This window comes from Durio zibethinus, chromosome 16 (genome assembly GCF_047325235.1).
Source record: "Durio zibethinus cultivar Kanyao isolate XHJ-2024 chromosome 16, ASM4732523v1, whole genome shotgun sequence".
In the NCBI taxonomy this organism is placed as follows: Eukaryota; Viridiplantae; Streptophyta; class Magnoliopsida; order Malvales; family Malvaceae; genus Durio; species Durio zibethinus.
This window is the reverse complement of record NC_143177.1, coordinates 4,287,025-4,359,113: the sequence shown is the minus strand read 5'-3', so window position 1 is coordinate 4,359,113 and position 72,089 is coordinate 4,287,025. Positions and strand designations below refer to the sequence as shown.

General features: G+C 30.0%; 2 protein-coding genes, 1 long non-coding RNA gene and 2 pseudogenes across 6 annotated transcripts; 2 read left to right on the top strand and 3 right to left on the bottom strand.

Annotated features, from left to right (window-relative positions):
* The first annotated feature begins 10,026 nt into the window (after window positions 1-10,026).
* Window positions 10,027-16,971, top strand: LOC111291329 (protein TIME FOR COFFEE-like). 4 transcript variants are annotated; one of them, XM_089745207.1, is made up of 12 exons: window positions 10,027-10,399; window positions 10,490-11,029; window positions 11,137-11,231; window positions 11,418-11,721; window positions 11,819-12,281; window positions 12,371-12,431; window positions 12,544-12,633; window positions 12,726-12,999; window positions 13,092-13,158; window positions 13,271-13,337; window positions 13,421-13,792; window positions 13,919-16,971. In XM_089745207.1, exons 1-12 carry the CDS (start codon window positions 10,294-10,296, stop codon window positions 16,304-16,306), a joined length of 4,827 nt encoding a protein of 1,608 aa, XP_089601333.1. In that variant the 5' UTR covers window positions 10,027-10,293; the 3' UTR covers window positions 16,307-16,971. The 4 variants fall into 4 exon arrangements, with proteins under 4 accessions (XP_089601333.1, XP_089601332.1, XP_089601331.1 ...); XM_089745206.1 differs by having other exon boundaries at window positions 11,415-11,721; XM_089745205.1 differs by having other exon boundaries at window positions 11,137-11,321.
* Window positions 16,972-26,917: 9,946 nt separating this feature from the next.
* LOC111291347 (vacuole membrane protein KMS1-like) lies at window positions 26,918-33,202 on the bottom strand. The gene is made up of 8 exons (XM_022883024.2): window positions 32,755-33,202; window positions 31,074-31,285; window positions 30,512-30,590; window positions 29,619-29,918; window positions 28,666-28,823; window positions 28,043-28,159; window positions 27,553-27,732; window positions 26,918-27,423 (listed from the first exon to the last, which is right to left on the bottom strand). The coding sequence occupies exons 1-8, from the start codon at window positions 32,810-32,812 to the stop codon at window positions 27,259-27,261; spliced, it is 1,269 nt and encodes a 422-aa protein (XP_022738759.1). The 5' UTR covers window positions 32,813-33,202; the 3' UTR covers window positions 26,918-27,258.
* Window positions 33,203-40,461: 7,259 nt separating this feature from the next.
* Window positions 40,462-41,711, bottom strand: LOC149514229 (aminoaldehyde dehydrogenase 2, peroxisomal pseudogene; annotated as a pseudogene).
* Window positions 41,712-44,299: 2,588 nt separating this feature from the next.
* On the bottom strand, window positions 44,300-45,745 carry LOC149514228 (K(+) efflux antiporter 4 pseudogene; annotated as a pseudogene).
* Window positions 45,746-69,705: 23,960 nt separating this feature from the next.
* Window positions 69,706-70,993, top strand: LOC149514227 (uncharacterized). Its single transcript, XR_016328588.1, has 2 exons — window positions 69,706-70,001; window positions 70,849-70,993. It is a non-coding gene; the product is annotated as an uncharacterized LOC149514227 (long non-coding RNA).
* Window positions 70,994-72,089: the final 1,096 nt, after the last annotated feature.

Sequence of the window (72,089 nt, the reverse complement as noted above, 5' to 3'; positions counted from 1 at the left end):
TTTAAATTGGTTGCATTTGGGTCATTAATTGGGCTTGTAATTGAGCCTAAAATTGAAATTTGAATTCATATTGATTTTTGGGTTTTTAAGTCAAAATAATTAAATGTTGCATTGACCCAAATTAAATTAAACTTTAACTCAAATAGAATTAGACTAGATTTTATCCCATACAAAATGATCAAAAGCAATTCATCTTAAATAAGCTCTGAACGAATTAATCCAATTATAACACTCAAATTAATTCAAAATTATTTAAATCAAGCGCAAAAATAATATAAAATTGAATTATCTAAATAAAATTAAGTATTTACAATTATAAGTCATAATTTTTTCTTGCCAAAGAAATACTTAGGTAATACCAAAGAGAGGGGAGTTAAATCATTGACCTCGGCTTTTTTATGAGAATGTAACAATTTTATTCTCTGAAAAAATGGAACAATTTTATTTTTAAGGGTCAAGTCATGCGTTCCTTGCATTAACCGACAACTATACTTATATTTAAAGCAATCTACCCTTCAAATAGAGTCCTATGGGAGATTGTAATTGGGTTGTAATTGCTTGACAACACATTCATTTTTTTTAAGTGGCTAAAAAATATTTTCAGAAAAGAAAGGAAAAGAACAGAAAAAGAAGAGGGAATTTTTTTCCTATGCTTACTATCTATACCTACTGTTAAATTTTCGTTTAAAAGATTTTAACATTTGGCAATTTTGTTGTTTTAATTGGTTGATATGGTGAATCAATTGGTTGACGTGTGGACAGATGGTTGGAAAATGGATGTTAGATTGGTTTTGGATGAATTTTAATTTGTGCGTTTAAGTAGTACTTATGAAATTTGAACTTATGAGATTGGATTATTTAAATATATGAAATATTAAAATTATTAATATTAGCCACTAATATGTATATTTAAACTTATATTAGTCACTAATATATAAAGTTATGCGAATGAGATTTTGATTTAATAATAAGGAAAAGATTTTAGAATTCTAAGATTTTAGATTCAAATTTACCTATGTGAATTTAATTATTTAATTATATTATAATTTATTAATTGATTATTGAATAATTTTAACTTAATTATGAGATAATGTTCAAATATATATATATATATGTTGTAAATGACTAACAAATAATTCATTCAATCAATTAAAATTCATTTGTTTTGATAAAAATATTTTAGATTTAAATTCTATATCACTTGTTAGAATTATTTTAAATATACGATTTATAACTATTTATATTTAACTATTAAATATGACAAATCTTACATTAAAAAATTAAACAATTTACTTATCCTGAATTTAAAAAGAAAAATTGTTGTGAATGATGTTAAATCCTATATTTTGCTCTATGGTACATAAGAATAAATCTGTCCATAAGTCAAGTGGTACGTCGGGCCTGCAGATTTGGCTTGATTCGGTGGAAGTTTGGTCGATAATTTTTAGGTTTGAGCTCCGCCCGATTTATTATTTTATTAATAAAAAAATATATTTTATTTAATTTAAATTTTATTATATATTTAAAAATATATCAATTAGGCTTTCAAATACCTTCAAGATAATAATTGCGTAGTTTTAAGAGTACTTTTTTTTATATATTTGATTTTTTTCTTTAATTTTATTTTTGTTAAAATTATTATTATAAACAAAATGTGATAATAATGATATTTATCATTTAGCCTTCTCTATAAATGCATATTCCTTAACAACTAATTAGCTATTTTATTAATACTCTAACAAAAAATAAGGAAAATAATTTTATAGATAATATTATGAATTTATATTTTATATATTATTAATGTACAAATTCTATAGATGTTATACATTATTAATAAATCACATAATAATAACTCATAAAAATTTATTTTAAAATTTTAAAAAATAAATACATTTAATTCTAAATATATATTTAAAATTAATTTTTTATTAAATATCATTATATAATTTATTTATTAATATATAATATTTTATACATAAAAATACATCAAATATAAATCCTAATATTATTCCCTTTCACTAATGTCCACTTTCAAAATTCAAAGGCACTTATAAATTAACTTTATCTTGCACTTTGCCCTAAAGTCCCACGTGTGGAAGACATCCACATGGCAGTTTCACACGTGCATATTCTTTGTCAAACTCCTTGATAAAAAAAAGTAGCTGTAGATCCTGTTTGTCCCATAGCGTGAGCTTGGATTTAGTGTGATTTAATTATTTTTTAATCACTATTTAAAGTAACAGAAGCATGAGCAGCTACATGTGGTGTGCCATTGCCTTTACCATAATTTTAAATTATTCAAGTAATAAAAAATGAATTAATCATGGTAAGGGTTAGGTTAAAATAATTTTAAATTATTATTATATTTGAAAGAATATTATAAAAAAAAAAGATAGAGAGAGATAAAAATATACAAAGTTGTATAAAAGTCGCTATATGATACGATACAACATGCTTTGTCTCACTTTATGGCCGTTTCTTCATTAAATTTTTGTCTCTTTTGTAGAGATTGCACAATAAAAAATTGTATTCTTTTCTTTTTGTCTATCTTTTTTCTAAGATATCTTAAAATTATTTTTTTTAATATTTAAAATTTTTATTTTTATGATTTTTTTATTTCTTGAAATTTAAAATAATAAAAATTTAATTTTATAAAAAAATTTAAATATTAATATTAAATATATTAAAATTAAAAATTTTTAAAAATTTTATAAAAATTAATACATGACAAATATTTTGAAATAGGAAGAAAATATAATTCTAAAGTAAACAATTTATGTTACATTTAGCTTTTAAAAAATTTTAAACTAATTAAAGTCAGTAATATTTATTTTAAGAATTTCCGTAATGGATGCTGTTAACATATTTTTTAAAGTTAGTTAAATTATTATTATAATAATATTTTATATTAAAAGGTAATAATTAATAGTTAATTTGACGTATTTTAATACTTTCAATTAATTCGGTTTTTTTTTTATCTGTCAGTAGATTGAGTATTATAATATCCTACGTGGCAATTTTAAATTGGCAGCAATTTTTTTAATTATTTTAAGTAATAACTAAATAATGATTCTTAGCTGTGTTTGCAAATATATATATATATATATATATATATAAGATACCCTTGATATGGTATCTTATTCATTAATTAATGGAGGATGGTGAGCCCCGCAAGAGAGAAGCTGAGATAGGCCAAACTTGGTGTCCCTTATTGCCCTCAACTTATTCCCTTTTGTTTTTTTTTTTTTTTTTTCTTCTTTAATTTATTCTTCAGCTCCATTTATTTCATAAAAAATAATTTTTCAAAAATATTTATATTTTTTAAATTAAAAGAGATTTTTTATTATTTAGATAAGTTAATGAAAAATATTTTTCATTGTTTGATTGTTTTATGAATTTTTTTAAATAATATTAATATAATTATTAAAATATTTAAAATTATTTATTATTAAAATATATTGAGATTATTTATTATTAAAATTATTAATATTAAAAAGGAATTATATTTTAATAATAATATTTAATATTAAAATATTATGTTAATATAAAAATACTTAAAATAAAATTATTTATTATTCTTTATATTATTTATTAATATATTATAATATTATTTATTAATATATTATATTAATAGTATATTATTTATTAATATATTATTATAATATTTATTAATTAAATTAATAATATTTATTATTATATTATTTATTAATATAATATTGTTATTTATTAATAGTATATTATTTATTAAAATTAATATATTAGTATAATATTTATTTATAATAATATTTATTAATATATATAATTTATTAATATAATATGATTTATGAATGTATTATAATGTTATTTATTAATATATTATATTAATAGTATATTATTTATTTATATAATATTATTTATAAATAAAATTATACTCAAAAGTATTAATAAATAATTTTACTCTTATAAAAAAAAATTTTTGAAAAATGTCTTTTTTTTTCAAATTCATAAGATATTTTTCAAAAAAATAATTTTATTTTTTATTAACTAACAAATCATTTTTAATTCATCAGTCAATTTTTTATTTAAAAATATAAAAATTATTTTTTGAATGTGATTTTATGCGAAGCAAACGGAGCTTCATTTTACATATTTAAAACCTTAGATGACCATCTTTTTTAAGTAAAATTTTGATTATTAAAAGAACAAATTGTCATAGATAAAACTTCATTTATTTTCAGAATTTAATTTGATTTTTTTTTTTTACATCTTTTGTAAATGGCAACGGTGATCAAATTAAATATTAAAAAATTTTTAGTTGTTTATATCATCAGAACAGGGGTGGAATTTTTTTAATGAAAACAAAAGCAGGGTATGTTTGGTCGTGGAATAAAAGGAAAGAATAAAATTGATATTTTGTGAAAATAGAAAATTGAAGAAATAGAATCAAATAATTATCATGATATTTAATTTATTGGAATGGAATATGGTAAGAATTAGTATTAATGTGTTTAGTTAGTTTAAATAATACAGTTGGAATAAGTTTAAAAGATTATTTTATTTTTTATTAAATTAATTATAATTGATTATAAAAATAATGTTAACCATAATTAATCAATAAAATAAAATTATTAATTAACTCACTTATCTTTTATTATTAATTATTAATTAATAAATTTTGATTATTAATAATATTAATTAATTAAAACAAAATTAATCATAGTTAATTAACAAAAATAATTATTAAAAATAAAAAAATCCAACAAAATTAATAAAAAATTATACTAATAAAAATTTTAGATTTTTCTTTTTTTTGTCTTTCCTCTCTCATTTCTTCATTTTCTCTTTCCTTCCTCATTTTTTTTATTTCCTTTTCTCTCTCTAAAAACAAAAAAATAACCTCTCTTTTTATAATCTTACTAGCCTCCGTTGGCCGCTACTGACTGACACCGAAAACAGTCACCCGTCATTGTCTAATCATTGTTGATAAACATCAATGTTTAGAAAATTTCATTCACACGCTCATCTTGACCTTTTTATCACCGATATTCATTTAGTTTTTTTTATAAAATACCTTTAAAAAATCTTAGATTGAACCTCTAAGCTAGAGGCCACAATTTCCACCCTAAAAGTCTTTTGCTATTCATACCACTTGAAAATGAAATTTATCTTTTGAGCATAGTTATGGCAACAAAAACAACAAAGTATGCAAAAATACAAAAATGGAAAAGAAGATATTGATTTTTAGGTAAGGCACTTCTATGAAGTTTTCTTAAAGATAATAGTTTCCCACTATGGTGTAAATGTACTCTTGTAGATTTTATCCCCAAGTAAAATGCCTAAAATTGAAGAAGAAAGTAATTGCACTTCATGTTTTTTTTACACTCATATGAATCATTAACTAGAAAAGAAAGTATAGGAAGATAAAAGATGTTTTTGATCTTTTAAGAATGAAAAGATGTAAAGTTGTTTGATTGTTATTAAAATTGTGTTTAAAAAAGTATTTATAGACTTTAGAGGATGTCTCAACCCACCTTTCATGTATAGACATCATTCAAATGAATTGATGCAACTTTTGGAATGAAAGAACACTTCCAATGGATTTAATTTTTTAGTGTCCAAGTATGGGTATTCGAACGCCCAACATAAGATATTTGCATGTTTGTTTTCCATAATGTGGGCATTTGAATACCCAATCTATAATATTAGAATACCTATTTTCTAATTGTCAAATTTTATTAGTTTGAAATAGAACATTCGATTTCCATTTTACTACTTCATTCCAAAATTCATTTTATACTTTTAAAACATAAATTTTCTAACAAAATACATTTTATATGATTTAGAAAACAACAATCTAACTTAGAAAATATTATTCTTTGGTAATATTTACAATAATATCTTTCATTCACCTAGCTCTTCCATTTATTAGGCTTAACCCAAAAGTTTTCCAACCATTGTTGGCTATCTTTGTTATTTTTCTCTCTTGTTTCACTTTTTTTTTTTTATATTTTTTTATGTTGGTTCCCTCTTAAGATGTTGTTAATTGTTGTTTGTGGTGTTTTTCCAGCCATCAATAATGGTCGAAGTATTCTTGTTGATCGAAATATAGTTGTCGATCAAAGAGTTTCTAGTTTTGTGTTAGGTGTAAAATGGGGTTTAAGGTTTGTTTTAATTTTCCTTCACTACAGAATTGTAAATAATAAAGGGTGAAGAAGATTTGTAATATCAATCAAACTTGAAATTGCTTAGGGTTTCAAAATTTTCATTTTTTCACACTTTTTGAACCAAACAAATGAATAAAGAGAAGAACTGGAAAAAAGCTTGAATAGAATCATGATTCCATTCAACCAAAAGTGCTATTAGTTCATCTTGTACACATTAAGTTAAAATTTTAATAATAATATTTTAAATTTAATAAATTTATTTTAAAAAATGTTCAGTAAAGGAATATAACATTCTAAATTTCTATTTTTGAAATTTTAAATCACAATTTGTTTTTATTGTCTTCAATATATATATATAACAACAACAACACACTAAGCTATTCATTTCATCAACAACCACATTTTAATCTAAGTCCTTAATATCATATTATTTTTTATTACTTGCATCCATATCTTTCGTAGTCTACCTCTAAATATTTTGATTTCTCATAAATCTAGAGATTCAATTCTCTTAATTGGCGCACAGTTGGTCTTATGTTTCAAATGTCCAAATCATCTCAAATGGCCCATCTATTATCTTCTCTTCAATTCGGACTACTTTTAATTTTTCTTGAATCTTTTCATTTTCTAATTTTATTTCTTTTAGTCTTATTACATATCCATTTAAGCATCTTTATCTTTACTATGTTTATTTTCTTCTTATGTTGTTTCTTAATAGCCCAACACTCAATTTCATATAGTAATGTAAGCTTTACAATTATATTATACAACTTCACATATAATTTTAAAGGTATGTTGTGATTACACAACACACCCAACACATTCTATCACTTTGTCCATCCTGCTTGAATCCTATGTTTGACATCTGCTTCTATCTCATTATCACTATAAATAATTGATCCCAAATATTGAAATTGGCTACTCTTTAGTACTTTCTTACCATCCAACTTAATTATACTAGTACTCACTTATTTGTAACTACTAAACTTGTATTTTATATATTCAATTTTAGATCTATTCAATTTAAAACCTCAAGACTCTAATATACTTATCCATGATTCTAATTTTGTATTAAGGGCATCATAAGTTTTGGCAAATAAGATTATATCATCGAAAAATAACATAAACCATGACACCTTATCTTGGATATGTCTAGTGAGCTCGTCCATAACTAATGCAAAGCCTTGATGTAATCTTGAGATAATAGATAAGCTATTTGTCATGCCCCAATCATCCTCACATTCGTTATCACTCATTCATTTATAGCTTTTAATTATGTTTATGTATTTTAAAGTGACTCCTTTTTTCATTAAAGCCTACCAAAGCACCTATTGAGGAACTATATCGTATGCTTTCTCAAAGTCAATAAATATCATATATAGATCCTTTTTTTAACCCAAAAACCTTTCAATAAAAACCTAAAAAAGGGGATGGCCTTTATTGTGGAGTGTCCTGGCATAAATCTAAATTGGTTTTCGAAAATAGTGACCTCACGTCACAACCTATATTCAATTACTCTCTCTCAAAATTTTATAATATAACTCATAAAATTTATTCCTTGATAGTTCGAACAATCTTGTATATCACCTTTTTTTTTTTTTTTTTTATAAAGGCACAAAAGTGTTATTTCACAATCTCTCTCCATTCTTTTGGCATCTTTTGGATACGTTAAATTTTATTGAAAAGATTTGTTAACCATCTTATTTCTATTCATCCAAACATGTCCTGACTTCAATCCATTAACCCTCCGATATCTATGATAATAATAATAAATAAATAAATAAAGTAACAATAGTCTTGAATTTTATTTCTATTATTATGTTATTTTACATAATTAAAAAAAGGTAAGAAAGGTTAATCAATGAACTTTTGAATTTATTTGGTACATAAGATTATAATAGAATATGATACAATAATATTATGATTAAAATTAGATTAAATAATATTATTTTATCTTATGTTTAATGTATATAAATATTAACATAAGATAATTTATTTATTGATTAAAATTATTTTTTCTTAAAGTTTATACAACTGAAATTATTAATATAATTTTTAAAAATATAATAAAATATGTAAATTTAATTTTATGAATTAAAAATATTTTTTTATTTAAAAAAAATCTCTTTATAATCTTATTTTTTAAAATATAAATTAATCATAATATAACTAATTATAATTAAAAATAATTCTTTTTATTTTAAAAAAATTTCTTTAAAATTTTATTATTTTAAAATATAAATTAATCATAATATAAAATAATTATCATTATATCTTTTATATTATTTCCTGCATTAAATAGGATCTTCATTTATTCTATTAATTAATTTAATGAATGGGGTTTGAGTTGGGAGGGGGGGGGTTTGTTGTCGGCTAGGGTTAAGCACACCGTCAGAGAGGTTGCCAAAGCATGATGACGTAGCAATTAGTTCACACGTGGCACAGCCTCGGGATTTCACGATAGCGAGGAAATGAAAGCTCTCACAAAGCAACAAAAGTGGATGCAGAAAGGGTTCCATTATGGTGGGCCAGCATTTTCCTGTTGGGTCCCGGATTCTGACGTGGCCACATTGGTCTCCCAAAATTATTTTCTTTATTTATTTTCTTGGTCGAGGGTCCTGATAAAATGGCATCCTCGTCCACCGAACTCTTCACCACTCAATAGTCTCAAGTGAAGACAACGACTATCTAATTAAATTAGTCAGAAACCAAAATAGTTTGTTCATCCACCACGTCATTAATTGCGTGAAACACCTTTGTCGTATTATCCTTGCTTTTTTTTTTTTTAATGTTTTTTATTTACTGGTTTGTGATGAAAAAGCAAACGGTAGCCAACAGCAAGCGAACAGCAAAAATCCGAGGAGACGAATGAGCGGGGAACATAAACCACGTGTCGAATTCATCCGGCACTTAATGAGAGCAACTTTGCCAAGTAGGATTGCTTTTAGCATAAAATTTCTCTTTTGTACGTTGTATAAAATGTGAATCCCACTCGAAGCGCGTGGACCTGGCGATTTTATTTTTTCTTTAACTGCGCGGCGATTAGGTTCCCTATTTATATATTTATATTTTATAATATATTTGGTTGTGGGACCTTTTAAAAGTCATCAAAAGCTGCCACATATAGCGAACGTGATAATAGGCCAACGCGCGGAAAGAGTTTCTAGACAGGCAGCTGATTGTGGGGCCCACATTCTCTGAAGGTCAGTGACCGTGACTCGAGTTACCACCCCTGTTATCCCACTATTCCAGCCGTCGAATTCATACAGCGAACGGTCCAGATCAGGATTGCTGATCGACATCACGAGCCTCCTGGTTCGATGCCAGCTCGGACGTGTTTGTTCGTTGGGAATCTGGTTTCGGAAATTTTCTTTTTAAAAGGATGCGAGAGCCACGTCAGATCGTAATCCAAGGGCTACCAAAGTTGCTTTTACTGGTTACATCCAATCTGGTCCGTCGACATTGGCCAAAAAAATCTGGTCCGTCGATTACCTATCTGGTCCCTAACTCTCTTAACCCTAATACTATAATTCCTATTTTTAGTAAATATTACAAAACTGATTATTTCTTGTTATCAAATCAAAGCGAGTGAAATCAAAATACGGAAGCTTTAGAGGGAAGAAAAAGAAAATGACACGTGGCATGATAATTCAGAAAAGGTTAAGACCACTAATCCAACAGTCTAGATCTTGCCATGTTGGTTTATTCCAATGAAAACCGTTGGATTTGTCGAGGAGCCGACGGTTACGATTTGAGCATTTTTTTTATGTCATGTATCGTGGCCGTCCATTAGCAATTTGAGTGGGTTCGTTGAGAGTGAAATAGCGAGACGAAGATGAGAATCATGAGATTATAAAACAAAAAAAGGAGAGAGAGAGAAGGAGAAGAAAGAGGGAGAGAGAGAGAGAGAGAGAGAGAGAGAGAGAGAGGGGGGAACAATTGAAAGCTAAAGATCTTTCATGTCTGACAATTGCTTCGAAACAAGATCTTTGAAAACTATTGAAATCGGTTTTCTCACTGGAGATAGTCACCGGAGCTTATTTTCCGGCGATTAATGGTACATGTCAGGGGAGTGACTGATGACTGATGCGATTAGTCTTGTTTCTATAACAACTAATTTATTATCATCAAATCGAGTTAATTTACAGAGATGGATAGAAGCAGAGAAGCGAGGAGAGTCACCATGGCCGCTGCCGCCACCACAAATGGCCTTTCACGGCGGCGGCATAGAAGTAGCTCTCTTAGAGACTCTCCAGGTTTTCAACTCAGATCTGATTTTCATTTCTTCTCTAACGGTGTCGTTCTAGTGAATTTTCTGATTTGTTTTTTGTTTGCCTTTGGTGCAGAGGATTATGGGCCGGTGGAGTTACAGGAAACGGCGCGTTTAAGGGATCGAAAGAAGGATCGAGATCGTGAAAAGGAACGGGAACGGGAACGGGAACGAGATAGAGAGCGGGATAGAGAACGAGATAGAGAAAGAGATCGCTTGAGTAGAACGAGTAAGAGAAGAAGAGGCGATATATTGATAAGTAACAGAGAAGATGGAGGCGATGATACTTCTGAAGAAAGCGTAAACGATGACGAAGATGATTATGACGAAGATGGCGGCGGAACCGGCGGTGGAGGTTCTCTTCGGATACTTCCGCCGAACACCACTGCCGGGTCTTTGTCGATATCAAATCATCATTATCACCATCACCAACATCATCAACAGCAGCAGCATCAGCATCAGCATCAACATCGGAAGAGCTTTCCACCGTCAGTGAAAGTTATTAGAACAACATCACCGGCGGGGACGACTGTGAGTACCACCATGACTACCTCATCTAAATGGAAGGCTGCCGATGAGATGATTGGCGTGTCGGTGCCTAGAAAAGCTCGGTCAGGTAGAGAGGTGGAATAGATTAACGAAATTCTCTTTTTTTTTTTTAGCAAGTTTTCTTCTTTTGAATTCACCGGTTTGTTGTATTTTTACAATTTTATCTTTTTACAGCTTCTACTAAAAGGTCTCATGAATGGGCTTCAAGTGCCGGTGGCGCTGGTGTTATAGGCGCAGAGAAAATTCACCATCAAGCTTCAACTTCGCCGGTGAGGACAGTTGTAACTGGGACGCTATCATCACCGTCTCGGGCTTCAGCCTCCCCATCTTCTTCCAATCCTTCTATGAGGAAGAAGATGGTCAGTTTTCTTATGAAAATCTTCCATTATTATTTTTTGGTTGGGCTTCGTTTTTTGTTCAATTTATTGACAGAGGTTTGGTTTCTGATGTAGAAGCTTAACGGACCAAAACAAAGGCCACCGAAGTCGTCAAAATATTCGTCTTCAGTACAGGAGGAGATTGAGATCGAGATTGCGGAGGTTTTATATGGTTTGATGAGACAGCCACAAGTCGCATCTAAACAAGATATAATTGGGAATGATTTGGACAAGTTTGATTCAACAGAAGTTAATAAACCCAATAATGATGCTAAATCAAGTGTCTCGTCACCGATCTTAAACTCCCCATCAACTCTTCCTCCATCATCTTGTATTTTGCCTTCAAATTCTAACTCCTCTGCTACTCCTATGTCTGCAATTGGTTAGTAACTTTCAGCTTAGAAGGGAAGGAAAACTTTTTGCCTTTTCCAGCAATTGGGTAACAGATTTTGACTTAGGTATTTTTTTTGTTTTTGCAGCTCCAAAGAGGAAAAGACCGAGACCGGTGAAGTATGAGGATGAGGTGACGACAGCGCCACCTCCTTCTGTTTTCACTGTTAGGAACGGTTCCATTTCATCTACTACAACTAAGGTTGAAATTGAGCAACCAGCTAAAATTGAAGCTACTTCTCCCAATTTGGAGAAGAATTCAGGATCCGTGGTTGAAAATGGTGGGAATTCTTATGATTTGATGAATTCTTCACAAGCCGCAACAGCTTCACCGGAGCTGGTTCAGGCTGAACCAATGAAGGAAGAGAAAAACAATTTGGTACCTGATTCAAAGCCTTTGACCATAGCATCTGAGAGTAGAGATATCGGTATCAGTACAAAAGAAGACTCTCAATTGGCAAAGAAGGAATCTTCACCTTCTTCTATTATTAATCCTTCTTCGGCCGGTGTCCGATTGAATGATGAGCATGAGAATTTGACAGTAACAAAAACGTGAGCATTATTTCCTTTTACTCATTTCTTCTTTTGTTAAATCTTGAAGGTTTGAAAGTTTTCCTAATTGGAAAATTTTGGTATTCCAGGAATTCAACGGTTTGTGAGATTGAGGGCCAGCGGGAAGAGAAGTTCCAGATAGATCTGATGGTGTGGATCCCTTTTTGTTAAAAGATCCAATCTTTTTAATTCTCGACTATGGGATTTCTAAGATTTTATTTTTCTTTTCTTTTCTTTTTTTTTTTTTTTTTTTGGGTATTAGGCTCCTCCGTCTAGATCATCTGCAGAAAGGGATGCTGATGGTGATTTTGGGGCTTCAGATCCTAAACCAATGGCCATAGATATGGAATTGGTTAGTCACCTAGCTGTCACCTATCTTTTGATATGATGTCTCATAAATTAATGGGTTTTTTTTTTTTTTTTTTCATTTGTTTCTATGTGCAGGAGATGAACTCTATGGTAAAGGAAGATGATAAAAGAGTGAAAATCGAAAAGGAAGATGTGAATGTGGATGCTGAGGATAGTAATAAGAAGGCCAAACCGATTGCTGAAGAAACTGAATCACATAAACCATTTGTAAAGAAAGAAAGGAATATTGATCTACTGCTTGATTTGGAGAAATCTGATAGAGATAGTGGCACAGGTAGTATTGGTGCGAACAAGCTCAACCACCATGTTCAAAAGCTGCAGCATCAACAGCCCAGTATGGAGAAAACTGGTAAAATAATCCTCCTTGTTTTCTTTTTCTCCCCGTGGAAATTTCCCCTCTCCTTGTGTTGCTGATCTGGAGGTTTTTTTTGCCTTCTACAGCACACTCTGGTTCTTTACCTTTGCCGATGTCAATGGCTAACTGGCCTAGTGGACTTCCTCCAATGGGGTATAGCTGGGATGATTTGATATTAGTTTTGTGCTTTTTTGTCACTAGCAGATCTAAACCAGTTGTTTAGATGTTATAATGGGGGAAAATTAATTTTTCTTTTCCTGAACAGATACATGGCTCCTCTACAAGGTGTTGTATCCATGGATGGGAGCCCTATATCTTCAGCAGCTATTCAGGCATGTCGCTGTGTTTTTTTTTACAGCTCTTGATTTTTTTTTTCTGTTGCCCTAATTTATCTTGAAATTTTGGACTTTTGCAGCCTCCACATTTGCTTTTTACTCAACCAAGACCACCAAGATGTGCAACCCATAGCTACATTGCTCGGAATATACACTATTTCCAGCAATTTATGAAGATGAATCCTTTCTGGCCAGCAGCACCTGGTTCAGCATCAATCTATGGGCCGAAGGTTTGCAATCTAAATGTAGTGCCCACTTCGGAATTGCATGGGAACATTTCTGTGAGAGGTGTGAATTCTGTACAAGAGAAGGGGCAGGGTCTTGCAATTTTTCCTGGTCATGTTGGCAAAGGTAAAGGTTCTCAGGCGGCTGCAAACATGGTGGACGCTGCACAGAGGAAGCAAATACTGCTCCAGCAAGCTTTACCTTCAGGGGCATCCGGTAATATCCTGGTATGCTTTTTGCCCCCTAACCTCTTCTTCTGTTTAATATTTTTTGCACTCCTGTGTTGTGATAATTACACCATCGAATTTCGACTATCTTTTTGAAAATTTTCATTCTGGTCTGTTTAATTTCAGCATGGTCCAGCTCTTATTTTCCCATTGAGCCAGCAGCAGCAGCCTGCTGCTGCTGCATCTGTCCAACCTGGGTCTGGGAAATCTCCTGCTGCTGGCAGCACAGCTTCTTCGATTACATCTAACTCAGCCTCAGTGAGTGCCACCCCGGCAGCCCCAGCTCTGAGCTTCAACTACCCAAATATGCCAGGCAATGAAACCCAGTACTTGGCAATTCTGCAGAATAATGCCTATCCATTTCCTATTCCTGCACATGTTGGAGCACAGCCTGCTTATCAAGCTAATCATGCTCAGCCTATACCTTTTATTCATGGATCTTTCTATTCTGCCCAAATGCTTCGTCCTTCACAGCTTCAGCAACAGCAACAGCCACCCACACAGTTACAGCAAAGCCAACAAGGTCATCAGAACACTAGCATGTCCAGTGGTTCATCATCCTCCCAGAAGCATTTGCAGAACCAGCAGAAGAGACCAAATGGAAGTGGTGTGAGTAATGGCAGTGGAAACTTGCAAGTTTTTCCGACCCCAAAAAATCAGTCACCTCATCCCCTACAGCTTCAGCAACAGCAGCAACAGCCAAGTAAGCATGCTTCTCATCAAGCTCGGCAACTTGAGGGTGAATTAGGTAGCGAAGATATCCCATCAAAGGCTGATAGCCGACTATCTCAGGCGAATATGAATATTTATGGTCAGAATTTTGCTATGCCTTTACATACTCCAAATTTTGCTTTGATGACTGCTCCTTCAATGGGTGGTTCCATGAGTTCCAGTGGTAACCATGGGGAGAAGAAGCAATCAACACAGCAGCCACAGCAGCCAGTCTCAAAGGCTGGAGTTGATATTCTCACATCTCAAGCTTTTGCTATGTCATTTAATGGTTCTACTGCTCCAGGCCTTGATATTTCCTCCTTTGCACAAAATCATGGCCTTCCGGAAAGTACAAGGCAAGGCTATCAGCAGATTATGGCGGCTGCTACAGCTGCCCAAGCTGCACAACAGAAGAAGAATAATTATCATGCTTCCGAAGATGGGAAACGCGGTACTAGGGATGCATCTAGTGTGGAAGAAGAAAGGAAGGCCATGGCAGGAAAGAGTTCAGAAACTTTTGGGCAGTCCATTGCCTTCTCTAGGCCGGATCTGTCTGATTCATCTGTTTCCACTAATCCAGGCAACAATGTCATTGATAGTTCTGTCCGTACACTTAATCTTGGCTCTGCACCTGCCAGAACTTCAGGTTCGGTTATGCCAGCTTCAATCAGTGGCATCAATGCTCCTAATTCTCAGCTGCAACTTAAGCGGAATCAACAACAGCAACAGCAGATGCTTCAGCTTCAGAAGCCGCACCAATTTGGGGCTGCTCCTGCTCCCCAAAGTAAGACACCAGCAAAAAGTAATGGAAGTGCTTATTCTGATCACCTTCCTTCACCATCTATGCCTGCCAGGTTTCCAAATGCCCTGTCTGCATATCCTCAAAATCTAGTGCAAAGCAGTGGCAGTTCAGCTCAGTCTCCTCAATGGAAGAATTCTATGAGGACAGCTATCTCTCAAGTTCCTTCTGCATCTCTATCTTCAACTTCATCATCCCTCAAGAATATTCCCCCGCAACAAGGTCGGCCACAGCAAAGCCACACACACATTTCTTTTGCTGCTAATTCTAAATCAACACAAGGCCAACAGCCTACTGGTAGTACTCCATCCCCCTCTCATCCTATGATGGTTGGCTCTCCCTCAACTTCAATCTCCAGGAGTGCTGGTGGTAGCCCAAGGACAGCTAGTTCCACTTCTACTGGCAACAAAGGTGGCCAAGCATCTAGTTTATCGACTCAGCAGGCCAAGAACTCACCTTCAGTGCCTAGTCTGAAGTCATCTCCTGTCGGTGGAAGGAGTGTGCCATCAATCCTGGGAAACCCTCACATTAGTTCATCTTCAAATACTGTAACCAAGCCCCAAGTGGCGCAACAGCAGCAGCATCAGCATCAAAAGCATGCATTGCATCAAACGCAGATGTTATTTTCTAATGCTTTCATGCAGGGCCAAGTTCAAAACTCAGCAAGTGCAACAGCTGCAAGTGGGTACTATCTTCAAAAACACCGCAATGAGCAACAGCACACACAGCCTCCAAGCTCATCAACAACTTCAATGTTGTCGATGTGTTCTGCGGTTACTCTTGCCAACACTGGCACCACTGACCCTGCAAAGGCAGTAGTTGCTGCTGCTGCAGGCAATATGAAAGGAGGTGGCTTAGCGTCACAGGGACTTATCCATGCTGCACAATTTGCTACTACTCAGTCCTCTGGAAAGCCGCATCAGTATGTGCCAGGCTTCCCATTTGTTCATGCTGTCCCTGCTGCTGTTCAGGTAAAACCAGCAGATCAACCTGCTGGTGAGTAGAATTATGTTCCTTTTTGCTTCGTATTGCAAACCCCATATAGTGAACAAGAAACAGATTCAGCAACAAAAAGAGATTTAGTTAGATTGGGTACTGAAGATTTATGAAGGGGACACTGGTTTCTTGCCCAGAAATGACATTATGCGCTCTGACACAGCCCAAACAAGACTTGACAAAATGCAAAAGCGGAGGTGATTGAAAGCTATTACGTGGCATAGAACTCACTCAACCCACAATTTTGCAAAGATTAATGCAGTGGTGGGGAAATTGTTCCTTGTAAATTGTGCCTTGCAATGTGTATCCAACATATTTATGTAATCTTGTGTTTATAACCTGAGAAGGTTGATCCTGAAGTCTCTAATTAAATTTGATTGGTTTGGTGGGCAGAAGATGGAGTCAAAAATGTTTTGTAGGGCAAAAGAAGATGGTAGGGATGAGGAAAAGAAAGGAAGAGCAACACCTACTTTTCCATCTTTTGGGGCTGTAATGGAGGTTCTTTTTCTTATGATTCTCTTCTTTTCTTTTAGGATTTTGAATTTTCCAAGATAGATGACTCAACAAATCTTTTGACATAATATTTATGCAACTGAAAGGTGTATATGTATTTGTCTATCACATATAAGAGTAACCCTCTTAGATTTTTTTATATAACTCTCCATTTTGATTATGTGCCTCTTTGGGTAATATGCCTTACTTTTAACTAGTCTTTTACTACTTGATTAAATTATTTTCTGTACATTTTATTTACTGGGCTCAAAGAAAATTTCGTTTAGAATTTTCTGCCGCAACAAGGAATATTCTGAGACAGAAGTTTGTTTTATGTTTTGATTGTTGTGTGTGGTGATAAAAAGAGATAGATATTGTGTGCTGGCAAATAAGATAAGATGGATGAATTTGAGCCAACTGACCAACTTTAAAACAAAAAAAAAAAGTTAATATAATACAAACATACAAAACTCATTTCTCTTCTGTTCGGTTTCAAATCCAACCTCCAATCAACTATACTTCATTGAACTCTTAAAATTATCTTAAGAAAAGTGAAAAGAAAACAGAGAAAAAAAGAAAAAAATTATTTTATTTAATTATCAGATATATTAATCGTCATGTGATAAATTTTTATTTTTTTATTAATATCGCATGAAATTTTATTTTAATTGGTAAAAAATTTTTTGTTAAATTTTTAACCAAATAAGAATTTAATTGAATATAAATAAATATTAAAAGAATTAATTAATATTAATAAAAAATATAAACTTAAATAATTTTTTAATTATAATCAGGATTTTCTTTAATGATCTTTAGCCCCTTTTTGTTTTGTTTTTTTTTTTCTCAAGCGACAAAAGGAATCATTTAATGGAAAGAGTAGCTTAAAGCGCCAAATGAACTAATTGAATTTAGATAAGATTACTTTAGGCCGAATAATTTTGGATTGAAAGAAATTTGAGCTGTTTTAGATTTAAATTATTTTGAAAATCATTTTAATTCAATAATTGGGTCAATGAATGAGAGCAATTTTCAACCTCCTTTCTAAGGTCAACCACATCTTTGAGTATTAGATTTAGGGAAAATAATTAAAAAAAAAAGAAATAAAACTTTATGATTATGTATGCATTAAAAAAAGAAATAAACTTTATGATTACAACAATTTATACATTAAACAAAAAAAAATGCATCATATTTTATGAAATTAGTTGTGCGGATGGGTTGATTATGATTATGCATGCAATAAACTTTTGTTCTTGGAGGGGAGGGTACTTGAGGTAGGGGGCCCGGGCCAAGTTATCATTTAAATATTTGGAAATCATATTTCCCTTTGTTAAGAAAAATTAATACTGAAAATCATGAGATACTTAGATGCAAAGAGGTTGAATTGTGAAACATATCACATCTTGAACAGTGGCTGACCACAAAACAATGTGCACGCTCACAAAACTAAATTTCTAATTCGAGAGTACGATTGCAATGAGAAAAGTTATAGTACGCTCACAGAGCTCATCGAAAGGATGAAACCGATTTGATTTTAAGTTATCCAAGCCTTAAAACATATTTATAGTTTATGAAATAATTTAATATTGAAAAATTTTCTTAAATTACTTCAATATGTTGGTAATAATTTAATAACATTTTCTCACCTCAAGAATATTTAAGGACACTATTTGTTATGCTTAGAAGAGGCTTCATCATCGGATTCACTTAATTTTTTTTGTAAAAAAATTTTTCATTTGGGATAATGAGATTTAGAATCTTGGTATCGAAAATTTTTATCTACATTCTCCAATATGTTAGTAAAATTTAGAGAAAGATTTTTTCACCTAAGAATTTGTATAGAGATTGCTATTTGTAATGCTCTTAATAATTTTATTATCAGAGATTCAAAATTTAATTTTTATAAAAATAATTTATTTTTAAAAATATATTTTAATATGTTGGTAAAATTTTCTGTTAAAGAATATCCTACATTATGTTGGTAGGATTTTATGAAAATTATTAAAAAAAAACTTAATAATCATAAGATTTTCCAATATGTTGGTAAAACTTTATAAAACCACGAGTCCTCCAATATATTAATAAAGCTTTTTTTTTAAATCATTTTATTATTTTTTGAAACTTAAACCTTTTAATATGTTGATAATGATTTTTTTTATTTTAAAAATATTTTTATAAAAATATTTATAAATGAATAACAAATATAAATAATTAAATAAACAAACAAAATAAATAAAATAAAATTAATTCTCAAAATTCAGCTTGGTTTGGTGGCTTGGAATCGTGGCTCAACTTAGGCACAAAGGCTGGCTGGAATGGCTTGGTTAAGACAGCTTGGCTTGGCTTGAGAGGAGCTGTTGGAACCAGTTGCAAATTGGGTAACGCAACAAATCGGATCTGGGTATGGGTATGGGAAACACGTGGATCCTAATGAACTCTGGATCCAAAACGATGCCATTTAACACCAATATAGAAGGCAAAACTTTTGTTTTTTGTTTCAGATTTCCTTACACTCTCTCTAGCCCTTTTTCTCTTTGCTTCTCTCTATAGAAAAACATAAACACTGGTGGCCAAAAACTGGGAACTAGTCGGATTCTGTAAAACTCATCGGAATCTCACTAGAAACTTCAATTTTAGTCAAAAAAATTCAATTAAAAAAATTAAAAAATTCATCTAATTTTCAAAATTTTTTTAAAAATTCCAAAAAAAATGCAAAAAAATAAAAATAAAAATAAAATCACCTTCCTTGCCTCCCAGAAACTGCCTTGACTGAATTACTCACCATTTCCTAAATTTCCTAAAAATTTCAAAACCTTATTGTCAGAAAAAAAACTCTCTTGAAACTGTGTAATTTTTTTGTATCCTTTTTACCTATTTTCCCTATTCATTTGCTGAGTGTGGAATGGGGTTTATATAGGGATCCAATTCCCTTCAAATTTGGAAGAATTACTTTGACCGAATCCTTGAATATGTAATGATTTGATCTTATGCAATTTGATTTGATTTATGACTTTCTTTTTTCATTAAGATCTCCAAAATCATTTAATCTGCAATTGATTTCCCCTTATAAAATCCCATGATTTAATTTCCATATTGGATTTATGAAATTAATGCCAAGACCCTTCCATGATTTCCCCAGATTTCAACATGGTTTTTTTTCTTATTTTTTTTAAATAAAATAATATAAAAATTATATACTTGGACTCAAAGCCCAGTCAATAATTGAACAGTTCAAAGATTGATCAATTCAATACCTAATAGGCAAACTGAAAGATCATACCTTAAACCATAAGAAACCTTTCATTCATCATGAAAAATCATGACTTTTGTACAAGATCATTCAAATGCCTTGTATGGTCATTCAAATATCATTTTTTTTTTTTTTTTTGTTTCCATAATGCAAACACAAAGTTAGATGCCTTGAATACGGCATTCAAATGCCCTGACCAGACTTTTTAAACAGAAAGGTAGAATTCAGATGCTCTTAATGGAGAATTTGGATGCCCTTGCTAGAACTTAAAAATCTATCTCTACCTAGCTTTAAAGTACATTCCAAGTTTAATCTTAGATTTCTTATTTCCTTAATTAACATAATTAATAATCTTTAATATTTTGAAAATCATTTCTAACATTAATAATATTTTGTTTATGATTATTCTTACTTTTAATTAAATTTAGACATTGTCATAACTTTTTTTTTAATGTCATAACTTTTTTTTTAATATTATAACACTTCTTACCAATTTTATGCAAATACAAATTTTACGTCATCTCTCACCTATTTACGTTACTATAATTTTTTGTTACTTATTACCTATTTTTCTTATATCTTGTAAAAATAATAATTATTTAAAATTTTACGTTTCTAACTTAATTATTTATGTTATAATAATATGTTTTCATAATTATTCTTACATTTATTACATTTAGAATTATAATAGCTATGTTACGACACTTCTTATCTATTTTATACCAAATAATTTGAATTTTATGTTTTCTCACATTTGCTTACTTTACCTATATTTTTATTATTTATTATATTTTTTTATATATTTACATGAATAATAATTAATTAAAATTTTATGTTGACAACTTTATTATTCACATTACAATAAGTTCTTATGTTGTTATTATATTCTATTACATTTAGAATTATTATAACTCTTTTATAGATGTTAGAACACTTCTAACCCATTTTATGCCAAATATTATGAATTTTACAATTCCTCTCACTTGCTTATGTTAATAAATTATTTATTAATTTTTTATTCTAAAATATCATTTCTCTTTTTTTTTTTATCTTGCAAATATTTTTTAGCCATTTTTCTTATATATTTTCAAGAAAAATAATTAATTTAAAATTTATATTACTAACTTAATTATTTATGTTAAAACAATATCTTTTGATGCTTATTCTTATATTCAATTATATTTAAATTTTTTATAACTTGTTTTTTAGTGTATGTTGCAACACTTTTAACTAATTTTACATCAATTATAAATTTTATTATTCCCTTCATATGTTTATGTTAATAATTTTTAAAATATTTATTTTTAAAAAAATTCTTTTATATTGTTTTTCTTAAAAGTATATTTTATGTTAATATTTTATTAATTTGTGTATAATTATTTTTTATTTTATAATGCTCTTTAGCTATTTTAAAACACACCAATTACTTTAAATTTATTAAAAAGAATATTTTAATTATTATTTTTTTATTTTTAATTAATTGCATAAACAATTAATAAAGTGGAAAATAAAAACTATCACCTAAATTGAAAATCCTTTAAATTTTGCATAGAACATTAAAATTTTGCAAAAAATATTTTAAATTTTGTTTAGCAATCTCATTACTTGATACAAAGATTTTACCTTTCTTCACTTTGAAATTTGGTCAATGGTTGATATTTAACTATATAAAATTAATGATATTATTTGTTAATCTTATTATAAAATTATAAAATGTAAACTTACCATATAAGTTCCTGTTATAAATATAAAACACAAGTTCACACTTATAGTTTAGATTTGTGTTATTCATTTTTAAAGCTGTCAGAACTGATTCGAATTTAAAAAATTCATTCAATTTGTTTAAACTCAAACATAACTTAATTCAACTGGATTTGACTAAAAAAAGTGATCAACCCGAATTTGTGCAACACAAACACGAAATTAATTTTAATTCAAAATCATTTAAATTCAAAACAATTCAAAAAAAAAAAACCTATAATTGAATTAATTCAAACTCGAATAATTCAAATGATTGATATAAAATGATTTGAACTTAAATTAAGTATGATTTATTTTTAAAAAAATTAGTTTAATAAAAATAGTAAAATAAATAAAACAAAATTAAAAATCAAATAATATTTAACTTTAAAATTATTTTATATATAATTTTTAAAGCATTTAGTCTTTAGAGATTTTTTTAATTAAAAGTATCCTCTTAGTTACGAGTGAAAAGCTTGAAAAATAAAATATTATAACTAAATTCAATTTCTATGATAATACCCCATAAATAAAAAAGTTTTTTTAAAATTTTTTTACAATTATACGTCATAGATAATTTTTTTATGATATCAAAATGAAAATTAAAAATATATTACAAGTTGATAAAATGTAACATTAAAAAACTTTATTACAATTACATAAAATATTATTGATTTTATTGTAACATTAAAATCTTTCAATTAGATAAAATGTAACATTAAAATCTTATTGATTTTATCCAAACAATTCTTTCAAAATTCAATTTGATTTATTTTTAAAAATTAGTAACTTAAATTCAAAGCAATTGGAATTAAAAAATTTAAATTTTAAAATGAATCAAATTTAAAATAATTCAAATTCAAAATAATTCAGATTTAAAATAACATAAATAGAAAAACATCTTAATTTTTTTTACCTAAAATAATCGTATCCGAAATAATCCAATTTAATTGAGATCCGCTTGTCTGCCACCTTTGTCCGTCTCTTCATTTATTTATTTATTTATTCATGATTTGGCTTTTATTTGAGTATTGCATATTCGAATCAAAAGGGCCCCGCTCCACCGTTATAGGGGTAGGTACCTCAGCCAGATTTCGGTGGTAGGTGCCACTGCCCTCACTTCATCTCACAGGGTTTTGGGATAGACTGCAATATGCACGTGAGTTTGTGTGGAGGTCCCGTCAGGTTACTATTAAAAAAATATTTATTTTTATTTATTTTGAGCTCAAAAGTATAATTAAAAATATAAATGATACATTAATACTCATAAATTATTAAGATTCGATTCAAATAAAGCTCAAATTTGATTCAATTATTATTGAATTGAGTTCGAACTCGAGTAATTTAATTTATCGATTGAATCGAGTTCGAATATTCTTATACCTGATTCAAGTATTTGATAAGTCTAATCAAATTTTTATATTTAAATATATTTTTATTATTTTAATTAATAAAATATCTCAAATTTTAATTTTAGTTTGAGCACAAATAATCGAATTTTTATCGAATATATGAATCGAATTAATTTTTATATATTAATTGAACTTAATGAAACGAATTTAAATAGTTCAATTTCGATCACGAATCAAACTCGAATTAAAAAAATAAAATTCGATCAAATTCAAATTAAAAATTAAATTATGAGTTAAAAATCAAATTTAAACTTAATTTTTTTATTATATTAACTCGATTTAATTCTATTAAACCTAGACATAATAATAGAAAATAGAAAGAGAAACGTGGTCCCTATGCGAATGCGACAAGCTAGTTTAGTCTTATTCAATAAGTTAGGAATGATTTTGTCTTTGAACAGTTGTACAATGTTATTTTCGTAATTTTCAAAGTATTTTTGAAGTAATTTAATAAAATTTGTTAACATATTATTTATAAAACCATTTATACACTAAAATTGAAACTACGATCAGTAAAAAATTTTATATTGTATTGAATGAAAATTTTTTTCCAATATAACCTTGTCAGCAAAAAAAATTTATCAATGAATTATTAATTTAACAATATTAATAATAATTTCAGAATTAAAATTTTTTGAATTTAAATGATAAAAATTTTATCTTAAAATGATTGTTAGGCTAACAATTTGATAGCATTAGGGAATAGGGTAAAGTAAGCTTCTTCAAATGTATAATTTGGATGGATTTGGAATGCCAAAATTTTATTTTCTTAAACTTTTTTAGAGATTTCATTAAAATAGGATTAATCATGCTTTTCACTTCCAGCTTTCATATTCTTTTCTTTTGAATAGTTAACCTTTTTTCTTTCAAGAATTTTCTCAGCCACTTTCTTTCCCAACTTTCTTGGAATTTCTTCAGAAAAAAAAAAAAAAACAGTGCAAACAAATTGAATCAAAGTCCTTAAAAATGGAATACCTAATACTGTACTTATCTCAAACTTGTTAGTTAACACTACTACTTGCCAATTACTATCTGTTCTTCAAGCCTGTCCCTTTAATTATAATTTGGGGATTTACAATTGTGAAAAGCACTCAACCAAATATTTATTTTTACTTAATTGAGTTTTTATTGGATGAAATTTGATTAACGGTCAATATTTATTTTCATCTAATTGAAAGTTTAATTAGATTAAAATAAATGTTTTAAAATTTCAATTTAATAAAAATAAATGTTTGAGAGTTCAATTAATTACAATAAAATGATTGTAATAAAATGATATTGCTTGAATGTTTATTTAATTTTAGTTCAAGAGTTTTTTGTTTAATTTATGAATCAACATCAAAACAAAAACCAAAATTCCAATACATAAATAATTTAAAATACCATGGTCATTTAACTCTTATATATATTAGTTTAAAATTTTCCATCTCAATATCTTAAAAGACTAAAATAATAAAAAAAATTCATAAACTTTATCATTTTATTTAAATAAATCTTTATATTTTTATTACATTCAAATAAGTATTTAACATTTACTTTGTATCTAAATAAATTTTTAATTTGTATAAAAAAAGTCTTTAACATAAATCAAAATTATTTGAAATAAGAGTTGATTTATATATAAATTAAAAAATAATAATTTATTTAAGTATAATAAAAATATACGAACTTATCTAAATAAAATAATAGAATTCGAAAGTGTTTTATATATATATATATATATATATATTAGCCTTCCTAAAACTTAAACCTGCATGGTTTGTGTTTAGGATATATATTAATATAACCCTAAACTGCGAATAATGTTTTATTTTTATTTTCTTTGCCTTCAATGTATGTAAGAAGTTTTTTTTTTTTTTTTTGTTTTTTTAACATCCTAACAAAGACCAAGAGGGGAAATGTGATTCCAACCTTAAATTTTTAATTTTATTTATTTATTTATTTGTGAGATACGAAGAGAAAAGGGGATTAGAACTTTGAACCTCTGTACTCTTCAAGAGAATAACAAGTAACAACCATTAAGAGGGGTAAGGTTTTTTTTTTTTTTTTAATTTTTTATAAAAAAAGTTGTAGGTTCGAAAATAAATAAAATAATTGAAAGTATTAAAAACTAAAATTAAAATTTAATAAATATTATTTTTTTTAAAAATAATTATATGAATCAATTAAATTAAATTAAGTTTTAATTTCTAAGCAATCATAATTGATTTAACAAATATCAAGCAAAATTAGTAAAAAAAAAAAAAAAACAAAAACTCAGATATCAAGCAAAATGCAAGTTGTTTAAGATCATTTTTCATTTTAATAACTATCAATTAACATGATTAAACTGGCCAAATTTTTTTATCAATTCAAGATTTTGCAATCCAAAAAGTCAATATTATTTGGGAAAAGTGAATTATAAAAAAAAAAAGCAAACCAATATTTTATGTAGATAAACCTTTTCTCCTTATATATTTTAAAGCATTACACACTCCCAAGCCTTTTTTTAATACATGAAATTTTATTTATTCTAATTCAAATAATTGTCGTTATTCTAAGAAATGATTCTCCACGAATGCCAATATATAAAATATATATTAATAATTTAAGGATAATTTAGAAATTGTGATTTTTGATATATTCTCAGTCTCCAACTTTTAAAAACACCAGAAACTTGGTCTAACAAATAATGTTTCTCCTCTTAGGTATTGGTGAAAGTGAATTAATCATGTTGCTTCAAAAATATTTTACGATGCCAACAAATTAATGCCAGTTCTGTATGGACAGGTTGTTCAAATCATGATTATCAAAAGCCAAATACATTAAATAATTATTTGTTTTTTATTCTTTAGGCCAGATTGGCATAAATTATGAATGCTTAATGACAACACTGTATCATAATTAGCATCAATTAATTCACAAGTATATTAAAAAAATAAAAGTATTTTAGACTTTATTTTTAGGCTAAAAAAATAATAATAAAAAAAAAACCTTTAAACTTTTAATTTGCATTCAAATAAATTTTTAATTTTTAATTTGTATTCAAATAAAATTTTAATCTTTAATTTATACTTAAATAAATATTTAATCTAAATAAAATTTTATTTAAATATAAATCAAAAGATAAAATTTATTTAAGTATAAAAAAATATAAAAATTTATTTTAAAAATAAAATAATTAATGTCTTTAATATCTTAACCCTATTTCTATAATTCCCTTCATTCTCTTTAGGTGTAAGGGAGAATTTTTGGTTAATGGAGGTTTAGGTCATTGCTCCTAATTCAATATTTTATTCAGCCTCTTTCAACACAAAATATAATTTCATTTTTCCATAAACAAGACAATTGTGAATTGTCTTTTAGTTGGCCATAACCTCCTTATTAGTTAATCAACTCCCAGATTAACGTTAGTTTATTACCTTGTAAGGCTAAAGACCAGAGTTCAGAGTCAAGCACACACAAACTCCAATGTTTTCAATGTTGTCTGTCTGTTATTTTATTACTTAAAATTCAGTTAAAAGTTGAAATTTATTGTATAAATGACAATATTGATGACATCATGCTATTTTTTCTTACAACATTTTGAGTATTATTAAAAGCTTAAAGTGGAAGCCAGATGCCTACCATATCCCCACTAATGCAAATTGAATAATGATTTTCTAGAACTTGGAAGCAATAATCAGGAAAATCTTTCATACGCATATAATGCAATAATGACTGGAGATAGAACGCAAAGCTGGGAGTTTAAGGGAAGGCAGATAGTTTTTCTTGGATTGCCAAAGAATAACGAGATTCCAAATTTCCCACCTCAAACAGTACTTAATAATGGCAGAAGAACAGCCCGAAACAATGATTTCCCCAGCATTACACAGGACAGGATAGATAACCTGTAGCTTCTCTTGTCTGTGTTCTGTCCGTGTTCCTATTTTTTTCTATACAAGTTCTAACATGGAAGTAACTTCAATGGTAATTTATGAATGAGCATTAACTTGTAGTTCACTTACGCTACTTGCAAACAAAGAAAAAAAAAAAGGACGATGCGGAGCAGTGTAGCCACTTCATCGAAACAAAAACAGTCAAACTCCTAATCTGATCGTGTCGAAGCAGGTAACTTCTCCTCTAGCTGCTTATCCTGCTGCTTCTTCAGATACCTCTGAGCAGTTGCATTGACAATCTTGACAAAGAAGTTTATGAGCATAAGCCAGACAACAATGTTCCAGATCAAAGCAAACGAAAAATCCCACTTCTCCTGCAGCACAATTTTGTAGAGCAGATTTATAATTGTCAGATTTGACTAGGCTCTATTTCCATAGTGGGTGCTAGTCAGTTAAACTCACTCTAAAATGGATAGATCTTTTGTACTGGCTTAATGGAGTACCTTAATATTTGAAGGCATGGTACGTGGGGTGGCCAGGTACTTCTCTTTGACTGCATGGAGTTTTGCTGTGAGTGTGGGCAAGAAAGCATCCAATCCAGGTATGAGGCTAAGCACCCAAATCAATTCATTCTCTATCCAGTCCAGGAGTTGATTATTACAGACAGAGATAATAAAAACCGTCTGCAGAAAAAGAATCAAATAGGTACTTAAAACATGCTTGAGCAGGCTGGACTTGCAAAATAAGAATCAGGAAAATCTAGCTTCATCAAGACAATAGGAAACAGAGAAGGTTGTCATTCTCTGGCAGTAGTCAATTCAACCTAAATCATTTGAGAGTTGAGACATTTTGGCCAATGCCAATGCCAATACCAATACCAAAAGCAAAACAATGAAGTATAAACACAAAACAGCTCGATTGAGTAGAAGCAGAAAAAAGTGAAGTCAACTGAGACTCTTTTTGCATGTAAAACACAAAGAGAACATCACAAACCTGTATGTGAGTTTTAATAATTGCCTTTCCAATCAATGTTGCGAGAAAGAACTTCCAGAATGGAATCCCAAACTGTCCACACATGATGCCAGCAAGGTCAAATAAAGGATTTGGGACCTGAAACATAATTCAGTTCATCAGCAGGTTTACATGGTAACATCAATCAACAATGGCATAAATAGCGTTTATAAACCATGGTCAATTTATATGATCTTTAAATGAAAATAATTAACAAGGCTTAGAGTTCAAAAACCATTCAGGTTTCTCCATTATGCTATCAAAAAATAATACCACACTTCATAATTGATAGGTGGAAATTTTCACATTAAATCTTAGGAACAAAAATTTGCAGCATGAGAAACTTTTACCAGAATGGATATCATTTAAGTATGATTTTACTCTGGAGATAATGCATTAGAACATTGATATTTTTAGGTCAACAAGTGCGTGAGGGTGTGCAGGTTTAAGTGTGCTTTTGTTCATGTGCATGCAGACAAAAAACAGGGATATCGTAGTCAGACAAACAATATGCACTAAAACGAAAATGTCTAATGCTGCATAATATTTGGCATTGTTCAAAAATGTAGTGCTATGAAATGAAAAAGATAAAAATTACAACTGACCGAGGCAAGCACTAAAATGGTGAAGAAGTTCAAATGTTGGGAGTGGGATAACAGCCAGTGTTTGATCTGTTTTAGGTGAGTAGCAATGACTCCATTATCCTCACTTGAGGAAGAATTTAATTCTTCCAGGGCATCAAATTTGCTACCTGATAGACTAGCTGCATAAAGCAGAAGATCAATGTAAGATGGATATTTTAATAGTATGGAGTACAAGTAGAAAATCTAAATGGATATACAATCTTCAGTAGACAACCAACATTCAGACAAAGAATAGCAACCCTAAAGTTCACATAGAAAATTCAATCACCTACCAAAACAGAGTCAAAAGTGAAAGAAGGCAACTACATTGCAAAGTCAAGCCAATTTCATCAAGAAACAACATTTAAAACTTCATGTTATTAATCAAAGGAAAACTTCAAACATTAAAACTCTTCAAATTACAAAACTCGTAGACAGAGAACCGTAATAATTGCAAAGAAGAATATTTTATCCAGTAGCTAAGGGCTTGAACCAAGATTTCTAGATGGATAAGGCAAGGTATTAGTACATCTAACGCATAATTTAAATGTGAGAATTTGTCCTTTAAAAAAGGAAATATTGAATGAATAGATTGTAAATTATGAGATTTTGCTACTTCTTCCTACGTTACTAATTGTAAAGGAAAATGGAATTTCCACAATAGAACTTTAAACCCATTTTCTTAGAGGGTTACGAAAATAAAAAGATGGGTTTCTTAATATCTCCGAACAAATGGGATCAAGGAACTCCTTTGCAAGGACAGGTCCATTACAACGTTTAGATCCTAAGTCATTATTATATCATTTATCAACCCCAATGCAAACAAGATTGGGGACTCTTCCAGAAATGCCTTCACCAGCTATCATAAACAAACTCTTCTAGCAATTCTTGTTATTGTAATAAAATATATCACATCTAAGAGATGGTACTCATACCTGCCCTTGAGATAAAGTAAGGAGGAAGCTCTCCAAGTGCAGTCCCGATACCCCACAAGATAGCCTCCATCTGCACCTGCGGCAGGATGCTGCTAATAGGAACCCTTGACCCATGTGATGATGAAAACGATGGGGGCCCAAACTCTCCACAGGATTTGTCCAGCCAAGAAGGAACTGTCTTCAACTGTATCGTATCATATGGAGCACTTTTCAGGTCTATTCGTCCACATTGCATGGCTTTTATTGTAAACAAGGCAATATGAGGACCCAAATAAAGGACAAAAGTGTGCAGACCAGATCCTGGAATAGGAAAGGTGAAGTAGAAAAATAACAAATCAGATCAAGGCATATTTCTTTTGGTGCCCCAAAACATAGCAAAATAATAACAGAGCAGTATAAACATTTAATCAGATCAGATTCCGAACACTTCCATTGGCACAAATATAGGCATAGCAGAAACCAGACAAAATGATTTCCTCTCTTTCATCCCTGTAAAACGGTTAAAACACATGTGTACACCATACACAACAATCTTGGAAACAATCATTAAAGTGCTACTGCTAATGCTAAAATTATCGCAGTTAGCTTGTTTTTGGGCTAGATTTGATGAAAACAGATCATGGCGACCTAAGTCACTTAAAAATTAAAAGATAACAATAATTAGAAAGAAACCCATCTAAAAGATTAGACCTAAGTTTCAATGCAGAAGAAATTGAACATTTCCATAAATACCATTTGGCATCTGCTTAGTCAGCCAATGTTAGTAAGAAGAATTTAAATGGCCTATAATTTATACTGCTATATCAGCAACAGAAAATCGCTGATTAATCATGCTTTATTTATCAAGCATACTCCTCCAGACATCATAAAAGATCATGAAATCAATGACTTACCAAGACCAATTGAAGATGCAACACCAAGTGCAATCCACCATAATCCAAACTGAACATACCGAGATGCTTCCTGGACATGCTGTTGAAAAATGTAATCAAACATCAACTGTTAATTATTGTTTCCACTAATCTGGTCAGAATAAATGATGAAGAATAAGAATGAAACAGAAATTATTTCAACTAAATAATGTGCACAAACTTATCATAATCACCATAGAAAATAAAAAGGTTCAAATACATATGGTTCATTAAAAGACAATAAGAACTACCAGAGCCCTACCCACCAGTACCCCAACCCCCCCCCCCCCCCCCCCAAAAAAAAAAAAAAAAAAACGAAAGGAATACAGCAACCAAGGACAAGACGCCAACGAAACAAACCAATAATGGGCCATTTTGCATTTCTCAATTGGATAGGTAAATGGAGCAGATAGTGCACAACAATCACCAATTCTAAACAAATAAAAAAAAGCTTCTCAATCATATACAAATGCTTGTTGTACATCAACAGAAAACTATAACAAAGACAGATGAAAATACTAGGATAACCTGCAAATTTAATTACCTTTTCATGAGGGCCCTCAATAGTCATAAGCAAAATTCCAAGAGCTGCTACTAGAGAGCTTAAAAGCATAAGCCAACCACCCTTTGCCAAAAGATATAATACTGATTGCTTACAATATTGAAAGATAGCCAGAATGAAAAGCCTTAATGTTTTGAAGGGCTGTGTTGTCAATGTTAAATTTTCTAATTCTTGCCGATGTCTCTCACGAAGATCTGCAAAATTTAACAAGTCTATCAGCTGTGGGTTTAGAAGAACTCAATGGCTCAACATTTTCTCTTTATACTAAGCATCAAAATAAAGCTCATATTATTTAACATGCCTGCATAAAGGAAACTGTCATATCCACTTCTAATTCATTTACAGAGGAAACAAAAATCAATTATATGACAAAAACAACAAACATTCCTGCACTAACTACTAGGTATAGGAGTTTTATATATTCTAAGAACAGAATCTCACATAAGCAAATAAACTGATTAAACAGCAACATTGCACTTGCCAATATTACGAAAAAAGGCTGTCAACTTTATAGAACATTGATAATATGGATCTGTACCAATTTCACAGATGGTTTGCTCACAACTCTACACAGATTTAATTAAGAAAGCCATGGCTCTTTTCTCTATAAAATCCAAAATTTAAACAAGAAAAAGCAAACAAATTGATCTATATGTTTCATGTTGATCTTATGAAGGGAAGAGAGAATCAAGCCATGGTTACTTTCAACAAGAAGGGAAGAGAATTTTGAACCAATCTTATGGAGGAGATTAAGATATCCCACTCTTGTGCAGAAACTTAATGGATACAACAGCATAGATAAAATAGATGATTCAACGATTTCACCATTGGTAGAGAATCAACCCAGAAAGAAAATGTATACATGAGGGTGCATATTTCCACCATTTTTTCTGGACACACCAAAATGAGTCCTAAGTACCTACGTCACAATCTCCAAGTACTTGCTATTATCAATCCAAACTTAGCTTCTATTTTCTTCCTCCCCCTACATTGTTGCAGGAAGAACCCAAATCCATATAACACCAAAGCTCCCAAAACTACATATTGCACCAAAAAAAACCACCCCTCAAGATGGAAAATTTTCAATTCCACAATTTACAGAAGCACCTGCCATAAGATAAACCATACTTCCCCGCTAATCAAAGATTGAACATAGAGTGAATCTTCCAACAAATTGACACACCCTCATAACACAAGAAAAGAAATGCTACACTATTTCTTTTTTTCTTTATGCATCTTTACCAGAAAATAAAAGGGCAATCTATATAATATATGATGCACAAGCCCTGAACCTTAATGTTCAAAAAGTATTCAACACTTGCCTTCTTGCACCATCAAACCCAAACTCCATTTATTTCTAGTCTTGCTTATACATTGAGCTCGTTTCATTCGTTCTAATAATTAATCAACCGGTTTCTAGAGGGACACGGTTAACTTAATTATTGATTTTTAGAACAATTAAATCATAATTAATCTAATTAATAAACTAGAAAATTTCATTAACAACAAGAGATCTAGGAAAAACCCAACTTGATTCGAGTTCGTAAATAAAATTAAATGGGCAAAAAAAAAAAAAAAAACCCAATGACACGAAAAGGAAAAATAATAGTAACAAAAATCAAATTTTCAGGAGAAAAAAGAATTACAAAAGTAAAAAACTTGCCTTCAATCGACGTATCCATTTGTTGAGAAGAACACGTCGCGCCTTTGCCTGACCCCATCCCCACACTCACATACTACGACTAAACAAAACCCCTTTTTTCAATTTCTTCAATTAATTTGGAATTTTCGTCAATATCGACCGCTTTTCTGAAAAAAAAAGCGTTGATTTTGAACAAGGATCTGACGACTATAATCTAATAACATGAAAAGGAATCAAGCATTTTTCTTTTCAATCACGAATAATAATAATAATAATAATAATAATAACAACAACAACAACAACAACAAAAATTTATTTTTGAAATAAAATTGCAGATCTAGAGAAGAAGAAATCAAGAGCGGGAGAGAGCAATTTTGGGCTGAAGATCTCTCCTGAGTTCTTGCTTTGAGCTTTTTTCTCTCTCTATTCTCTCCTCCAGTCTGTGAGAAAACAACGAGATTAGATTTCTAGTAAGTATAATCTTTGTTTTTTAATTTAAAAAATTGGCTTTCCTTTTAGCAAAAGTTTAAATGGAAAGTTAAAATTACTTTGTCGCTCATTGGTGTAATTCTTTAAAAAAAATAAAAATAAAAATAAAAAGAGATAATTTAATATTTCTTTAATATTGTTAACAATAAAATAACTAAAATATTCTTTTTTTAATATTAATAATAAATAAAAAGAAAAGAAAAAACTTGAAAATTGTAGACTTACTTAAAAAAAAAAAACAAATTTAAAGAGTTTTTCCTTAAAGTGTTTATATATATATATATATATTTATATATATATATATATTTTTTTTGCTTAATCACAATCTTTGCTACAACCTTCAATTCTAAAAATTTTGGTTTTTTACTAAGTTTACAATGAAAAAAAAAAATTCATTCATTCTTTCGCTTTTAAAGCAATCATTGGAATGAAAAAAAAAATTACATATCAAAATTTGTAATAAATTATAAATGAAGTTGGTTTGAGCAAATTAAGAAAAATTAAAAGAAAATTTGACATTCGGGGATGAGAAAAAATGGGTTGGTAAAATGTGAGATAAGACGAAGAAGGATAAGAAATTGAGAAAAAAAAAAAAAGGTAGTAGGAATGAAATAATCACCATTATTTAGAAACGTGCCCGCTAAATGATCATGAATGTAGGAGGAAGACAATAGCGATGGTGAGACGTGAAAAAGAAGGAAAAAAAGAGAGGTGTTCAATACGTGATTTTTTTTCTTTTATAATTTTAGTTGTCATAATGTTTAGATTCGGAATCTATTATTAGACATTGACTTGAAAGAGTAGTCACAATCTTTTTTATTTAGGTGCGATTGATCACCTAAAGAATCTAGCCTTTCAGAAAACACCTAAGTTTAAGGGTCCTAAAAGAATAGGTTCAGGTCTACTAATCAGAACATGGTTCGAGAGTTCGGTTACGTGTGAGGAAGGTTATAGCACCCTCACAACGCCCATCAAAAGATGGTACCAGCTTAAATTTGTGTTATCCAATGAGCCTTAAAATTTATCAAGTGATTAATTATTAAAAATTATTCTCAATTGACTCTAATACTTTTAGCATAAAATTAAAAAAATTTTCTCACCTCAGGAGTATGCAAGAAAAATTATTGTTTCACTTGCAGAGGCTCTATCGTCGGATTATTTAACATTAAAAAAAATAATAAATAAATAAATAAATAAATAAAAAGGAAGAAAAGAATGATTGTTTTTGTGCAAGAAAAATTGATACTTTCAACTTTTTCTCAAAATATCTTTTGAAACTTTAATTTCTAAGAAAATTGATACTTTCAACTTTTCCTTAAAAACTTTTTTTGAAAATTTATTTTTAAGGAAAATTGATACTTTCAACTTTTTTTCAAAAATATTTTTTTTATGGAAAGCTTATTTTCAAGAAAAATTGATACTTTCAACTTTTCCTCAAAATCTTTTTTTTTTGAAAATTTATTTTTAAGGAAAATTGATACTTTTAACTTTTCCTAAAAATATTTTTTTGAAAACTTTAATTTCGAAGAAAATTGATACTTTCAACTTTTTCTCAAAAATATTTCTTTTTGAAAATTTTTATTTTTTGTAAAAAAAATAAAAATAATACTCCTGAAAATAACTAACACAAAAAAACAAATAAATAAATAAATAAAATACCAAAAAAAAATTATCTTGACTTGAAAAATTCGACGGGCTCTACTAGATTGTCCAATTAACTAATTCTGCTGTATATTTGTAGCATTTGTCATTGTCCTATTATGTTTGGCTGCTGCAGCTGTTGTTGTGCCTATGGACTCAACAGGGTTGAAGTAGGTGAGACAAATGGAGCCTGAAAGAGTAGGGGTGAAGATGTATGAAATTAGGCACTTGGTTTTGAATGCTCATAAGAATAACCTGGAAGTTGGCCACTTGAGAGATTTGTTTGAAGAACCCCAGGACTAACACCGATTCCCTATCTCATGTTCACATCATTTATATAATCCATTTCATGCAGCTGTTTTCGTTGCTGTATCTAAATCCCTTAACAACTGCAGCAACTACCATTGTTTTAATAACAATTACTAATATTACAGCTGCTATCAATATGTTAACGTGATTCCAAAGGAAATGCACATGAATCAACATCCCAATAATGGCTGAAAGAGAGCAGCAAAGTAATTACGGATTGCTCAACTTGTTCGAGTGTATGCTGATTCAGATCAAAGGTTGATATCATCACTCTAGCAGCAAATGAACCCAGCTCATCACCAAGCAACAAGCAAGTAAAATGCTGCGGATGCCAACTGATAGAGCTTTTTAGTCAACGATTTAGTCATGGATAGTACTCCTTGAAGGACACCGGAACTGCCACCTAGAACTGGAAGTAAAGTAAACAGCAAACCCACAGCATAGTCCCATAGGATAAGAATTTAAATTGTCGCCTGACCATGAAGGGCACTTATACCATTCCTTTCCATAAAAAATTTTGAAACCACTGCTATAGAATACGTAGATAGGAATGCACAAACAAAAACCCCCTCAGAAAGTTTACCTCCACATAACTCTAAGGACAACAACTGCTCGAACAACACGAAGCTTTGTTGTTAAAAACTCCAAGCCTGATACGTGAATCCTTGGTTGCATATTTTGGTGTAATTGATTGGGCTGTTGTTGCAAACCCAATTGTTGCTGCAGCTGAATAGATTGTAATTGCATCTGTGACATCAGATGCTGCCTTTCGCATCATCCAATCTGTGCTTCCAAAGCGTTCATGGATGCTTTGTAGCAAGGATTCCAAGCTTTGAGGTGCAATTGCTCCCACCTGTGACAAACTCGCCACTACCGGTAAAAAGGAAGCCTTAGCCATAAAATTTTGATTATTCAATAGCTTGTAAATCCTTGGACATAGCTTCTGAAAAGCAGCCAAAAGAGGATCAGTTGCACATTCCACCATCTTAGCCATACACAATGCTCGACGTAACAAAATGGAGCGTATTTTCCAACGTGTTTTCCAGAACCTGGTCCAGGTACGACGACTAAAACTTTGGGTGACCCACCATCCAAGCAACTGTTAGCTGAAACTCTTCTTGAAGCAACTTGCCTATTTCTGAAAAGCATTGAATGCGAGAAAATCCCAATCATCAGACATTCCAGATCTTCAAGAAGGTCTCTTTCCCCTCAAACCTGGAGTAATTCCATCAGATTGGACAAATCTTGGTCTTTAATAACTTTTTGGGTCATGGATGGAGAGGTCACCCACCAAAGAGAGGCCTTGAGGGCCTAGCGGCAACGGAGGCTTCCCCCTTTGTTTTTGCTTCCCTCTCTCTCCTATTCGAATTTTTCTTCTATCTTTTTTTTTTTATTTTTCTATTACTGTGAATTGTAATGATATATAAAACCAAGTGATTGTGTTTCGGTTTAATTCCCATTAGTTATCCAATGCTAAAGATTAGCATCTAATTATCCTTTCTGATCATCATCAAACTTAATCTCAATCTTTTTTTTTAAATAATCAGATAATAAAAATAGAAAAAGAAAATAAACAATAAGTAGACCATAAGATAAAAATAAAAAAATGATAAATATGAAATAAAAATCTGAAATAAAAATAAATAAAAAAAATGAAAAAATTTACAATCGAGCTTTGATCGATTTTAATTGACAAAAGACTCCGGACAAAATGGGGTGTCTACAGCTGTCCTTCTTTGCACATTTTTTGTGAAACAAAAATTGTGCAAAGACGTAGACACCCATTCAAGACTCAACTGGATTATTTTTTTTTTGCCTATTTTATTTTGTTTTTTTTTTTTAATTTTGATCAAAGTTCCTCTAAGCAGAGGCTCAACGACTTTGAGAAACATAAAAAAAGCTCCTCTAAACAGAGGCTCAACTTTTTCTTTTTGTTTTCTTGCTCTCTTTTTTTTTTTTTAAATTGATCAAAGCTCCTCTAAACAAAGGCTCAACGACTTTGAGAAACATAAACAAAGCTCCTTTAAACAGAGGTAATTTTTTTTTTGTTTTTTTGTTTTGTTTTTATTTTTTTTTCAAAGCTCCTCTAAACAGAGGCTCAACGACTTTGAAAAGTAAATTGCTCCTCTAAACAGAGGCACCACGACTCTGAAAAGTAAATTGCTCCTCTAAACAGTGGTACCACGACTTTGAGAAAGTAAATTGCTCCTCTAAACAAAGGCACCGCGACTTTGAAAAGTAAATTGCTCCTCTAAACAGAGGCACCACGACTTTGAGAAAGTAAATTGCTCCTCTAAACAGAGGCACCACGACTTTTGGAAAGTAAATTGCTCCTCTAAACAGAGGCACCACGACTTTGAAAAGTACCATGACTTTGAAAAATAAATTGCTCCTCTAAATAGAGGCACCATGACTTTGGAAAATAAATTGCTCCTCTAAACAAAGGCACCACGACTTTGAAAAATAAATTGCTCCTCTAAACAGAGGCACTACGACTTTGAAAAGAAAATTGCTTCTTGATAATCATGTCCAAAGGAGTTATAGATCGTGATTGAAAAAAATTTTATACTGGAAACTCAAAGATTCACAATTTGAGTTCAACATTCATAGGTTTAGATTCGTAAGAACCTTTCAACTTCGTAAGAATTTACTAAAATTTGATTATCAAAATTTCAGTTTCATTCGAATTTGTAAGATATCAAGATTTGCATTTGCAACTTGCAAGACTCGCATCAAAGATCCTCATTTAAATTTTGGAGACTCACATCTAAAAGTTCAAGGCTTTTCAAAGGTTCTCGTTTGGCAAACTTGGAATTCATATCCAAATATCTAAAGCTTTTCATTTGAATTTTGGTAATTCACATCAAAAAATTCAAAGCTTTTCATTTGAGTTCAAAGGTTCACATGCAATAAAACTTAGAGTTTCACATCTAAGTTCCAAGATTCTCATTTAAAACATTAGAAATTCATATCCAAAAGATGAAGCTTTGTATTTTGGAGATTCACATCCAAAAGTTCAAAACTTTTCATTTGTTCGAAGATTCACATTCGACGAACTTTAGATTTTCACTTCTCAAAGATTTTTATTTTGAAACTCAAAGATTCTCATTTGAGTTCTTAAAAATTCTCATCAAAATATTCACAATTTTTTTTTAAGTGACTCAACAATTTGCATGAATGAATGTTATGACCATAGATACAAATGCCTTTTTAATGATGCAAATGCGGTGACCTATATTCTCATAGTGCCATGCATGTCCAAACAAAGTTTAATTCATCAAATTATGTGTATGTACTATTCAAGCAATGATGCCACCATGATGCATGTAATGCGAATGTTAATAATGTCATGAAATCCTAAATAATTATGGTAATATGGCTCTCAAAACTCTATCATTTCGCATGTCTTTCTTGTTCAGTTTTTCAATACTTTGAAATAAGTTTCATCAATCGATCATCACTTGACCACCATTCATAGACTTCTCAGCACTAAAAAATTTCAGAACAAGTTTCATCCACCATCACTGAGTCATTACTCATAGGTGTTTAACCATTCCAAAACAAACTTTGTCCACTGATTGTTTTCATCATTCAATCATAACTTGCAAGTCATATCGACCAATTCATCCTTGTACTCATCACTTGGTTATACCATTTTTCAAGATTTGCTCCATCATATTCTCTATTTGGTCACATCATATATCCTTTCAAATCATCTCTTTTAGGTTTTTACCATTTTTTCATTTTGTTACCACCATCATCTTAGATTTCTTTTCAAATGAATGCAAGACTCTTTTAAGCACATATTCATTCATTCATTATCATTTCAAATCTTGACAAACATAATGCAATCAAGCATTTTCTCAATTCATTCTAGGGGTGTAACAATAAGAGAACACAAGGTGAATTATGGTAAAGATAATCAATGAAGAACTATTTTGGTACAAAACAAATGGGAAAGGAAATAAATTGGATACATGTCATAAGGATGAATGGTATGTCCAAACGATGAAGATTCAGACAATTTTCAACATTAATCTAGGATTCTTTTTCAAAAACTCATTCCATTTATTGTTAGAGTCATTTTGAACTTGATGAACTTTGCCCCAGTTTTTGAGGGGTCTTCAGATGTCTTTGATCTTCCATCCATGTGAACCATTTGACCTGGATCTATCAAAATCACCGTTTCAGGTTTGCAATTTGAATATCTTTTTTTCATTTTCTCATTTTTTCTTCTTTCTTTCTCATTTTTTTCTTTTTTTTTCTATTTTTTTCATCATTTTTTTCTCATTTTTCATCCATTGTTGATATCTTCCATACATCCAACTTTAGAGCAATGTAGCATGGTTCCATTGTTTCATCATGAGCATGCCTTCGCTTAATATATGATCATTCAAGTTAAGCATTCACACTTGATCCAAATGGGCTTTTCAAGGTTGTAATGTAGGTCAAAGTGAGGGGTCATAAAAGAAATAGATATAATAGGCTCAAAACATGTATTAAAAAGGTTCAAAACCAAGGATTATTTGATGTAACTTGATATTTTGCCTCACATCATTTCACTATTTTTTTCTTTCCTCACACAAAGGATTCTCATTATTTTACCCCAAATCATATGTGGCATTTATTTTTCTTTTGCTTTTCTTTCTCTTTCCATCTTTGAGACCTTTTGTGATATATATATATTTTTTAAAAATTATCTTCCAGTGTAGAGGGTGATCTTTGGTTGGGGTTCTTAAAAAAAAATAAAATTATAATAGGCTCAAAGGGGTAACAATAAATGATTTTTCGAATGGTAAAAAAAATATGATCATTTTTTATCTCAATTGTGAATGCTTTTCTTGAGCATCATCTATTGAACAAAGCTCATAAACTTGTATAAAAGATTATACATCTTCAAGACATATCTATTTTACCTTCAGTAACAGCTTACTTTTTGCTCAAATCATCTTCTCATATTAATGTGGATGAGTTCTCAAAATTAAATCCCAGAATTATTGTTATCATTGTCTAAAATATTCATCATTCAAAATTTGAAAATGGGAATGTAAAGTTATGAAAGGTAACAGGCATGGAATAATGGTCGAGTGAAAGAGAAAATTCAATGAAATGCATTAACTTACCCTTAGTAAGATGATAACAAGTGAAATCATATTGCAGAAAAGAAATCCTAACATTACTTTAAAAGAACTCTTAGAATGACAAGTGGCATTTAACCAGTTTTAACATCCTCTTTAAAATCATGCCCCTAGACAACCAGGTGAAGGATTTTTATCTCGTCCCATTGATTCATTGTGACTCTTCATATTCTTGATCCTCAAACAAAATGATTGGGCTTTTTTTGTCGAGTTCTAAAGATACAGGCTTGATCATTTAAGCGGCTGCTTCCATTATCATGCTCCCTGTTGTATTGCTTCTGGTAAAGGTAATCTTATCAACATTGGGATGATATGCCAAAGGAATCGTAACTTTTAGGCCCAATCCAGTTAGAATATTCAAGACATCTGGAGGAAAACCAACCTGCCTACATACGTTAACCAGCTCCAAACAGGCGATAGGTACCAATTCGAAAGGTTTCAGTATTGTAACACAATCTGTAACCAAAGCAAGAGCTACTTTTCAGTTGACCATCAACAGTGGATAATTTCATAGAGTAATTAATCTAACGACCCCAAGTGGTTCCTTAAGCACATAACTCTTAAATGTCTTAATAGGAAGAGAGATAACAACCTTTTACTTTACATCTAAACCTTTAGCAAGGTACATATAGTACTAAAAACATCCAGCAACATCATTAATGTCCCAAGTTGCTTCATCAAGTAGTTTCCCGTAATCAATTACTCAAGCTTTGCTAATTCAGATTTTCTCTCTGTTATCTTGGAAATGATGGCCCGTAAATACTTGGCACGAACAATGCCAGAAGTTGAAGGTCATTCCATCTTTGATTAACCGTTGCACCTCATGCTTTAGAGTAGTGTAATTTTTAATGCAATGGCCAGCAATTCTATAGTAGTAGTCATAATGAGCTGTAGGATCCTACCATTTAGGATGAGGTGATTTAAGTGGGTCTACATGGTTTGAAGGCAATCAGGTGGTTATTATAGAGCTCTCAGTATAACTCCGTATAAGTCATGAGGATTGGATCAAATACAAGTTTTTCTCGAATAGTCCATTACTCTCGTGTACCACTTTTTAAGCTAATAGGATGAATTTAGGGTCTTACAGGAGTTTGACTGTTAAAGCTGTATATAAGAGCTTGGGGGATAAAAATGGACTGGTATATGGATGAATTAGGTGGTTGTGAGGGCTAGTTGGTATGGATAAGATGAAGCATTGTTCACAGTAAGATAGTATGAAGAGTAATATGAGGGTAGATAGGGTTGATATCCCCTGAACTATCTGTCAAAGCCTACAGCTTGAGCTTTAATCTCTTTCTTCTTAGGTGTCTTCTTGGTTTCTTCTCCTTTCAGCTTGCCATTCTCAATGATTTCGTCTGAGATCACCGTGTCAGTAAAATTTTTTGTGGCATTCCCTATCATCCCTTCATAATAGAGGGATTTCAAAATACTGACAAACAATACGGTGGTCTCTTTTTTAGTCAAAAGAGATTACACTTGAGAAGCAATATCCCTCCACCATTGGGCATATTCTTTGAATGATTCAGTTGCTTTTTTATTCATATTCTGTAAAAAAAGATGATCAATGACCAAGTCTATTATATGCTGGTATCGACTAATGAAAGAATAAGTCATATCGCTCTAAGAACCAATACGATTCATGTCTAACTGGACATACCACCTAGCAGTAGAGTCAGTGAGGTTGTCTTAGAATGCATGCATCAAGAGCTTTTCATTATTGGTATGGGCAGTCATTTTTCGACAATACATAATAATGTGAATTTTTGGACACTTTGTACCATCATATTTCTCAAACTTTAGCACCTTGAATTTGGAAAAATAACCATATCAGGAACTAAACAGGGCCCAGCAGTATCAACTGAGCTATAAAAACTAACTCCTTCCACTGCTCGTAACGTTTTCTCTAACATGTTCATCTTCTATTCAGCTTTTAAGGCTTCTAAAGTCTCTTTCTCCTTAGGCCTCAACTTTTCTTCTAGATCATCCAAATTAGAGATTGATATTGGTTCTACTGCCTTTTCAGTAAAGATAAAAATTATCCTTGATTTGAAGCTGATGGCATTCTGGGATATGTGTACCTTACATGATAGGTGAACTGCTGTGGTGGTAAACTTTGTGTAGATTAAGCTTGATGTGGCTCGAAACTAGGAGGGCACAATGGGTCATCCTTCTCTTATTGGCTAGCATTCTCCTCTATTGCCTTTCCCTTGATTAGCTTGTTCAAAGCCTCTAATATCTTATTCAACTCTTCTTCTAACTTCTCTTGAGCTTTCTTTAATCTCTTGAAATGATTAAAATTTTCTTATTCCATTTGTCTGACTCAAGCTCTTGTGTTGTATTGGTGAGTGGAGTTACTTGGTAGAGTTATCCTTGAACCTTTAACACCACAATTATGATTAAAAATGCTATGCTATGCTTTATGTATGATGCTTTGATGCACGAATGAAATGTACATTTTTCTGAATAAAATCTAATATGAAATGGATGCAAATGATTGTGTTAAAACATGATCATGAAAGTAATGCAGATGCATACAATCAGACAACAACATAGTTAGTTCCATGAATGAAATGAAAGTGATGCTGATGCATAATATTACATATGATAATGAAAATGATGCACAAAGTTAAATAATCAAAATGATTAGATAAACACCCTTTTTGTGTCTTAATTTCAGGGTATATCTATCATTGGGTAGAAAGGGCTCTATCTTAGGTTTAGGCACTCGTAAGGTTCACTATATGTGGTTTAAGATCAAAGTCTAAAGGTTCTCAAATTGCTCCTTACATCCTTGTCCATCACAGACTAGTAAGGCACCCTAATCCTCACCCATTACAGGCTACAAGCACAAAAGGTTCAATTTGAGTGGGAGTATTTCGCTAGCCACTGCGAAGGCATTAGACCTCATGAAAGCAATAGGTACTTTGTTCCCTCCTAGAAGGACGGAGCTCGGGTATAGAGTTCATGTTATGCACATACACATGAATGACATAATTAACAAAGTAAATAAACATGAATGAATAATAATACATATATACAAAAAGGTTCAATTTTATTAGGCTTTTGGATAACACAAATTATTTGCTGACCTGACTCTCAAAGTCTCTAGTAGAGTCGTCAAGCTGTCATAACGTCTAGATCCGGGGATCTATCGTTAGACATTGACTTGAAGGAGTCACCACCAATCTTTTTTATCTAAGTTTGATTGATCACCTAAAGAATCTAGCCTTTCAGGGAACACCTAAGTTTAAGGGTCCCTAAAAGAATAGGTTCAGGTCTACTAATCGAATAGGGTTTGGGAGTTCGGTTACGTGTAAAAAAGGTTATAGCATCCTCACAACGCCCATCAAAAGATGGTACCAGCTTAAATTTGTGTTATCCAATGAGCCTTAAAATTTACCAAGTGATTAATTATTGGAAATTATTCTCAATTGACTCTAATACTTTTAGCAAAAAATTAAAAAAATTTCCTCACCTCAAGAGTATGCAAGAAAAACTATTATTTCACTTGCAGAAGCTCCATCGTCGGATTATTTAACATTAAAAATAAATAAATAAATAAATAAATAAATAAAAAAGAAAAGAATGATTGTTTTTGTGCAGAAAAAATTGATACTTTCGACTTTTTCCCAAAATATTTTTTAGAAATTTTAATCTCAAGGAAAATTGATACTTTCAACTTTTTCCCAAAATATCTTTTGAAACTTTAATTTCGAGGAAAATTGATACTTTCAACTTTTTCTCAAAAACCTTTTTTGAAAATTTATTTTTAAGAAAAATTGATACTTTCAACTTTTTCCCAAAAATATTTTTTGAAAACCTTAATTTCGAGGAAAATTGATACTTTCAACTTTTCCCCCAAAAATATTTTTTTTTGTGGAAAGCTTATTTTCAAGGAAAATTGATACTTTCAACTTTTCCTTAAAATCTTTTTTTTTTTGAAAATTTATTTTTAAAGAAAATTGATACTTTCAACTTTTTTCAAAAATATTTTTTTAAAAATTTCGAGAAAAATTGATACTTTCAACTTTTCCTCAAAAATATTTATTTTTGAAAATTTTTATTTTTTGTAAAAAAAATAAAATAAAATAAAATAAAATAATACTCCTGAAAATAACTAACACAAAAAAACAAATAAATAAATAAATAAAATACCAAAAAAAAATTATCTTGACTTGAGGAATTCGACGCGGCTCCACTAGATTGTCCAATTAACTAATTCTGCTGTATATTTGCAGCATTTGTCGTTGTCCCATTATGTTTGGCTGCTGCAACTGTTGCTGTGGCTATGGACTCAACAGGGTTGAAGTAGGTGAGACAAATGGAGCCTGAAAGAGTAAGGGTGAAGATGTATGAAATTGGGCACTTGGCTTTGAATGCTCATAAGAATAACCTGAAAGTTGGCCACTTAAGATATTTGTTTGAAGAACCCCAAAACTAACACCGATTCCCTGTCTCATGTTCACATCATTTATATCATCTATTTCATGCAGTTGCTTTCGTTGCTGTATCTAAATCCCTTAACAACTGCAGCAACTACCATTGTTTTAATAACATTTACTAATATTATAGCTGCTAGCAATATGTCAACGTGATTCCAAAGGAAATGCACATGAATCAACATCCCAATACTGGCCAGGAAGAGAGCAGCAAAGTAATTACGAATTTGTTCAACTTGTTCGAGTGTATGCTGATTCAGATCAAAGGTTGATATCATCACTCCAGCAGCAAATGAACCCAGCTCATCACCAAGCAACAAGCAAGCAAAATGCTACGGATGCCAACTGATAGAGCTTCTTAGTCAACGATTTAGTCATGGATAGTACTCCTTGAAGGACACCAGAACTGCCACCTAGAACTGGAAGCAAAGCAAACAGCAAACCCACAGCATAGTCCCATAGGATAAGAATTTAAATTGTCACCTGACCATGAAGGGCACTTATACCATTCCTTTCCATCAAAAATTTTGAAATCACTACTGTAGAAGACATAGACAGGAATGCACAAACAAAAACCCCCTCAAAAAGTTTACCTCCACATAACTCTAAGGACAACAACTGCTCGAACAACACGAAGCTTTGTTGTTAAAAACTCCAAGCCTGATGCATGAATCCTTAGTTGCATATTTTGGTGTAATTGATTGGGCTGCTGTTGCAAACCCAATTGCTGCTGCAGCTGAGTAGATTGTAATTGCATTTATTACATCAGATGCTGCCTTTCGCATCATCCAATCTGTGCTTCCAAGGCGTTCATGGATGCTTTGTAGCAAGGATTTCAAGCTCTGAGGTGCAATTGCTCCCACCTGTGACAAACTCGCCACTACCAGTAAAAAGAAAGCTTTAGCCATAAAATTTTGATTATTCAATAGCTTGCAGATCCTTGGACACAGCTTCTAAAAAAGCAGCCAAAGGAGGATCAGTTGCACATTCCGCCATCTTAGCCATACACGGTGCTCGACGTAACAAAGTGGAGCACATTTTCCAACGTGTTCTCCAGAACCTGGTCCAAGTACGATGACTGGAACTTTGGGTGACCCACCATCCAAGCAGCTGTTAGTTGGAACTCTTCTTGAAGCAACTTGCCCATTTCTAGAAAGCATCGAATGCGGGGAAATCTCAATCATCAGACATTTCAGATCTCCAAGAAGGTCTCATTTCCCTCAAACCTGGAGCAATTCCATCAAATTAGACAAATCTTGGTCTTTAATCACTTCTCGGGTCATAGATGGGGAGGTCACCCATCAAAGAGAGGCCTTGAGGGCCTAGCGACGATGGAAGCTTCCCCTTTTGTTTTTGCTTCCCCCCCTCTCTTATTCGGATTCTTCTTCTATCTTTTTTTCTGTTTTTCTATTACTGTGAATTGTAATGATATATAAAACCAAGTGATTGTGTTTCAGTTTAATTCCCATTAGTCATCCAATGCTAAAGATTAGCATCTAATTATCCTTTCTGATCATCATCAAACTTAATCTCAATCTTTTTTTTTTTTAAATAATCAGATAATGAAAATAGAAAAAGAAAATAAACAATAAGTAGACCATAAGATAAAAATTAAAAAATGATAAATATGAAATAAAAATCTGAAATAAAAAAAATAAAAAAATTTACAATCAAGCTTGGACTGATTTTAATTGACAAAGGACCCCGGACAAATTGGGGTGTCTACACTAGTAAGTGAAAACAAAATAAAAGGTGGAGTAAAAAAAAAAAAAGACAAGTAGCGAGTTAAGAAAAAAAATACTGTGTTTAGCATAAAACTTATGGAAGTAAGTATAACGTAGTTAAGTTTTATATTTTAAAATTTATAAGGCAAATTTATTTAAAGATAAATTATATTATATTTTTATGTAATTTATTTTAAATTATTTTATAACCCTATTTAATTTCGTTTAACTTTTTTTTTACAATTTTAATATACCTTTAAACCCTTTTATTTTTATAATTATTTAAATGAAACAGATATTGTATGTATAAATTTATTTTAATTTATACTTTTTAAATGTCAATTTTAATAATATGCTAATTAATTTAGAAGTCAATTGGCTTCATTTAATGTTTTCTTAAATTTTATCTTGGTAATTTCCTTTAAGGAATGATCAGTCTGGACGAAGGGATGAACCATGGAGTTTTTTCTTATATTAAGATAAAATAAAATCTTTATTAATTTTAAGTTTATTTTTTAAAATAAGGTATTTCATGACACATTATTATTTTATTTTTTTAATCTTTTCACTGACACTATTTATGCCTTTTGTCAATGATATTTTGGTAATATTTTAGATTGATTTTAATAATATTATTATAGTAATATTCTAGTCATATTTTAGATTGATTTGATATTGATTTAGAAAATATTAGATATTGATTTAGCAATATTTTTGTAATATTGTAAATTAATTTCAATGATATTATTTCAATAATATTTTAGATTGATTTGATATTGATTTAGAGAATGTTAAATATTGATTTAGTTAATTATAAGAATTGATTTAGTCATTATTTTTATTTATTGTATTTCTTATTTTATACTATTTTACTATTATAAAAATAAGTTTTGAGCCCCATTATAAAACACAAATAATTACAATAAAAGTTTTCATCATTTTCTTCTTTATCATAGTATCAAAGCAATTTTATGGTTTATTTCGAAAGTGAATCACCTTGGAATAACCAATATTTTCTTATTCTCATCCTTGGTTGATTTTTGTTTCTTTTTTTTCCTCTTGCTTCTACATTTCAATTTTTTTTGGTTTCTCTTCCTATCTTCAAAATTCATCTTTTATATAAATACTTATAACTTTTTACTTCTCCATTTCATTTTTTTTTTCAATTAAGAGCTTAATGACAGGTATTCAATGAGAGAATGTTTAACCAATTCAATTATTTTTGATGAAAATAACTACAATTAATGGGCTACAATTATGCACAGTTATATAAAGAAAATGAAATTATAGTTTGTTGTTATCAAAGAATTCAAAGCACAGGAAAAGAAAGAAGAAAAATCTATTGATAAACTTGTAGAACGGTAGAGGAATGAGAAAGTAAGAATAATCGAATTCTTACATGGTTCACTAACACCATTATTTCTTCTATCAATATACATTTTAGACAATTTGAGCTAGCTAAAGATGCTTGAGATTTTCTTATCACACGTATAGTTCTATTACTCTTGCTTATCAATGTTATATTTTGACTACTTTATCTCACCTTTGTCAAAAACCAGGTGAGTCGATTGTTGACTTTCATTCTAAAATGCAACATTCATGGGACATTCTTAAGAATTCTGAGCCGAAATTCAAGAATGAAAGTAATGCTAGTAATTTTATTACTTATCAAAATCAAATTTGTTTTATTCAATTTCTAATGTACTTTGAGATGAATTTGAAAATATCATATCTTCATTTTTGTGTCAACACCTCTTACCAACTATGTATAATGCCCTTATGGAATTGATATTTAAAGAAATTAGGTTAGGTATAAGTCAGACGCATTGTGCTTATGCTATTGTTACTACTACTTCTCAACAAAATATTAGCTTTACTTTTCACAAGTCTTGTTTATGATGTGGGAAGACTAATCATCCTATTAAAAAATGTAAAGCTAAATATCATCGTAACGGTAGGTGAATTCATGATCCCAGCATTAACAAGATTATTATAGCAACAACCACTGAACCAAATACTTCTAAATCTTCTTTTGAGACCATTATAATCTCCACTATAGATCTTTAAATGCTATTTAATCAAATATTATCTCAATTTCATTTTTCTACCATGTTGGTTGTCAAATCAAGTAATGTTTGCTTGTTTGATATTGCTTGTGGAAATCATATGATTGTTGATCCTTTTTTGTTAAAAGCAAGATACTTATACCTAATGGTCATATCATTAAAACAATAAATGGATTTGTCTTAAAAGCTAGCTACATTGGTAATATTAAATCCTTAAAATTATGTATATCTAACACTTATCTTGTTCCTAATCTTGACTTAAATTTGCTTTATGTTGGCTAACATTTTGATATTGGTCTTGATTTGTATTTTTCACAATGATATGGTTGTATTGTGCAAGATCCCTAAATAGATTGAAAAGTTACGATGGGATGTAAGATTGAAACACTATTTAAGTTTGAAACTTTGAAAATTCCACAACATTTGATTACTGCTACCACATCTCAAACAACCAACTCTTTAGTTTCTTTATATTTATGGCATTCTAGATTATGGCATACATCTATTTCTCGAATAAAGTTACTTGTTTTGATTGTCAACTTGAAAAACAAAGTGCTTTACCATTTAGTAAAAGTGATTCTACCTCATCTGCTCATTTTGATTTAATCCATTTTGATTTTTGGGGTCTAGCTCCTACACCAACCTTAGAAGGTTTATGTTACTTTGTTATATTTATTGATGATTTCTTTCATTATACTTGGATGTATTTATTCAAACAAAGAACTAAACTGTTATCAATTTTTTATGAATTCAATAACATGATACAAACTTAATTTTTTAGAAAAAAAACTTCAAGTCTAATAATGCTGCTAAATATACAAAAATTGAGTTCCGTAACTTGTTAAATGATGATGAGACTTTTTTTCATAGGTTTTGCCCATATACTTCTTAACAAAATGGTCGAGCTAAAAGAAAACATTATCATATACTTGATGCAGTTTGTGCCTTTCTCATTTCCTTTTCAGTCACAACAAGACATGGAATAATGATAACTTAGGGTAAAGAATTGGGACATGCTTCATGTCTATGGTTTTTGAGGAATGTGTGGCTTTTGTTTTGGCATGTTTGAAGTTAATGCACAATCATGGCATTCATCAAATCACCAAAATTTAGATTTTCTAAAAAAATGTCATATACTTGATTTTTGAGAAATCTAAGAAGGTTTTTTTTCTGAATTAATTGCTTCATTGTTCCTATATTAAAAAAGGTTATTTTGGTATGATTAAGTGAAAACAAGGTCCATAGGATTCGAATCTACCCTACTTGAAATATTAAGGTTTTTGTTTGGATTTTTTTTGAATGGTTCAATGTATATGAGTGTTTCGAGAGAGAAAAAATGAAAAGCTATAAATAGATACTTAATCGTGATCACCAATTCTTTCAAGATCCATTTCACATTTTATTATAAAGGAATTTTTTTAAAAAATCTTTTTCTTCATTTTTTATTCTCATGCCTTTTTATGATTTTGGGAACTAGTTATGTGGGATTTTATTTCAAACAACTGCAAATCTACTTTTTTGTTTTTGGAAATTTTTTTCTAAAAAAATACTTAAAAAGTATTCAAACAACACATAAAAAAAATATTTACGAATTAAATCTAACGAACCAACATGTTATAATTTACAAAGTCCAAAAATTAAAAATCGTTCATTTCCAGAAGAAACAATAATTCATTTTCAAGAGTTTCCTATATCAAATTATGTACAAACTAGAGAGACTAAAGTTTGTTTATGATCAATAACTATACCTTTCATGTCCACATTATTATTTTTTTTCTTTTTCATTTTGGACTTATTCATTTCAGGATGCTCAATCATCTCCCATATTCAACTTTTTGAAACTTTTGACAAACTTAGATGAAAAAAAAAAAGTAAACTAGAAAACAACTTGGGCTTCATCAAAATTTCCTTGATTTTGCAAAACCTTTAGGAGATTTTTTGTTTTCACCCGTGGGAATACTCTCTATTCATCAAAAAATGAGATGTCATAAGAGAACAATTAAATAAATGCGTGAATGACATGATATTTCAATGATGAATTTGTGAATGTATGTACATTAAATATGATGTATACTTTTCTAAAATGCAATGCATGTACCATTCAAGCTTGACGAGATTCATCTTATTTATCTATGTATATACATGAAATAACAAGACATATTTACATGAATTAAAGTGTATTTAAAATGTGAGTATGATATAAATCATTTCATTTTTTAATATATGCACATGAAATGTAATATCTCAGTGTATGAGTAATCAAACACATTTAAAAATCATGTGCATACATATGCATGAAATGCACTGTCATATTTCTTGAAAGATAATGTGTTTTGAAGGAATGCATCGTTTATATAATGCAAGCTTAGATTCATATCATTTGTGAATGTATATGCATGAAACACAATAACATAATGCATGAGTAATGAGATATAGGTACATGAATGATGAAACAAGTTTATATGAAATGCTCTAACATATTATTTGTATGATAAGATATGTTTACGTGGAATACAATGCATGTACTATGTTAATCCAAAGAAATTGACACTACCATTAAGATTTTTATGAATGAAATAAAATGTATATACAATTTGATTATTTCCAAATACGAATCATAATGACATTGAACACGAAAAAGATCAAATGAAATGCAAGGGATAAAATAATATTAAAAGCTAAGTAATACTTTCATTTTCTCTTTTTCTTAGAAAGAAAGAAAAATTCGATAAAACATTTCTTATGAAAAATCATGCACATAAATTGACCAAAATTCAAATATTTTTTCTTCTTATTTTTTTCATACTTCTATTTTGTTTGGCTAATAAAACAAAAAAATTCAGAAAACCTCTTTTTTTAAAATTTTTTATTTTCTTTCTATTGGAAAATAAAAAAAAATTAAATATTTTTTGGTGAATACAAATCTTGGACAAATACTAGATAAATCAAATAGTATGTCAAAAGAAAATTTTATTGAAAGAATTTTTTTTATATTTTTTCTCTTTTTCTTTTTTCAAAATTTTAGTTTTCTTTGCATTATTATTATCCTTAAATTTAGGTTCATGAAAGTGCTCTACACATATCCTAATCCGAGTAATTTTTACAAAAAAGATTGTCATAGCTCTACCTAAGGCTGCTCCCTTAAAGTTCACTTATATTGAGTTGAAATTTATACATCTAAAGGTTCCTAAATTGTTCTTTATATCATTGTCCATTATAAACTAGTGAGGCACTTTGATCCTCACCCATGATATGCTATAAATGGAAAAAGATTAATCTAAGTAAAAGTGTTTCACTAGCCATTGTGAAGTTATTCACCTTATGAGAGCATAGGTATTTCACCCATTTTTAAAAAAGTTAGAGCCCAAGTATAGAACTGTGCATGCAATGCTTATGTGATTGTGTACGAAGGAACATGATAATGTTTTATAACATTACAGCTCTTGTCCTAAATACTTCAACATTTATTAAGAATACTATAAACAAAATATAATAATAAAAAGTAAATAACATAATTAAAATATATATGTAATGCAAAATATTTCCTTTCCCTTTTTTTAAAAAAACAAAATTAAAGTTAAGGAAATCAGAGTTAAATATCAATTAAAACTATTAAATCAAAATTTGTGATAACATATGATCAATTTTGAACTGACTTTAAAAAATTATCCTTAGCGGATTTGCTAAATTATCGCAATTTGCAAATCCGAGAATTCGACAATAGGATGAAAATTTTAAAGATCAAAATAGGAAAGTCACCACTAATATTTTTTGTAAGGTGATTGAAGATCAAAATGGGAGAGTCACGATAAAAAGTTTATCTTTTTTAATAAAGTCCTAATGTTTATTAAAATTTATTAAAAATATAAATTTTTATTTATGAAAAATAAAGTTAGGTTCAAGAGTGCGATTATAAGCCGAAAAAGATTAGCATCTCATAGCATCCGTTTTAAAAATGATATTAATTGATCACATGTTATCCTTTAGTATTGATAAAAGTGGTTTTAATTTTAATAGTTAAAATAATTCCCTTAATTTTATTTAATTTTATTTTTTTTGCAAAATCCTTTTAATACATTTTGTTTAGGAATAAAATGAAAATTTTGAGTTCTGAAAAAGTTTTTCTAAATTCCCCAATACTTAGGTAGAATTTCAAAAAATATTTATTTACTTGGGATTCTCATAATAACCTTTCAAATCTAGCATAATATTCTTTTATAAATAATAATTATTGAAAAACCTTCTAATATCTATGTAGGGACTTTTGTAATAAAATTTTAAAGCTAATTAAAACTTATTAAAAAATAATTTTTGGTATACCAAAAATGAAGTTGGGTTCTGGAGTGTAGTTATGCATTGAGAAATATTAGTACCACTATAATGCCTATTTTAAAAACGATATAAATTGATCACATGTTATCTTTTAGTATTGGTAAAAGTGGTGATAACACTAAAATATATAGATATTTTACATATTAAAATTGTGTTAAAATTTAAATTTTTAGATGATTTGTGGTGCTTTTTATAATATTTTCATGATTTTAAGTTTTTCGAGCTCAAGATTCATTTTCATGCAAGCCATGCATGTAATTGTGCAAAGCTTACATTTAATCGAATCATGTAAGCTCCATTGCCACCCACATTGATCCATATTCAAGCATGTACAAGCCCACTTGGATCTTAATCCATTCGGCCAAGATGGAACTTAAGGATAATCATGCTTCCTTTGCTTAGCCAAGAAAAGAATGCATTGCACAAGGACTTTACAAGCTCCACCACATTCGACCAAGATGAAGTTGAAACTTACCATGAAGGTTATTGATTACCCTTGAAAAACTTCACTTAGAGTAGGATTTTATCCATTCAAAATTCAAGTGCTCTTGAAACTGCAAGTCTTAGCCGAATCTAATGGAGGAGATTATCCAAGATTTGATTAAGATGCAAGCAAGTGCCAAGATTGATTCACCAAGACTCCATTCGACCAAGGACACTCAAGCATGAAGAGTCATATTTAGCCATGAAGCTTAAAAGACTAAGATCAAGCTTATCCAATTATATTTGAATTGAAATCAAATACCTTTGTAGTTTATCCCTTTTGGTCGAACCTATTCCTATAAATAGGCAACGCCATTCATTTGTTTCATCGTCCCTTTCCTCATTTATCTTCTTTCTTTTAGTTTCTAAGCTTTTTTAATTCCTTATTTCTTTTAGTTAAGGTATTGGCTTAGGTGACAAATTTACCAATTATCAAGTTCTTATTCCTTAAATCTTTTTGAATCAAGAAGTATTTTCATTCGAAGATTTCTTTTCTTGTTTACAAAATCTTGTTTCTTGTTTTCTTTAATTTTAGCACAAGAGTAAACACCTAATTTTGTCTGGGATATGTTATCACTTTAACCCAGATTCGAGTTTAACAATTAGGCCCTAACTATAATTTTTTGAGATCATTAACGTTCAATTCTTTAAATGTTCAAGGATAAGACCCAATGTGGGCCCATAATAAAACACATTGCATAGACCTAAATAATACCCTAAATGGCCTAATAAAAGGCTCGATAAAAAAGCCCATTCTTAAAGCCTATTAATGACCTATTGTTGGCCATTAAACAAAAAAAGGATAAATAATAATAAAAATACAAAATATAAAAAATAATAACAAAAATAAATATGAATATAAAAAGAAATAAAAATAGTTTGGCTCAAAAAGTATATCTATATATCAAATATATAAGAAAAAAAACTTGAAAAAATAAAATAAGACTACAAATTAAATAAATAAAACCTAAACCCAAATAAAAAGACTAAGGCCCTAAAACATGTATCCTCTTTTTAAGGCCCCAAAGCATGGCCAAGAATAAGGGCTCTCAACTCCAAATAGGCACACGAAACATGAAGTTCTCTATGGGCCAGCTCCTCTACATATCCCTAATATTGCATGTGCCATACGCATACTTTTCAACATCCACGGTGTCAACATTGTGCATGGGACATGAAAAATTAAAAAAAAAAACTGATGAAAATATGAGGCAACGTGAAAAAAAGGGCATGCATGAAAATCATGTAGGAAAAAATTGTAAAGCCAATTGCATGAAAAAATCATGCACGTCAAAAATTGATGCAACGACATGGTATGATTGGATCGTGGGAAAGAAGGGAACGTGCATGAGAAGTGTAGCCATCAAGAAAAAAGATTAAAGAGAGGGGTTAAGAGCAAGGAAAAAAGGGCGAAAAAACCAAAAAAAAAAATGGGGGTAGTAGAAGTAAGAAGAAGGATGTAAAAGCGTAAAATAGAAAAGCAAGGTGAAAAAAGATGCAGTGAAGAATAAAAACAGAAGAAGAAATGAGGAAACAAAAAAACTATGGGCAAAAAAAAAAAACTGAAACCATTCAGTATCAACGAAAAAAAAATAGTGTAGCAAAAAAATAGACCAAAAATAAAAAATTGGTAACAAACAACAGAGAAGAAAAGATTAAAATAGGAACGTGAAGCTACTAGCACTAAAAAAACATAAAAAAAAAATTGAGCATGATACCAGAAAAATGTGAGAGAAACCAAAAAGAAAAGATTGAGCAGCAGCGAAAAGAAGAAAAAAAGCTCAGAAAAATAAGAAGAAAACATGAAGCAAGATGGTAGAAGAAAGCTGTGCAAGCAAAAAAAAAAAATAACAAGAGTAGTAAATGTTAAAAAACCTGTAGTAAAAAATTGAGAAAAGTAAAAGTGTGAAGTGTGAATTAGAGTAGGAAAAAGGCAGATGAAGAATAAAAAAGGTGCAAAAAAGAATAACAAGAAAGAAATAAAAGTGAAACAGACGTTCACACAATAGCAAAAAATTACAGAGAAAAAAAAATAGTAAAAAAAAAAGTAAAGGAAAAAATACATGGAGGGATGTAAGCAACAAAAGGAGAGAAAAAAGAGAGGGTTGAACAAAAAAAATAGAAAAAAAATTAAAAAAAAGGTAGTGGGAAGAGGAACTAAACGTGAAGAAGATGAATAAGGGAAAAATGAAAAATTACGACAAACGTGAAAAGCATTCTGGTTAGTCTTCATGTCTTTTGCACAGCCATAGACTGGTAGCTTTCAAGCTATTCGATTCATGGCTGCCTAGCTGATTCTCTTTGTATTTTCTTGTTTAAATCTAGTTAAAACCTCTCTTTAATTGGTTTTAATAGTTATTTAGATTAACAAAGTTTATTTTAGGTAAATTCTTAGGCATATGGTTGAAACTTGAAAGCATGTGAAGTGGTAATTGTTGCATGCAATGTCAATTAGCTATTAAATTTTCATGCAGTCTTTGTTCTTTCCCTTATATATTTTCGAAGTTGTTAACTTAGATCTTTTACAATTTGAAAAGCAAATTCATTATGAAAACTAAAGTAAAAATTTAAGACAAATTAGGTTTGCTTGCTACTAGATCTTTGATTTGGTTCATTTCGATACTTAGTGTTTGCATTCTTAATATTTTGTATAATTTACATTGTTTGCAACTAAACTTTATGACAATTCACTTTCATGCAATTTGGTTTAGGCAAGGCTAATTTATTTGTTTTTATTTTCATGCAAATCTAAATAATAACAACAACAACAACAACAACAACAATAATAATAATAATAAGTAAGAAATTAATTAAATTAAGAATTAAAGATTTTAAAATCCTTGCCTAAATGTTGAGAGGAATTAAAAATCGATTTAAAAAAAAAAACATATATAAAAATTTCATCTTGTTATTGGAGAATTATTAAATAATGAAAATAAAAAATGATAGTGATAATAAAATATATAAATAATAATAACAACAATCAATTTATAATTAAAAGAAATTAGAAGTACAAAAATTCATTTTTTTAGAGAAATAAAAAAACAAGTTTGCTCTTAAATCTGCCTAAATCTTGAAAATTTTTAGAGAAGGTTCATAAATCCTAGAATGAAACCCTAGGTGAGACCTTAAACCATAGATAATAACTTGAAACCCTAATGCAAAACCCTAAAAAGAAATTTTTGAAAAAACCTTAAACCCTAATTAAAACTCGAAACTTTAAAATAAAACCTTCATTCCCAGATGAAACCCTAAGTGAAAGCTTGAACTTAAGGTAAAACCCGAAACTTTAAAATGAAATCTTAAATTCTAGGTGAAACCCAAAACCCTAAAACGTAATCTTAGTTTTCAAGTGAAACTTAAAAGCCTTGGTGAATCATTAAACGCTACGTAAACCCATGGAATCTTAATTCAAACCTTAAATGACAACCTAAGCTCTAAAGTCCTAAAGCTCCAAATAATCTCAAGTTTTTAAATATTTGTATGAAAACCTTTTATGAAATAATTTATTCTCGAATGCCACCTAGATGATGGGATATTTAGGAAATTTTATCTCATTAAGATTTTTTCACATAATTTTGTATTTTAAAATAATAAAATTAAATAAAAAATAAAAAATGAGAATTTTAAATATAAAAAATCACATCCAAACTCTACTTAGAGGTCAAAGAGTTTAGGTGGTCTTTTTATATTTAAGAACCCGATCTTAAATTTGTATCTTGTCATCACTTATGTCTTACTTACGCATGTATCCTATTTTAAATTAATGTTTACACTTATTATGCATATATGTATTTATTTATTTTAATTATTAATGTTTAATGTTAATTATATCGTTCTTCATTTTTTTTACTACATAAAAAGTTCTTTAAAAAATTAGTTTCAAAAATAAATAAATAAATAAAATCAAAATAATATTCTGAGGAATGTAATTTTTTATATTCTACCTAGATGTTGAAGAGTCACTAATAATTATCATTGTAAAAAAATATTATTTTTATTTTTAAAGAATTGTTGTAATAAATCTTGGATGGAAAGGATTATCTTCAAATTCTGTCTTTATGTTGGAGAATTTGAAGGTAATTATGCCTATCCCAAAGGAGTTGCTTAAAAAACTAAAAAAAGCCATATTTTTAGATTATTGCAACTTTGAGCTTCAACAACTCCTGCCCAAAAAGTTAAGAGATCAAAGGAGTTTTACTATACTTTGCATGATTGGAAAATTGAAATTCTTTACGCTTTTTATGATCTTGGTTCATGTATAAATTTAATGCCTGTGAATGTTTTTATGTAGCTAGGTTGTGAATAGTTAAAACCTCTTATATTTAACATTAAGTTTGCTAATCAATCTGCTAAGTTACCACAAGGGATGCTAAAAAATGTCTTAGTGAAAGTTGAAAAATATGCTTTTCATATGGACTTTGCTGTTTTAGATATGGAGGATGATCAGGCTTCATTACTTTTAAATAGACATTTCCTGTTCACTACCAAAGCCCTGATAGATGTATATGAGGCCAACATTACCCTTAGGATTAGACACAAGAAAATACAATTTGTATTTGTAGGGTATGGTGTAATAAGACATGAAGAAGATATTAGTGTGATCAAGGAATTTAAGGAAACCCCAAAATAATTTAACCTATTAGTAAAGCCTCCTGACCCTATGAAAAACTTAGCAAACCCTAACTCCAATTTTGTTAGTCTTTCTAAAAGCTCTTGCTTAGTTTATGTAATCCTTGCCAGAAGAGTCAACCAACCTCCTTAAACAAAGTCTGTTTATGTTATACCACGAAGAATGAGGCAACAAGGAAAACTCTATCCAAAGGGATGAAAAGATTCTGTATAGATTTAGGGATGGTCAAGCTTGACCAAAACTAGCGTTGCTTGGGAGACAACCCAAGTTCTATTTTAATGGTTATGATTTTTTATTTCTTTTATTTATTTTTTAGGATAGGTTTGTTTTAATGTTTTTGTTTGAGTTTTTTTTTTTTTATGGATAAAGAGAAGTAAGGAAGATGATTCATGAATATTCAGCCTTAAAGAAATTTTTGAGGAGTATTTCTTTTTACTTTGAGTTTTTTATATATGATTTTATTTAAGTGTGGGGGAAAAAGAAAACTTTTTGATTTTAACCCATCTTTGTTTTTAAAACCAAATTAACTTGCTAAACTTCATTATGATATTTGTCATAACATATAGATCCGTAGACCTACCACCAGACATAAACTAAAAAAGCCACCACCAATTTTTTTTTGTTTAGGTCGAATAGTAGATTCTAAATTCACGAAATTAGATTTTAAGTTCTGGAGTGCAATTACACGTAAAGAAGGTTATAACACCTTTACTGTGCCTATCTAAAGGATGATACCAGTTTGATTTCAAATTATCTAAGCCTTAAAATATTCTTATAATTTTACCAAATCATTTAATCATTGAAAAATAATCTTAATTTTGCTCAAATAGTTTGGCAACAATTTAAGATAATTTTTTTACCTCAAAAGTATTCATAGAAACTAGTGTCCAACTCTGAAGAGGTTCCATCATCGAGTTCATTAATATATTTTATTTAAGAAACAATTAGTAAAATCTTCTAATAGTTTGGAAAGATTTTACTTCAATGCAAATCTCCGGATACTTTGATAAGATTTTTATTGTAAAATTATATATATAATTTATTTTTAAAAAATTCATTATATTTTTTAATAGTTTGGCAAGACTTATGAGTTTATTTTTAAAATAGATTTATTATTATCATTTTGCATATTTTTAAAACATTTTATAAATTATACAACATTCATGATCAAAATAAATAATAAATGAAAAGATAAGAAAAAAAATGTGCCGATTGTTGGGCTAAGTCAAAGTTGAAGTCTAAAAAAGATTGAACTTGAAATGGGTCCAAGTTAACTCTTAATCCAAGCCTAAAATGAGGCTTTGATGACTTGGGTTCACAAATGGGCCCCAGCTTATTGCAGGTGGCACATGGGCTAGAGGAATTGGGCTGAACACTGGGCTGGGTGAGCTGATGCAAACTACTGCAATTGGGTCGAAACGGGTCAAATGCACCTAGGCTGGGTCAATTCAGAAGCAAAGTGGGTCTTAAATGGATTAAAGGAATTCAGTTCCTCGGTGCCCAAAACTATGCCAGTTTTAGCTTACCATGAAACCCTTATTTTCAGCCTTATTTTTCACTTCTGCCCATTAATTTTCTCTCTCTAAAAGGCATTTTCTCCCTTTTCTCTTGGCGATATGAATTTTGGCATCCAGGAAAGCCAGAACCAGGCAAAGTCACCGTCGTCGCTGCGTCCTTCACTAATCTGCCGTGCATCACTGCAAGTCACCATTGGTGCCAAAAGCCCAAAACGTTGGTCGATTTGTTCCCTTATTCCCTACTTAAACTCTTTTAAAACTCCTTTAAAACCCACTAGATCTAATCCTAAACTTGTTTATTCTACCCTCTGGCAATAGCTTCAATCACCGCCCAAAATCACTTAAAATCATCCTCCTTCTAAAAAAATTATACCCACAATTCTATGATCCACTTGCTTATAGATAGGAAAGGAAATGAAACTTGGTTGATTTGGTTGTTTGTTTGGGTGTTGCCGTGTTTTTGGTTAATAATCTATGGATAGGTTTAGTTCTAGGTTTAATGGGTTGGTTCCGTTTTTGCTCATTTGTTTTTGATTGTTGTTTAATTGTTGATCCTTTCGACTCTTAATGAATTTGTATGCTATTTTGTTCTCTGTTTATAGATTTTATTGACTGCCTCTGTTCACTACTGGGGATTACTTAATCAAAATTTGCCTCTTCTTTGTTGATTACTCTCTCTTTCTTTGTTTATTATGAGTTTTTTTTTAATCTCTTCTCTAGGTTAACGTAAAACTGTGTACTTCTATGCAGAATTTGAGAGATTGATTTTCTGTTTGATTGTGCTTCGATTGTTTGCCAATTGTGTTTGCTCTCAGTTATTGCAGTCGATCAATATGTGATTAAGGCTCACGGTTTATAGGGGCTTTTGTTTGACACTTTTGGTTTACTGACTAATTCTAGAACCTACTTCCTTGACCAAGAATCCCTTGGCTTTACTTGGGACTGCTTGGTGTTCTGAAAATTGGTTGGAAGCTATTGATTGCTCTATGTTGTGGCAATTGCTTCTTGGTTAATATTGTGTTAATGGGAAAGGAGACAAAGAAGGTTTGATGGTGTTCTGTTTTGACGATGATGGTGATTAGGTGCCAGATATGGAGGCTTAATATGTGTTGGTAATTTGGCTTATGGATGGCCTCCCCCTATTATAATTGAAAAATGGTCTCTGTTTTATAGAAATTAAATATTTTTAATTTTGGAAAATTTTACATAATTTGGGATTTCATTCTTGTGAATTAATTGGTGAAATTTTGCATGAATTAAGCCCAAAAAATCCATCAATCCATCAAGCCTGAGATTGAATCCCTAAATCCTTAGCCTCTTTTATTTTTTCTGATTTCTTTTTTCTTACCTTTTGACCTTTTTTTAAAATAATAATAATAATGATAATAATAATAATATAATATAATATTAAATAATATTAAACCGAAGATACAATAAAATAAAACCTTTCTTATCGGGCTCGAAACATCCCAATCATGCCCAATTAATGATTGACGGTCCGTTTTTGGTTATGAAAAAATTTGGATAAAATAGAGTGTTTATAGTTGTTTTACTTTGCATAGTTTTTGTGAAATAAATATTACGTAAAAATAAAAGACATCTATTTTGTTTAGGTCCAAACAAATTAAAAATTTAAAATCCAAATATTCATAATTTAAAAAATCAAGGATTCACAAAATTTTAAAGATTTGCAAGGTTCCATTGAAAAATTTTTAAGATTTCAAGATTTGCAAAGGTTTCAAAATTCACCAAAAAAAATCCAAGACTTGCAAAAATTTCAAGATTTGTAGAAGTTTCGAGTTTTACAAAAGTTTTAGAGTCGCAAAGGTTCTTAGATTCACAAGATTTCAAGTTTTTTAGAGGATCCAGATTCGTAAAGATTTCAAGTTTATAAGGATTTTAGATTTTGCAGAATAGAAGATTCGTAAGAATTCAGATTCACAAGAATTCCTAAGAGTTTCAAATTCTCAAGAATTTTATGTTTTCAAATTTTGAAAGATTTGCAAAAAATTTTAAAAGTTCACAAGAGATTTAGGTTCGCAAAAAATTTAAGTTTGCAAGAATTCATATTTGTAAGAAATTCAAGTTCGTAAGAAATTCAAAGGTTCATAAGAAATTTAGATTCGCAAGAAATTCAAAGATTCGTAAAAAATTTAGATTTAAAAAAACTTCAAAGATTCGTAAGAGATTCAGGTTCGCAAGAAATTCAAATTCACAAAAAATTCAGGTTTACAAAAAATTTAGATTTGCAAGAACTTTAAAGATTCGCAAAAGATTTAGGCTCGCAAGAAATTTAGGTTCATAAGAAATTCGAAGAGTTGCATTTAAAAAATCCAAAATCTAAAGCTTTATGTTCGAAAAACCCATGGATTCACATCAAGGTTCAAAGATTCTTGTTCAAAAAATTTCAAGGTCTCATATCCAAAAGTTAAAGATTTTCATTAAAAAATTTTGAGATTCAAATCTGAAATTTCAAATATTCACATTTAAAAAGTTTTTGGATTCACATCCAAAATTTCAAATTCAAAAATTTCAAAGATTCTTATTTGAAAATTTTTTTGATTCACATCTGATAGTTAAATATTTTCATTGAAAAATTTTGATATTCATATTCGAAATTTCAAAGATTCACATTTGAAAAATTTCAGGGTTTCGTATTTAAAATTTAAAGAATCTTATTTGAAAAGTTCTTTTAAACAAAGGCATTATAACTTTCAAAGTTTGGAAAGCTCATTAACAAAAAATCTCATTATGAAATATATTCCCCATTTGAGGATTCAAAAGTAAAAAATATATATATATATATTTCCCTTATCACAATCAAATTCTTGTCTGTGACAAATATCATGATAATAATACAAATGCATGCTAAATGATACAAATGCCACAATCCAGATTCTTACTAAATTTTGCGAATGCCAATGTCTTACTATAATTCAAATGTTCTTTATATAATGCAAATGCATGCCCCAACAATGATGCAAATGCAATTATCACAATGTATGTAATGCAAATGTCACTAAATCAATGTCATAAAATTCTAATCGTGGTAACAAGGTTTTCAATACTCTAACATTCCTTCTTAGCTTCTTAGTACTATTTCAGAATAAATTTTGTCAACTGATCCATGTCATTTTTCTCATCTGATCACAACTCATAGGTCATATCAATCGATTTATCACATTATTCATCATTGGGTTACCTTATTTGTCCTTTTTAAATCATTTTCTCAAGCTTCTTTCACTTCTTTCATGTTGGATTTCTTTCAAAAGAATGAAAAAATCTTTTACGAACATTGTCGTTCATTTATTTACCATCATTCTAATTCATGACAAATATGATATATTTTCTTAATTCATTTAGGGGATGTGCACTTGGTAAAGAATAAGAAAAATGGGTCTTTATTATTGAAAGAAAAAAATGTATGGTCAAGAACAACTCAAAGATAAATGAAAGCAAAATGCTATGAATATGTAAATGGGATATCAACATTAAGAATAATGATTATTTAGATAATTTTAAACTCTAACTCAGAATCCTTTTTAAAAAACACATTTGATTAATATTTTCAATCTTTAGACATTCATTATCCTTATTCCTAAGATCCTCACATGAAGCTATTTTTTTAAGTTTTCATTGTTACTTAAATTGCTCTTTCAAGTTTCAGTTTAAGTCTTTTTTTTTCTTTTACCTTTTATTTATTTTATTTTTTTCATTTTTTTGCACACCCCTTTCTTATCTTTTTTTCTCATTTCTTTTTCCCCTTTGATCCATCAATAATATTTTGATCAAAACTCTAAATAATCCAATGGTAAATCTGTCTTAATTCAATTTATAATTTTCTAATTCAAGTATTCATATTCGATCAAAATAGATTTTTAAGGAACGTAACGTAAGCTAAGGCGAGGGGTTATAAAAGAAATGAACAAAACAAGCTCAAATTGTATTTAAAGGGTTATAAAACCAAGAACTATTTCTTTTCATATGGAGCACCTTAACATTTTGCCCCATCAATTTTTCTTTCATTTTTTTTCATCATTTTTCAAGAAAAATTTAAGTACAAAAGGTTTTACCCCTAAAATAACTAAGGATAAACAAGCTTCTTAAAGTTTGTCCCAATGTAGGGTGATCTTTGGTGAGGATTTCTTAAAAAAAATTTTAACAAGCTCAATGGGGTAGCAAGGGATAATTTTGCTCTTTTGTGAAAGGTAGATGAAAATAGCCATTTATCATTTTCAACATGAATACTTTCAATGAAGAACATTGATTGAATAAGAACAGACTTGTGAATGAACCATTGCAAAGATTATGTATTGCTTCACTTTTAAAATTCTTCACTAGATTTATCTTTTTTTATTCAACAGTTTCAATGAATCAACAATCCCAATTCATCAATTATATCATCATGAATGATATTTTCAAAATCGAATATTAAATTATTGTTATAATTGTCTTAACATTTATTATTCAGAATAAAAAAATGGATATAGTGAAAGGATGTGGAAGGTAAAAGTATTTAACGGTAATTCACACGAAAAAGGAATGCCAAGAAAATACATCAAATCTATCACTTTTATTAAAATGATAAAAAATAAGATGAAATCCAAATACATAAAAGAGATTTATATTCTCAAGAAATCTTAAGATAATAAGCAGTTCCAATCAGCCTTCCTAAAATTATACCCTAAGTGATTGGACAAAGGGCCATTGTAAATATTCAACTCTCCTGATTCATTGAAGCTCATCATGCTTGCTCAAATCAAACTTTGCATCTTATGCTTGAAAGCAGGGAAGGTTTCTATAGAGTGACCCACATTGGTAGTCACATGTAACATTAACATTGTACCATTTAAAATAAGGTGGCTTTAATGGTTTCAAAAGGACTAGGGATACCAAGTCATTCTTGATCAATTCTAGAAATAACTCAGCATAGTTTATTGGATAGGATCAATGTAAGCTTTCTCTTGATTGCCCCTAGATCTTCCCAAACCACTCGTTTGATTATTAGGCCTTGAAACTAGTGTAGTGACAAAATTAGACCCATACGTTGATGCTTGAAAAGCTAGTTGATAAGGGTTTGGGTAAGTGTTATTTATCATTGGATAATGAGCCTGGTAAGGAATTTGTGCAAAATTGTTGATTGCAGAGTAGTAAGCAAGATGATCAAGTGATGGATATAGATTATAACTTTTAAATTATTGCCCTTCAAAACTCACTACTTGGGCTTCAACTTCTTTTTTTTTAGGTATCCCACTTTTTTTGGCACTACTAATTTCTCATTCTTTAGGTTTGCCACTCTTGATGGCTTTTTCAATAATCTCTCATGAGATCACTATATCAATAAAGTTTTTTATTGCATTTCCTATCATCTTCTCATAATATGATGCTTTTAAAGTGCTTACAAATAAAACCATTGTTACTTTCTTAGTTAAAGGAGGTTAAGCTTAAGTAACTATATCCTTCAATCATTGGGCATATTCTTTAAAAGATTCTATTATCTTTTTCTCTCTGCTTTGTAAAGAAATCAAGAGTCATGTCTATAATATGATGGTATTGATTTATAAAGAAATAAGTCAAATCTTTTCATAATTGGATACTGGTATTGTCTAACTAGACATACCACATTGTAGTAGAATCAATTAAACTATCTTAAAATACATGCATAAGTAACTTCTTATTATTAGCGTAGATTGTCATCTTTTAACAGTATATAATGGCATAAGTTATCAGATTCTTAGTATCATTGTACTTTTCAAACTTCAAAACTTTAAATTTCAAAGGAATAACAACATCCGAGACCAAATAAAAGCTAGCAGCATTCATGGAGCCATAAAAATTTATCCTTTCAATAGCTCGTAACCTCTCCTCAAGCATGTTCATCTTGTAATCAACTTTTTAATCTTTCAAAATCTCAACCATTTTCAATTTCTCTTTTGAAATGTCCATATTAAAAACTTGGATCGATTCAACTGCTTTTTCAGTAAAGCTAAAGTTGTTGTAGCTTTGTACATTACCTTTGTTGGATGTAGGTGGCATTTCTGTGTAAGTATATCTTGTCAAAATGCAAATTGTTATGATGGTAGGCTTGGAGTGGACTGGACCTGACGTGGACTATAACAGGGAGGATACAGTGGATTAAAAAGTTCATTCGAAACATTTTCCTTTATCGTCTTTCCCTTATTCAGCTTACCTAAAGTTTCAAGGATCTTGCTCAGTTTTTCTTTGATTTCTTCCTGAAATTTTTCTAATTTCTCAACATGGCTCACATTATCTTGTTCTATTCTTTTAGCTTGCGAGCTTGAGCTCGAAAATTGTACTTGTGGTGAGTTGATCAAGTTATTCTTGAACCTTAATTTTTCATAATTAGGGTGTAGATTTATAGTGATGTTTATATGACCATCAGATTATGTATAAGACTGAATACAAAAATGCATGAATGCAATAAAGATGATTTAATGATGTCTATGCATGCATATACAATAAAAGAAAAAGGTTAATAAAAAAATATATATATATATATATAAAGAATAATATATACAAAAAACAACATAAAAAGTTAGTACGCAAATACAAAAAAAATATATAAATTTATAAATAAAATAAATATCCTATCATATGTCTTATTTGAGACTTTCTAACACAAGAGAAGACATGTCTCTAACTTAATTTTTGATATTTAAAGTTTATTTACATGTTAAGTTTAAAAATTTGATAATTTAAGATGTAAATATTTTATTTTATCTGAGATATTTTTTTATGAGGAAATAAGGGCTTTCGATCATTTTGGTTCCATATGTGGCTAATTAGAATTCTTTTAAGTTTGATTTGATTTTTGATTTAATGTTTCTTTTTTTTTTAAAAAAAGGAAGTCAAAGAAAGAGGGAAATCAAAATAGGATTATTATGAATAAGGAAATTTATGGATACAGATCCTGGATCAAATTTGGAAGTTCATAATTTGATGATCTTAGGCTTAATTCGTGTAAAATCAAATCACCAGAAATCAAATTACATTCATTTGGTTGATTCTTTCCAAACTAAAAGGATTAAATCCTTATCAATAGGGATGTCAATCGGGGAAAGAAGCCAACGACAATTCCTAACGAATTCATTTGTTTTTATTTATTTATTTATTTATTTATTGACCAATGCCGCCCATCAATCAAAATCCGAGCACATATCTTAAAGAAACCTCCATATCCGACGCCTAAGCCATCCAGAACTAAACAGAACCCAGAAACACACCCAAAGAACCCAGAATTTCAAACAGAACAAGCAAGTCAAAAATCAACCCAGAAACAAACCCTCGAAACAAAATAAAAGACAAATATCCAAGTAAAAACAAAAATCAAAACATTGACAAAGCAAAAGGGAAAGGCAGGAATTGCGTCGCTAGTGATTCGTCGGCAAGGTGACAGAAAGCGATGAAAGATGGCATACGACAATCCCCCATAAACTGGGTTTCATCATAGGCGTATGGTTCCTTTTATGATTAGGCCTTGGTGAGACTGGCGATTGACGTGGAGATCAACGATGGCTGGTGGTAGTCATTGGTGAACGACGTCAGCAACTAGTGGAAACTGCGACGGTTTCAGTCGGGGTTTGGATTTGTTTGTTTCTCTGGTTAATAATAAAGAAAAGAGAACAGAGGTGAACGAATGATGCTATTTTAAGTGTTTAAGACCCAATCTATATGCGGCCGTTTTGGGAATTAAGAGAACCAAGTGGTTAACGGCTCAGTTTTGGGCACCAAGGAACCAGGTTCCTTTGACCCATTTAACAACTGCGTTTTGTCTCTGACCCAACCCGACCTAGGTGTATTCGACTCATTTTGGCCCACTTGCAACAGCTCACCTAAGCCCAATAGTCAACCTAATTGCTCCAACCCGCATACCATCTGGAATAAACTTGGGCCCATTTTTGAGCCCAAGTCATCAAGGCCTCATCTCAAGCTTAGAACAAGAATTAACTTGGATTTATTTCTAGCTTAATATTTTTTTTATTTCAACTTTGACTTGGTCTAAAAAATTGGTACAATTTTCTATCTTATCCCTTTATTTATTATTTTGATCATAGATGTTTTAAAATATATAAATGTTTTAAATGATAATAATAAATTTATTTTTAAATAAATCCATGAGTCATACTAAACTATTGAATGTGTTTTATGAATTTAATTTTTTTATGAATTCTACCAAATTATTGAAAAATCTCATAAATTAATTTTTTTTAAAAAAATCTATTGTTGTTAAAATATTTTGAATTTTTTTATCCTACCAAACTATTAGAGAATTTGCATCTTAAATTAAATCTTATTAAATTATTGAAAGATTTAATATATTTTCTAAAAAATAACCTTATAATAAAATCTCACTAAACTATTGTTAGATCTGCATCAAAGTAAATCTTACTAAACTATTAGAAGATTTTACTGATTATTTCTTTAATTAAAATTCAAATGAATCTGATGATGGAGTTTCTTTAGGGTAGGATACTAGTCTCCGTGAATATTTCTAAGGTGATAGAATTATCTTAAATTGCTATCAAACTATTAAAGTAATTTTAAAATTAATTTTCAATATTAAATATTTTTATAAATCATAAATATGGTTAATGTTTAAATAATTTGAAATCAAACTAGTACCATCATTTGAATGGGCGTTATGAGGGTGCTATAACATTTCTCTCGTATAACTGTACTCTCAAATCTGAAATATGATTTCATGAACTAGAATATACTATTTAAAGGTACTTAAGTCAATCTTAAGACTCATTTTTAAATGAGACAGATTCTGTCAGGTGATTAATCACATCTAAACAAAAAAGATTGGTAATGACTCCTTTAATCTATATCTAGCGATAGGTCCACAAATCTATACATTATGACCTAAGGGTTCTCAAATTGTTCCTTATATCATTGTCTATTTTAAAGCTAATAAGGTATTCCAATCTTCACCCATTATAGGTTACAAACGGGAATGGTTCAATTTGAGTGAGAGTTTTTCACTAGCTCATGTGGAGATATGAAATCTCACAAAGGCGTAGATACTTTACTCATTCTTAAGGGATAGAACTTGGATGTAGAGTTCATATTATGCATATGCAAATTAATAACAGATATATAAAATGAATAAATAAACAAAATAAATAAAATACAAGCAAGAAAAAAAATCTTAAACTTATTAGGTTAGGCTTGGATAATAAGAAATTATTTACTAGCTTGACTCTTGGTATCCTTTGTGGAGTCGTCAAACTGTCATAACGTGTAGATCTGTGGACCAACCGTTAGACATAAACCAAAAAAGTTGCCACAAATCTTTTTTTTTGTTTAGGTACGATTGACCACCTAATTGAATCTATCACATTTAAAGAGGAGTCCCAAGATTGACTTAAGTGCCTTTAAATAATATATTCTAAAATCCACGAAATCAAATTTTAGGTTTAGGAGTGCAATTACACATAAGAAAAATTATAGTACCTTTACAGTGCCTTCTCAGTGCCTATCCAAAGGATGGTACCGGTTTGATTTCAAATTATCCAAGCTTTAAAAAATTTTATAATTTTACCAAATCATTTAATTATTGGAAACTAATCCTAAATTTGCTTCAATAATTTGGTAGCAATTTAAGATAATTTTCTTACTTCAAGAGTATTCATGAAAACTAGTGTTTCATTCTAAAGAGGCTCCATTGTCAGGTTCATTAATATATTTTATTGAGAAAATAATCAGTAAAATCTTTCAATAGTTTGAAAAGATTTTACTTCAATGTTGATCTCCCAATAATTTGGTAAAATTTTATTGTAAAATTATGTATGAAATTTATTTTAAGAAAATTTATTAAATCTCCTAATAGTTTGATAATATTTAATTTAATATTTAAATCGTTCAATAGTTTGGTAGGACTTATGAGTTTATTTTAAAAACAAATTTATTATTATCATCTTATATATTTTAAAACATCCATGATCAAAATAAATAATAAATGAAAAGATAATAAAAAAATGTACTAATTGTTGGGCCAAGTCAAAGTTGAAGTCCAAAAAAGATTAAACTAGAAAAAAGTCCAAGTTAACGCTTAATCCAAGCTTAAAATGAGGCCTTGATGACTTGGGTTCATAAATGGGCCCTAGTTTATTGTAGGTGGCACACAGGTTGGAGCAATTGGGCTGACCACTGGGTTGGGTGAGCTAATGCAGATTACTACAACTGGGCCAAAGCAGGTCAAATGCATTTAAGCAGGGTCGATTCAGAAGCAAAGTGGGTCTTAAATGGATCAAAGGAATCCAGTTCCTTGGTGCCTAAAATTGTGCCATTTTTAGCTTACCATGAAATACCTATTTTCAGCCTTATTTTTCATTTTTACCCATTAACTTTCTCTCTCCAGAAGGCATTCTCTCTTTTTTCTTTTGGCGATATAAATTCTGGCATCTAAGAAACCTAGAACCAGGTGAAATCGTCATTACCGTTGCATCTTTCACTAGTCTGCTGTGTGCCACTGTAAGTCATTATTTTTGCCAAAAGCCCAAAACCTTGGTTGATTTGTTCCCTTATTCCTTGCTTAAACTTTTCTAAAACTCCTTAATAATCCATTAATCTAATCCCAAACTTGTTTCTGCTATATTCTAGAAATAGCTTCAGTCACCGCCCAAAATCACCTAAAATCATCCTCTTTCTACTAAAAAAATATACCTACAATTCCATGATCCACTTGCTGCCAAATAGGATGGAGAATGAAACTTGGTTGATTTGGTTGTTTTTCTGGGTGTTGTCGTGTTTTTGGTTAATAATCTATGGATGGTTTTAGTTTTGGGTTTAATGGGTTGGTGCCAGTTTTGCTCTTTTATTTTTGATTACTATATAATTTTGATCCTTTTGACTTTTAATGAATTTGTATGCTATTTTGTTCTCTGTTTGTTGATTTCCTCGACTGCCTCTATTCACTGCTAGGGATTACTTGATCAAAATTTGCCTCTTCTTTGTTGATTACTCTGTCTTTCTCTAGTTATTGTGAGCTTTTTTTTTTAATCTCTTCTCTAGGTTGACGTAGAATCGTGTACTTCTGTACAGGATTCGAGAGATTACTTTTTTATTTGCTTGTGCTTCAATTGTTTGCCAGTTGTGTTTGCTCTCAATTTTTGCAGCTGATTAGTATCTAATTAAGGCTTGCAGTTTGCCCGAACTTTTATTTGATACTTCTAGGTTACTGACTAATTCTGAAACTTGTTTCCTTGACCAAGAATTCCTTGGCTTTGCTTAGGACCACTTATTGTTCTAGAAATTGGTTGGAAATTATTGATTGCTATGTGTTGTGGTGATTGCTTCTTGGTTTATGTTATGTTAACAGGAGAGGAAACAAAAGAAGTTTGATGGTGTTCTATTTTGACGATGATGATGATTAGGTGCTGAATGTAGAGGCTTAGTATGTGTTGGTAATTTGGCTGGTGGATGGCCTCCCTTTTTACAATTGAAATTGGTTTCTGTTTTATAGAGATTAAATCTTTTTAATTTTGAAAATTTTCACATAATTTGGGATTTCATTCTCGTGAATTAATTGGTGAAATTTTACATGAATTAAGCCCAAAAAATCCATCAATCTATCAAGTCAAAGATTGAATCCCTAAATCCTTCGCCCCTTTTATTTTTTTTGATTTTTTTTAACCTTTTGGTCTTTTTGAAAAAATAAAAAATAAAAAAAATAAAATAAACAAAATGGTATAATATAATATAATATAATATTAAATAATATTAAATCAAAAATATAATAAAATAAAACTTTCTTATTGATCCCGAAACTTTTCAATCGGGCCCAATTAATGATCGATAATTCGTTTTTCATTCTGAAAAAATTCGAGCAAAATAGGATATCTACAATATTCATTTAGTTGAAAATTATATGTATTTTCTTGAATGACTAAAGTATGATATGAAATGTAAGTATGAATATAGTGAAACTTGAAAATAATTCTTAAGTAGGTTTTTTCTTTGGATATGATTTTTATACATATATCTTTATTTTCTTTATATGAAATGCTATGATTTTTGTGAAGGTTTATGAATTATGGATTTGCATGAAATTTAAGATTTTAATAAGTGCTCTAGAATTCACTTACTCAAACTTTGAAGTGAAATCATATATTATATTTAACTTAAGAGATGTTCTAGATAGTTTTTTGGATCATTTGAGCCTTTTTCAAGTCCACCTTGTGACAATACATCCTTAGTACCATTTTTTTAAACTTATTTACTAGTCATTTTCTTTGTTTATTTAGCGACATTATAAGCCTAATATGCCTTTTCTTTTATTATTATTATTACCTTTTCTTTTGTTATCCTAATCTATTATACTTATTTGTGTATCATGGACATATTCTTATATTTGAGAGGAAGAGAAATGCAAGGAAAAAAAGAAAAAGACAAAAGCAAGACAAAGTCGAATAAAGCAAAAAATGGCTATCATTAAAAAAAAATTCACAAATACAAAGTAATAAAATATGCCTCACAAGTTAAGTTTCCAAAAAGAGCTCATAATTGTTCAAAGTCCAAGAAGTAAAGAAAAAGTAAGCTTAGAGTTTTGAGCTTAAAAAT

Excerpts from the sequence above, each read along its gene's own strand:
- LOC111291329 (XM_022883006.2), top strand. The coding sequence starts at position 10,294 with ATGGATAGAAGCAGAGAAGCGAGGAGAGTCACCATGGCCGCTGCCGCC. Across the intron at positions 11,322-11,414 it reads CTTCTATGAGGAAGAAGATG|AAGCTTAACGGACCAAAACA; the intron begins GTCAGTTTTCTT and ends TTTCTGATGTAG. Across the intron at positions 12,634-12,725 it reads TGGCCATAGATATGGAATTG|GAGATGAACTCTATGGTAAA; the intron begins GTTAGTCACCTA and ends TTCTATGTGCAG.
- LOC111291347 (XM_022883024.2), bottom strand. The coding sequence starts at position 32,812 with ATGGGGTCAGGCAAAGGCGCGACGTGTTCTTCTCAACAAATGGATACG. Across the intron at positions 29,919-30,511 it reads TGCATCTTCAATTGGTCTTG|GATCTGGTCTGCACACTTTT; the intron begins GTAAGTCATTGA and ends TTCCTATTCCAG. Across the intron at positions 27,733-28,042 it reads TTATTAAAACTCACATACAG|ACGGTTTTTATTATCTCTGT; the intron begins GTTTGTGATGTT and ends CTTTTTCTGCAG.